At 38.0% G+C, this 52,296-nt stretch overlaps 2 protein-coding genes and 4 long non-coding RNA genes across 16 annotated transcripts; 5 read left to right on the forward strand and 1 right to left on the reverse strand.

The window, feature by feature from the left end:
* The first annotated feature begins 4,418 nt into the window (after positions 1-4,418).
* On the forward strand, positions 4,419-11,448 carry atg4b (autophagy related 4B, cysteine peptidase). Of its 7 annotated transcripts, none has more exons than XM_065273697.2 (13): positions 4,419-4,576; positions 5,285-5,386; positions 5,587-5,658; positions 5,765-5,863; positions 5,945-6,046; positions 6,129-6,201; positions 6,368-6,447; positions 6,874-7,073; positions 7,199-7,277; positions 7,388-7,533; positions 8,239-8,295; positions 8,383-8,473; positions 10,818-11,448. In XM_065273697.2, exons 1-13 carry the CDS (start codon positions 4,567-4,569, stop codon positions 10,889-10,891), a joined length of 1,185 nt encoding a protein of 394 aa, XP_065129769.1. In that variant the 5' UTR covers positions 4,419-4,566; the 3' UTR covers positions 10,892-11,448. The 7 variants fall into 7 exon arrangements, with proteins under 7 accessions (XP_065129769.1, XP_065129770.1, XP_065129772.1 ...); XM_065273698.2 differs by having other exon boundaries at positions 4,511-4,576; positions 5,285-5,482; XM_065273700.2 differs by having other exon boundaries at positions 4,511-4,576; positions 5,285-5,478.
* Positions 11,373-13,315, reverse strand: dtymk (deoxythymidylate kinase (thymidylate kinase)). Its single transcript, XM_065241598.2, has 5 exons — positions 12,857-13,315; positions 12,394-12,502; positions 12,108-12,198; positions 11,721-11,918; positions 11,373-11,631 (listed from the first exon to the last, which is right to left on the reverse strand). The coding sequence occupies exons 1-5, from the start codon at positions 12,984-12,986 to the stop codon at positions 11,521-11,523; spliced, it is 639 nt and encodes a 212-aa protein (XP_065097670.1). The 5' UTR covers positions 12,987-13,315; the 3' UTR covers positions 11,373-11,520.
* Positions 13,316-29,728: 16,413 nt separating this feature from the next.
* LOC135719025 (uncharacterized) lies at positions 29,729-32,561 on the forward strand. Of its 2 annotated transcripts, XR_010520999.2 has the most exons (4): positions 29,729-30,621; positions 30,750-30,848; positions 31,607-31,714; positions 32,218-32,561. It is a non-coding gene; the product is annotated as an uncharacterized lncRNA (long non-coding RNA). The 2 variants fall into 2 exon arrangements; XR_012337037.1 differs by lacking the exon at positions 31,607-31,714.
* Positions 32,562-32,972: 411 nt separating this feature from the next.
* Positions 32,973-36,552, forward strand: LOC141279817 (uncharacterized). 4 transcript variants are annotated; one of them, XR_012337038.1, is made up of 4 exons: positions 32,973-33,381; positions 33,460-33,553; positions 34,955-35,130; positions 35,259-36,552. It is a non-coding gene; the product is annotated as an uncharacterized lncRNA (long non-coding RNA). The 4 variants fall into 4 exon arrangements; XR_010521000.2 differs by having other exon boundaries at positions 33,480-33,553; XR_010521001.2 differs by having other exon boundaries at positions 32,973-33,314; positions 33,480-33,553.
* Positions 36,553-36,960: 408 nt separating this feature from the next.
* Positions 36,961-41,107, forward strand: LOC135719019 (uncharacterized). The gene is made up of 6 exons (XR_010520994.1): positions 36,961-37,138; positions 37,747-37,885; positions 37,984-38,057; positions 39,446-39,621; positions 39,750-40,416; positions 40,481-41,107. It is a non-coding gene; the product is annotated as an uncharacterized lncRNA (long non-coding RNA).
* A 713-nt stretch (positions 41,108-41,820) lies between these two features.
* LOC135719016 (uncharacterized) lies at positions 41,821-43,297 on the forward strand. The gene is made up of 2 exons (XR_010520993.2): positions 41,821-42,082; positions 42,498-43,297. It is a non-coding gene; the product is annotated as an uncharacterized lncRNA (long non-coding RNA).
* Positions 43,298-52,296: the final 8,999 nt, after the last annotated feature.

A 52,296-nucleotide genomic window follows, 5' to 3' on the forward strand; every position in this document is an offset into this window, starting at 1 on the left:
TGGAAAACGCTCGGTTTAGTTCCTGTCTCCGCCTCCCAAAATGTCTAGTGTAATCGGATTGGTCAGATGACTACTCAACTGTTATTGGTCAGCTGGGTTCAGCGTGTGTTTGAAAGGTTACGCCCCTGACTACGCGTGGGTTGACACAGATTCTGACTGAGAGTCAGGCCCGGATTGGCCATAGGGAGAACCGGGAGGATTCCCGGTGGGCCGGTCTGTTTTTTTTGGCCACGAGGGCCGGTGTTGTCATGCCACCGGGATGACGCGTATTTGCGGGTGAGAGATGTCCCCGCCGCTTTATGCACAAGTTGATTGTGTCCCGAGTCCCGACCACTTATTGGAAGAATTCTTGCATTAGGGTTCATTGACATCTAAAACGCATGGGAAACGCAGGACGTGCCGCTGTCTTCTGGTTTTCAAAGCGCTTACTTGAACACGAGTTTTGTTTCAGACGCGTCTATATTGAGTGCGCTTGCCGGCCGCGCGTCTATATTTTAAATAAACTTGAGCGCGTCTTTTAACAAACGGGCTGGTCTCTAAAAGGAAAAGAATTTACAAAACGTATTTTTTTATCCAAGTCATAGATGAACTCTCTATGAATAGTCATTATTCATCGTTTATTGCAAGGAACAAAAATCTATTTGATGCAAAACTCATTAGTTTATTTGAAAAAAGTCGTTTCAAAAGTATATCCATTATGTTTTCTTTTTTTTTTAACACAATGTACCTTAGCCTACGTTATTTAGCAATAGACATGATCTAAGTACTAAAAAAATAAGATACAGATTTTTCCATTTGTTTCCAATGCATACTTGATAAATCGTGCTTGTGTATTGTATATCAGGGGTTTCCAAACGTTATCAACCCAACAGTTAATCTCAAGACTCACCATTTTTTAGAAATAGAAATATAGAGGAAAACACAAACACATTTGTTTCCTTTAGTTTTTGAATAAGTTTACTTTAGTAATATTATGGTCTTATGGTAGGGATGCATGATTATGGCAAAAAATATAATTGTTTACTGCATTTGCACGGAATATGAAATTATTTGAAAAATACAGTGAATTGCAAGGCTGCAGAGAACAGTGCACTACTGCAGACCAGGGACGGATTATGGTGATGATGTGCCCTGGGCACGGATGTCTCAAAGGCCCCCTTTACTAATTTTTTGGGCAACAGCGTTGCACCTGTATGCACAGGGCTCAAGTGTTGGTTCGCCTCTGCCTGTATGCCCCATCTTAACAATGGATTAACAATGGCACTAATACACGGGGAGAGAATGCACACAATATTCTGTACTTTCACACCACAAATTGGTTTATTTATATCTTACCAGTATCTGTCAACATACATCATACTGTAAAACATACTCAATCAAAAAGATTCTGACCTCTCCAAATCATATCACAGGAGAAAATTCCATAAATATTTTACATTTCTACATTTAGCAGACATTTCATTACATTTCATGTGTAACAGTCGTTCACAACAGGCATTTAGGGGCTGGACACGGCAAAACTTTTAAACACGGCTGAAAATGCCTTGAGGACGCCGAATGCCAGCTGTTTTTCAGGCGAGCGCTTGGGTAGCTGTGATACTTCAGCTGTTGGTTGCTGTGGTAATGTCCCGCCCCTCCTCCGCTGTAATTGGACGGCCGTGTGAGAACTGACATTGACGAGCAGAGATTTCACTCAAGGTTGAATATGTTTGAACTCTCAGCGCTCAGTGCTGAAAAAACCCAGAGCGCCGGGGCATGTTCAATCTCACACCGGTGCGCAACGTTTTGCTACGGTTTCCGGGTTGAACGACATGTTTCCTTGAAACGGTGTGCAACGGAATGCAACAGGTTTTAGAAGCGTTTTCTCTTGTTTGGTGGGTGTGTCAGAAATGTCAGCCCAATCAGCGGCAAGATGTATAAAACCACGCGATAGTAAAGAGATGGTTTCAAGTTGGAATGTTGTCTTTCATTCTGGAAGGCAAGGTCAGTGACTGTAACATCGAGGGTATTTTACAGTATTAAACACACATTTATAACGATTTCATCAGGCTTCAGAAACATTTAAAAAAGAAAACAAAGCATGGCCTCTCAGCTACCGTAGTTGCAACTCTTGCGTCATCACAACAGGGTGTTCAATGCATCACCGTTTCAGTTTAATAAACGTTGTGCAACGTTCTGTCGGGGCTGAACGCAGCCCCGGTGTTGTGTCGAAGTCTGTTCCCCCTATGTTCCCCCTATTTTTCCCTTCAGTGTAGTGTTTTTATGGCGTTTTTATCACGTTATAGGTTTTATTATTTATATATTTAAAGTTTTAATGGCTACTGAGATGTATATGTATGCATTTCTGTAATGTATCTGTATTGTTCTTAATGGTAAGTCAATTATTTTTACAGTATGAATCATATTATATGTATAATATTTATTTAATTATGTATGCAAACATTACATTTTTAAAACAACCAGTAAAGGAAAAAAAAAGAAAAAGACAGGCTATATTTTAAAAGAAATACCCTAATAGAAAACTGAAATTTTTAATAAATTGTATTATAAAATACATGATATTATGCCTTTTTAGTATAACCAATTCAAATCTTTAATCTTTCTAAATGTAACGTGATGAAAACGCTATAAAAGCACTACACTAAAGGGAAACATAGGGGGAACTGAGTTCGACACAACACCGGTTTTCAGGGCGGAAAAAACCCGCTAGCTGCTTGGTTATTTGAAAAACGCAGAGTTTCCAATGGAATCAATTGAAAACATGCGCTGGCCGCGGGCGTAAAAGCTGTGTGTCCAGCCCCTAAAGACAGTGAATATACGTCCTTGACACATTTTGCGTCTTAGTTCGTTTTTTACTCTTGCCATTAGAGAAAATGAACGTTCTCCTTCACAGTTGCTGACTGGCAGGGTGAGGAAAAGCTGTCCTTTTGTGCTTTCTTATCACTGATCCACTTGGTTGTGGTTTTAAACTCATTTTGTTTTGGTTTTCGAGTAACTATCTTCTACGCGTGACTTTTATATTACGCAATGCTTTTCACTCGCCTCTAGATGTCTCTCTCAACAGCGCAGCAATAGATTAAAATTATTTATTTGATTTATTTACTAGTTAATACTTTTGCAACTGCAAAAAAAACTACATTATTCTTCAATATTTAACACAACTTTACTGAACATAAAATTAAAATATTTATTTACAAAATAATAGACAAAGTAAATTTGACAGGGCCCCCTGCTGGCCCAGTGCCCTGGGCAAGTGCCCAGTAGGCCCGTGCGTTAATCCGTGCCTGCTGCAGACTTATACTACTGAGGGTTTAAAGATATTATTTTCAACCCATTCTCACCAAAAAGCGTACAACTAAAGTGGGCCGGTCTAAGGCATGAAACTCCAGGGCTGAAAATGATTCCCACTCCGGCCATGATCCACCATCATTTATTTATTACATTAGGCAGGCTTCTTTAATATGGGCAACATTTCCTTGCTTTAAGTAGTCTATTTAGGCTAATAGGATGTACATTAATCAAGCAAGTGTTGCAATGTCGTTTTTTATTATTAGGCAAATGGCCGTTTTCATTTGTATTAGGCTACCTTGATTTAATTTAATTCACGACTTTTCTTTTATATATGCATTTCGATGGCATTACTATTTGTATAAGACACAGACATATTTCGATATTGTAATTCCATGATTTGGTGCGTCTGTGTTATGTTCCGCATGACAGCCCTGTCATCTAACAATCAATCACCGTGGTCATTGCGAGGCAGCTCGTGCATGAGAATTGACGTCATCCGTAGCAACGAAGACTCACTCTTAGTTTAGGAGTTATCATTTTCCCTTACTAAAAGTAGGTCTGAAAAGCGTTGTGAATAACTTTTAAGAGAAAACTCCTAGCTAAAATCTTTTAGTGCGATTTAGGAGTACTCTTAGTGATAAGATAAAATGCTTTGTGAATACGGCCCCTGGTCTATAACATGAAGTAACTTAGTAGAGTTCGTTGCCTTTTCACATTTTGACCAGCAGGTGTCGCCAGCGTGTAAGGTGTTTCGTTGCCTTTACACATTTTGACCAGCAGGTGTCGCCAGCGTGTATGGTGTTTCAAACGCTTCGAAATAGTGAATCATTTTGTGAAGCAATTGGTTCATTTAATTCCAAGCTTCGAAAGGCTTCATTTCTCCTTCACTATATAACGATCATGTTACCACTAGATGACTTATCTTGGATTGACAAACAAAAAACTATTAACAGGGAATACCGATTACATTGTGAAAAACAATTTAACATTCACATCAACATAATACGTTATCTCGCGGCTCGCCAACTCCAGCTTTTTAACATCAGCCAACATTATGAGTCATATGTCCCACCCTTGAAGACGATCTATTGGTTAAAATAATGCTCACAGGTTTTTAAACCCGTGAGTTACGACTTCAAAACCACGACTCACGACCCTATGCGTTCCATAAGACCCAGACAATGACGCAGCCTTGGCAAGGCGGAAGTCGTTTCTCATTGGTCAGTGTCGTTTAAGGAACATTCAACAAACAAGATAGGCTGAATCACTGTCGGGATGGATGCAGGTAAGAAAATCGCAAGAAAACAATCCATTTACAGTTTCCTTCATCTGACCAGATGTCATGAAATTGTTAAAAAGCAAAATTCTTCTTTCGACATCCGACTATGTGCCCGTTATTGGAGAAGCGGCCTCTACATTTTGGGATTTTGTCATTAAATATGGTACATAGATGTCCTAACTGCTGGCAGCTAAAAGAACAGTCTCCTGTCAGAAATGAAATGGACACAGTTTTGTCGCCTACACCCTACTCTACCAACACGTAGTGGTCAATTTGAGAAGCTATTTGATATTTTGTCTGTTTCAAAAGATTGTAAGCTGCTTTTCCAAACCGCATTTTGGGGCATAGTGCGCTTCAAATACGTTTACGATGCACAAACAAGCTGTCTCGCTAGACTTAATTGTCAGGCTTTAAGAGACGGTCAGTATGTCTGGTTGGACGTTAATTACTAATATTGACGAGACCGGGGAATTGTTGTTATGGACATTTTGTAAATAGATTTTTTGAAGTCCTCTAATAATCTTTTTGCCAAGAGATTTTGCGTTGAGGCGTGTTTTAAGCTTACAATCACGTGGAACTATCAGATTAGCAGGTGTCTTTAAGAATAACTTTGTTTTTAATTTAAGATTTCAGTGTTTCTGGTGCTCACTTATGGTCTAACACCGTGGAAATTACATTAGTAAATATGCAGTCCTGTTCCTTTTCCACCAACAGCTACTCTAACATACGACACTTTGCGTTTTGGTGAGATCGAAGATTTCCCAGAGACTTCAGAGCCTGTCTGGATTTTGGGAAAGCAGTTCAGCGCACTAACAGGTTACTAAGCTGTTGTTCACACTATTTTGACATCCAACTCTCAACCAGAACTGATTACTGTGTGATTATCAAGTACCTGTTTTGGTATGTATGTAAGTATGTATCTATGTAGCAAGTAAGTCTGTCATTAAGTAAGTAAATAAAGGGCTGTTGGTTTGTGTTTAGTTTTTGTTTCTCAAGTGATTTCCTTCGTTCCTCAGAGAAGGAGGAAATTCTGGCTGATGTCACCTCACGTTTGTGGTTCACCTACAGGAAAAACTTTCAGCCAATCGGTGAGAGTCAAAGCCTTTAGTCACCAGTCATGATCTAACGGTGGTCACACACCTAAAGTCCTGTATTAGTATTGTAAAGGGTTTGTTTAGAGATGTGATGTTACAGGTGGCACTGGGCCTACTTCAGATACTGGCTGGGGCTGCATGCTCCGATGTGGACAGATGATTCTTGGAGAGGCCTTGATCTGCAGGCACTTAGGTAGAGGTAAGCGGAAATCTTTTTTTTTCTGGCTTCAAAGCATATTTCGTCTTTTATCTAAGACAATGTTTATTACATGTTTTATAGACTGGAAATGGAGTCCAGGTCAGCGACAAAGAACGGAATATATCAGTATTCTCAATGCTTTTATTGACAAGAAGGACAGCTATTTTTCCATCCACCAAATAGGTACATCTTAAGTCATTTAACCGAGTATTATGCATATACAACAATGGTGGTTTGGTTAAAGTTTTTTTCTTGTTTTATTTAGCTCAGATGGGTGTAGGTGAGGGCAAGTCTATAGGCCAGTGGTATGGTCCTAATACAGTGGCACAGGTACTCAAGTAAGTTTACCAAATAAAATGTGGTAAATTTAAAAATATAACACACTGTTTCACTTCTAAATTAGTAACTTCAAAACACTACTAGGGAAAAAAATATACAAGTTGTCTTGCTTCTTGGATTATCTTTTCATAGATATTGAGTGTTTACACTACTGTGCTCATTCAGGAAACTGGCAGTATTTGACACCTGGAGCCGACTGGCAGTTCATGTAGCTATGGACAATACTGTGGTCATAGAGGAAATCAGTGAGTTTCCTTTTGTAACCTAAGTTAGGACCACACAGTTTTAAAATTTTAAATTCTAAATATGTTATTGCATGTTTATTCCCTTTTATACATACCGTATCCCAACAATCTGAACTTATGTAAACTCCGGCTTTATTATACTTCTGGTTATTTATAAAATACTTGAGTCCCCCTTAACATCAGCACTGAAAAGTATATGTACGTTTGAAATGCTAAATTCAGCATCTATATATATATATATATTATACACATACATACATACATACATACATACATACATACACATATATATATATATATATATATATATATATACACACATATACATGTATATATATTTTGGTGTTTTGATGCTTAAAAATTAGATGTTGTACCTGGATGGTAAAAGGGTGACAAGAAAATATTTTGATTGTTGGCTGTCTGTAGAAAGATTGTGTATGCCGTGGCTGGACTTTGAGAGAGGAGCCTATGCAGCTTCTGTGGAACCTCAAGAGATGAATGGTGATCTAGAGGGGGCGTGTGCTCTGGCAGAGGATGAGACTGCTTTGTGGAAACCACTAGTTCTGCTGATTCCTCTAAGACTAGGCCTAAGTGATATTAATGAAGCTTATTTTGAACCACTCAAGGTATAATCTATTGTAAATATAGACTTGCTCACACAGGATTTGTTGAAGATGAGTTGCTGAAAATATTTACATACTACCTAACGATCACGCATTTTGCCAAGTGTTTGACTTTTTCTTATCTCCAGCAATGCTTCATGATGCCTCAGTCTTTGGGAGTAATAGGTGGGAAACCGAACAGTGCTCACTATTTCATTGGCTTTGTGGGTGAGCAATGTTCATCAGCATAATCTTTACAGAAAGACAAGGATAGGTTTAAGTAAATGTTTACTTATTATTTTATTTGAAAACACTACTTTTATGATGGTATCTTGCAGGTGATGAGCTTATTTATCTAGACCCTCACACCACTCAGCCGTCTGTGGATCCGAGTGAAGATGGTCAGTTTCTGGACGAGTCTTACCACTGCCAGCACCCTCCATGCCGAATGCATATATGTGAGCTTGACCCCTCCATTGCAGCTGTAAGTGGATACTAATGCAGGGGTTAGAAAATCCCAGGGCATTCTCACTTAGGTAGCGTGCACACCAAAGTGTTTACGCGGGGTATGTTTTCAATTGTTTTCAATGGAAGCGCTGGTGGGTTTTATAAGCGCTGAGAGTTGAAAAATGTTCAACTGTGGGTGAAACGCTCAGCTCGTCAATGTCACTTCTGACTTGGCCGTCCAACAACAGTGGAGGAGGGGCCGGACAAATACCACATCATCTAATCGGTGCATCGTTCAACGACTGAACAAAGCAGAAGTATTATAGCAACCAAAGCGCCTATAGTCTGCGTCCACCTGGCATTTTTTAGCCGCATTTAAAAGCTTTGGTGTACTCGCTGCCATACATACTAAAATTAACCCTGTTTTATTGTCTTGTAAAGCCATTTTTACTCTCCATTAAACAGTTTTCACACTTGTAATATTTGGTCATATTGAGTAATACAGTGTGATATGATGTTTCAGTGGGTTGTTTACATGTGCTGACCTCATTAAATATTCATGCAATTTATATGGTTGCATAAACACACTTTGCATACTGCTGTAGATTCAGTGTCTAAAGGGGAAGTTAGAAATGCCAAAAACAGTGTTAACCCTGGGGTTTAATGTACATTAACATGTGGATTAACAATTTCAAGTGTGAAATCTCTTGCAGTATTATCAATACAAAATTGTGTCCCTCAGGGGTTCTTTTGTCAAACAGAGGATGATTTTGATGACTGGTGCGCACAGATTCGTAAGGTATCTTCTTATTACATTGATCTTTATTTTAAGTAGCGTCTGTTCTTGCTTATACCTCTGTTCACTGTTCTTTTGTTGCCTGTGCAGGTTTCAAACTGTAGAGGCCTCCCTATGTTTGAGTTAGTGGAAAGTCAGCCATCTCATCTAATTACTGCAGATGTACTTAATCTCACTCCAGGTAATATCTTATGATGTATGGCACTATGTACATAGATTTAATTTGTTCATGTATACAGAACATGTTTGGATTCGTGCCTTTAATTCTCTGTTATATTGTTGATCGATCAAACTATAATCTAATGTTAACAAAGGCATATAAAAGTAGCTTTAAACACTTGGGTGGGTTGCACCAACAAGGATTAATTAAATATTTTGTCCGCCATGATGAATTTGCCTGTGTAATTAAACAGCAACAATGTTGATGTTGTCATTCAAAAAGGAAATATGCAGTTTATGCAGGCAAAGGAAATGTAATTTTGGTATTATAAATCACTACCTAAATAAATTGGTGATCTAACTGGCTGATTCAAAATAAAAACATTTGACAATTTTTAAAAACAATCTATTGTATTGATTAACAAAGCAGTGTGGCAGGATATATAGTAAAGCTCAGATATGTAAGCAATAAGGTACGAGAGCCGTTACTTATTCACGATACAGCACTTGCCTCAAGTACCTTATTGCTTTTATAAAACAGTTACCACACAATATTAAAGTAAAAAAAAGCATTCCTTCCGCTAGAAAAAATAGTCCCTCACCATGAACAAAAATGTGTTCCAATGTGTAATATGCATGAAAGCTCAAATAAAAACAACAAACCGATATGTGTGGTTGCTAAGGGCGCAGTGATTAACAGAACCGTTGGGTGAAGCGGTCATAGCAGTGTTTTATCATGAATAAAGCACACCTATTGACCAATAAGAATCAAGGATTGGAACTAACCGTTTTATAATGTGATATAAATGAACAAGATGTGTGGATGCATTTGTCATAAAGCAGTGCCATGTTTGTTCCTTTACTGCCATTCAGTTCCTCACTGGAGCGTGAATGACGGAGAAGCATAGTATACGAGCACCGGTCACCTGTGCTGTTAATATTCTGTTTCTTTTAAAAAAAGATGTCTTTGTATTTATCATAGAATAAGAAGGTATCCTGGACTTGACGGTTCAAAGCCGACAAGACATGTTACTGAGCCAACAAACTTACTCTGCCACCACGCTTGTAACTCTTGTCTGTTTCTGATCATTTAGCCACACATTTAATTGTAGAATTTTTTTTTTTAAGATTGAAAGTTTGGTGCAACAAAATTATTAAATCTTGATTTAAACCAGATTTAAGCTTAATCCTTGTTGGTGCAACCCACTCTAAGTGTGTGTTTTTTTTCCTGCATATAATAGTGACAACATTGGGACAAAATGTGGTCTGTAGAACAGTTTGTCCATTTAGGAACAAATATAGGTGATGTCCATGTAAGGAAACCAGCGGTGTATATATAGATAAAAATGGCTCATTCTAAGGTAATTAAAACAATACAGTTCATTATGTTAGGTCTTTATACACCACTGATAATATAGTTATGTATATTACATTTCATATCTTTCAAGAGATCCTTCTAAAAGTTACACAATCTGCCATATTAAAGACCCACTGAAGTGCAGCTTTGTAGTGCTGCCTCACGATTAATCGCGACTAATCATTTGCAGAATAAAAGTTTTTGTTTACATAATATATTTGAGTGTACTATGTATAAACACACACACACACACACACGTATATAATTAAGAAATATTTGCATGCATATATACATGTTTAGATTTAAAATATATATATATATATATATAATCTTAAAATTATACGTGTGTGTATTTATATATACATAATTATTATACACAGTACACACACACATATATTATGTAAACAAAAAGTCGCAACTAATCGTGAGCCCTTAGTTATCCCTACAGCTTGGAATCTGTTAAGAAGCTGAAGTGCAGAATGATGTAAAAAAATCCCTGATCAGTGTAACACTATCACTGGAAGTTAGACATTAATTTTTTAATGCTTACTAAATATTTTAAATGCAAATCTGGTCAATGTTTTGGAGCAGACTAGTTTATAAATATCTTTAATGCTAATTTGTTACTACTAATGGCAGTTTCACATTGCAAGCGTGAGCAGCGCATACTCGCCTAGCAGGAGTTGGCTCTATTTTTTCTGCGCTGCTTATGCTCAATTAGAGTGACAGTGCATTGTTTATGGTTTAAATGCTCATGGATTGACAAGAAACAGTGTCATTTTATCCTAAAATCATGAATGTTATGCAAAGCATATTTTAAAGTGTCATGACATTGAGCAATTTAAAAGAGCAATGAAATATTTAAAAACACACTGTTGCCAGAAGACTGTGCTGATTTAATAATGTGCCATGGGCTTTTTATGTCTATAATTGTGTACTTTAGTACCATATCCATGCTAGTTGCAGTTCAATTATATGTATTTTATTTTCCTTTGTAATTCCTCAACAGACTTCTCTGATTCAGACCGACTGGAGCGTTTCTTTGATTCTGAAGACGAAGAGTTTGAAATCCTGTCTCTGTGAAGAAATATTACAGTTGCCAGTCTTTTAGAATCGGATGGCAGAGCCCCCTCCAAAGAAAAGAGGGGAGGGAGAGAGACAAAGAAAAAATATCATTGACGTCCATGGCCAGTGTGGCATTTGGTGGCATAGTCAACCGCGTCAAACACACAGCTTTCTTCTTAAACTGCTATACTGACTGATCTGTGTCCTCCTGAGTGAGCCAAAGTCAAGGCTCATAGTATCTTCATATACCATCATGTACTTGCATTTAAGTGTATCTAAGTCTTAACACTATAGATTTATTTTTAAGTGATATGGTGCCTTTTTACCTTTAAACACAGGTTTGCCATAACACGTTTTAAGGTATTGGTTGGAATAACTGCTTATCAGATTTGATTTAGCATTTACTTTCGACAAGTGATGGTTTTGGACCTGTATTAACTTGTAAATGGCAATCAAGGAAGGTTGATCATTTACATACTGGGACTTTTTCACGTTCAGAATGTCTTTACACAAGTTTATTTTATGAATATTTAATTTGGATTCATTAAAAATAATAAACAAACAATTAGTTTTAAGTTTGTTAATAATGCAGCACAGTCAAATATAAAAAAAATTCTCATTTGAGCTAGCTGATTTGGAGGAGCAGTTCACCTCCACAGTGTTCCAATTGGCACATTCTCTGATAAACTGATAATATTCTCACTTAAAAGCTTAATATCTTTGTGCACTTCTTCAATGGTTCTTGCTGCATCAATTACCTGGATAAGGAAATCATGAAAAACAAGTTTACGTATTATAAATACATGCTGTAAAACACATTCAGTCCTAAATGTAAAAAAACCCTCACCTTCCAGTTTACAGAGGTATCTTCCATTAGCTCTTTAAACCTTTGATGAACTGTGTTTTGGAAATGGCTTGTTTCGTACCGTTCAGATCCAAACTCCCCACGGTTTTCTGCCACACTAGGATTAAGCTGCAGAAACATCACCAGGTCTGGCTTTGGCAATCCCACATCTGGATTCTTGCACCAATCTATAGAAAAGCCCTGAACATATAAAACAACTAAACTCATTTTTAGACTTGATTTCTGATATTGTTGACTTATAAAAGTAAAATGATTTAATGGACATATGTGCTGTAATCATGTTTGTATAAAGAATTAATCTCAACATCATTTATACTATTTTGAAATGATTTCTTTGATAAAATGTTTTGGAGTAACAATAACACTTACAGGCTTGGCACTAGTGAAAGCCACTCCTGAAAATGCATAACGGTCCACCACTAGATTAATTCCTTGTTCCAACTTCTGTTTCATCAGAGGTCTGAAATAAGAAAATGGATATCTGAAATACTGACTAGTTACATGATTATTAACTTTTGACAGAAGCATAATCTCTAGCATTAGTGGAATAGGATTTATATTATATGTGTACTACAACACATGGGTGAAGAAATGTACAGAATAGTTCACAGAATTACACCGACTGTCGCTGCAATATTTAGGAACAAAAACGTACACCATTTCCCAGCGGTTTGCTGAAAAAAGCAGATGTACAGTGTGATCCTCCAGATTACTCTTCTTCTCCAAATATGAACTGATGAGTTGACCAATCACCGTGGTTCTGTCTAAAAAAAAAACCACATAAAAACAAATACCAAAACTGTGCATATTAATTACACATATGTCTCAAAACCCATTTGTCATCTTTGAATGAGCTCACTTCCAACTGTGTATTATGAAGCTCAAAGTCTGAAAGTGCATGTGTGAACTTCGTATATCGTATTGGTAACGCATTTATTTGAAATCCCCCAGTGTTTTAACTTGGCACGATAGCATTACCTTTCAAATACAGTCTGTACTCTCTAGATAAATCTGCAAAAATGTAGCACCTGGTAACCTCTATACAATCATTTTTAACAAATCCAGCAAGCAAGAAAGATTTATTACTGAAATTCATTTTTCAACAGAAATGATTTTACCAGGAAAGCGCATCATTTCAGCCGCTCGCCCACTTTGCTGTAACTCCTGGACGAGTTTGTGACACTGTGTGGTTTTCCCGGCTCTGTCTACGCCTTCTAACACAATCAGTGCTCCTCTTCTGCAAGACATCTTTTTGACGAATAAAGACTTAGAACCGCAGAAATAAATACAACTATTGAATATCAGGACGTGCTCTCTTCACGCGGATCTTTCATTCAAAAGCCAAAACATTTCCGTTGGCGGAAGTCTCTTCTACGTACTTCTTCTCGTTCTTCATCCTTTTAACGGTTGCTTACGTGTTTGGAGTATTACCGCCACCTACTGTATATCTCCATGGGTAATGCATCTGTTTTGCTGCGTCTCCCTTTTCTGTAATACTTCATCCACCCAATTAGATCCTAGCCCAGGCTTCATCTGGCGCTGTGTTCAGCTCCCCCAGACAGTTTCACGCGTCCCGCAACCTCCATAATGAACAAAAGCATATCACATTCTTAATATTAACTATACCCTATGTTCTACCCTGCTGAAAAAACAAGCTAAAACCAGCTTAAGCTGGTCAAGCTGGTTTTAGCTGGTCTCCCAGCCTGGATGTTTCATGCTGGTTTAAGAGGGGTTTTGGTGACTTTTTTAGCTGGTCAGGCTGGTTTTAGCTGGTCAGGCTGGTCTTAGCTGGTTTTAGCTGGTTGGGTGGCTGGTCTTAGCTGGTCAGGCTGGTTTTAGCTGGTTTAAGATGGCCAGGCTGCTTTAAGCTGGTCTTAGCTGGTTTTAGCTGGTCGGGTGGCTGGTCTTAGCTGGTCAGGCTGGTTTAAGCTGGTCAAGCTGGTTTAAGATGGACAGACTGGTTTAAGCTGGTCAGGCTGGTCTTAGCTGGCCAGGCTGGTTTTAGCTGGATTAAGCTGGCCAGGCTGCTTTAAGCTGGTCTTAGCTGGTTTTAGCTGGTCGGGTGGCTGGTCTTAGCTGGTCAGGCTGGTTTAAGCTGGTCAAGCTGGTTTAAGATGGACAGACTGGTTTAAGCTGGTCAGGCTGGTCTTAACTGGCCAGGCTGGTTTTAGCTGGTTTAAGCTGGTCTTAGCTGGCCAGGCTGGTTTTAGCTGGTTTAGGCTGGTCTTAGATTCTCGGCCGGCATTTCAACGTTGAATCAACGTCAGGGACCAACGTTGCATCAATGTTGAATTACCTTTTGGTTTTGCAAAAGTGGATCAAAGTTGACTTCACAACGTTGTTTCAATGTTGATTTCACAACATTTCAATGTTGTTTCAACATCACACTTTCAACAAAGGTGAATCAAGGTTGATATCGCGACGCAGTTTTAACACACTTTTTAACACTAAATATAGATTTTTACTTTACATTTTAATACTCACCAAATGATTTGCTGTACATATCATGTTTTAGTGTAATTATTACAAGAATGCAATTTGCTGCTCATTACCTACAGTACAACCCCATCCATAAAACTAAACACCTAAAGTAGGTAAAGTTTGTGAATGATGGCATGTGCCTACCCTTTCTAAATAAACATAAAAGCAGCTGTTAAAATTGATCTTTTATAGATAAAAACAAATTCTTTCAAACAGTTAGGTTTCCAGTTAGTAGTGCAGAAGTGGAATATTCCAAATACAGAATAAAAACATAAAATATGAAAACAAAATAATATTTTAAAGTAATTTTATTCATCTGAATAGAAAAAAATATTCTAGGAAAACTGCAAATATGAATTTTGTTGTAGGTTTAGCTCACAGTCTTCTTATGGCCACCAACACCCTTCCATTCTGGCTCATACTGTACTTAAAATCTGATGACAGCATCTAAAGAGGAAACAAAAGTCATTTTCAAAAAATGATGCATTTTTAGCCCATGTATAAAAAAAATCTTGTTATTGCACATCAGGGTGTGTGTGTGTTCTTTAATAGTCTGTCTAGAAACATTGCATAGCCATCTGATGAAGGAAGAAAGCTTTTGTGTTTACAAAGGTGACAATAAGCCTCAATCAAGATCACCTACAGTGCATTCAGAAAGTATTCAGGGTAGACCCCTTTCACATTTAAATTTTAAGGTGGTTGCATGATACTGTAATTGTTTAGATATTTTCCTCATAAATCTACAATACATACCCCATGACAAAGTAAAAACTGAATTTTAGAAACTTCTGCAAATGTATGAAAAAAGAAAACTGCAATATTATATTTACATTATACATATTCAGATCATTTGCATCAATATCTGCAATTTAGCTCAGCTGCCTCCAATTTCTCTTGATGGTTGCTGATGGGTTCGCATAAACACATGAAGATATTTTGAGGAATGTCTGTAACCAAACTGACCGGAAAGCACCATTGACTTCCATAATAGGCTAAAAGAATACTATAGAAGTGAATGGTGCTTCTGATCGCTTTGGTTACAAATGAATCCAGGAGTTGCAAAGATTGCTACTTCAAAATGGGCTTCAACTAAGTACTGAGTAAAGGGTCGGAATACTTGGGTCCAGGGCATGAAATTAACACCCGACCACGCGCCAAATGCGGGTGGATTTTGCAATTGGCGGGTAACACTGTCAATCTACCAGCCACATTGGCGGGTAGCCAATGCGAATCAGTGATGCGCGGGTCATTGTATAAACAACCCACTCCCGACCGACATTTTCAACTAACCCGCCCCGCCCGCAATTGTTCAAAATAGTTTTTAAACTCGACCGACTGACCGCGGCCTGAATATCATTAAAATATTTTTGGATGACTCGTAACCGGCACCCGCTCATTTCTTATCAACCTGCGCATATCACCGATGCAAATTGAGTGATTCATTGAGAGGATGCGACTGTTTCGCAACGTTCATGCGATTGGAAAGAAGATGAGGCACTTCTCTGACTACGTTTGGATGTGCGAGTAAGTATTAAACTGTTGGTGAGATGGGATGAGAATGCAATGCTGACATATGCTACTGTACAATCACAGTTGCACAGATGTGTAGTGCTGCTGTGATGGATCAGAACTCTTGATGTGTAAACTTTAGAGAGAGTTTCGCTACTATGCTTTATACTGTAGTACATTAACATACATTTTGCGAATATAGTAACATGCATTTTGCGAATATAGTAATGAAAAACAACGTATGTGCGGCGTTTATGTGCGCAGTTTGTGCCCCCTCTGTCTCTGTGTGCGTGCGCGGGTTTAAGGGGACTCAATAGGGCACATCGGAGAGATGCGTTCCTAAAAGCATGCGTACATAAAATCTTTCTGCTCTTGACAGGGCACATATAAATAAAATGATCTCAACAGTATTCATTTTCTAATAAAACATTTCTTTATGTCTTAAGTGTATGTATAGAGAGTCAAAAACCAGTCTGTGCTGGTCTTAAAGAGACAGTAACCTCAATTAACCTACTTAAGTCTGTGTCATTAATGTTAATCAAACAACCTAAGACAAAGAGAAATTCACTTTTGTAGCTCTGAAAAAAATTATATTTAATTCATACAATAAAGACAGTGTTATAATTCACTATTCGGGCAAAAAAAAAAACTGGCTGGTAAAAAGTCTCTGTGGCAGGTGGATTTCTAAATCCACCTGCCACAGTGGCTGGTGGTCAAAAAAGTTAACTTCAGGCCCTGCTTATATCAATATTAACCCCCCCCCCCAAAGAGATGCTGAACAGAGCAAACATTGACTGGTTGCTTTACGTGTGGGTCAAACAGCCTTTTGTGCAGTCACTTACCAATAAAAGCTAAGATGGACTCCAGACCTTCTGGACTGTCTGTGAGAGACTTCAAACTCGCCCAGACCAACAAGGCATCTTGTTAGCAGACATCCCGACCTGATAAAAAAAATTGATTAGGAGATGTTCTGGTCCTATTTTTAATATATGTTTTACAAACTTACCACAGGTGATCTGGCAAAGCAAAGACTTCCCAAATCTCCTCTTCAGGCTCATCTTAGCTATCATTGCATTTGATAAAGTTCAGAAAAAGAAAAACATATTTCATTAGTATACAATCATAAATGTAATGTTTTGGTTAGAAATACAAAAAACTGTGGCCCAAGTACAACTTTGAAAGAAATAAAGAATGTTTAAATTTTTTGTCATGGTACACTGTCACTTCATTACTTTTTGAGTGGTACAGATTTGGGCATCTGGAAAGACAAATGACTTCACCTCTGTGTATTTTATCACACTTCTTCAAATTGCATGGTAATCTGCCTCCAATATAAAACACATAATAAAATAAAAAACAAGTCATGGCCCCTTTTCAAAAGAAAATATAAATTGTGAAATACAAAACACTGCATCTTAGTTATTATGATTAGTAGAATTTGATCTGAATACAAAACAAATACTAAATGCATTGTAATGTTGTAGGGGAGATGCTTCAAAAATAAATAGTAAATTATTGATTTCTATTACAAAATGCTAGCTTGGTGGTGCGTTACAATGGTGGGTGGTAGCTCATGGACATAGCCATCATTTAAAAAATTATGATTAAACCATAATACATAAAGATGCTGTTATGTACACCACCACAAAGACCAATTTTATATGTCAATATGAAGCCTCTCTAAAACCTGCATCAACATCCACTCTGAACTATGAATTAACTTGTGTCTTTGTCTACTGAAAACAAAGGGTTTGAAATATGTAAGCCTACATACTGTAGAAGGAATAGTGACATACAAAAGAAATGAATTGCTGTGCTGAACAATAATTGTTGTATCCTAAATTATTTTCTTATATTTTCCTAATGACAATGATAAACCAGATATGCACTTTTTGAGCACTTATGTTTTGGATGCAAATATAAACACAAAGTAATACTTACTCTTCAGCCAATGGAAAACATCAAAACACAACAAGAAAATGACCTGTAAAGAAAAGTGAACATAAATATACAATAGTTATTAACTTAATCCAGAATTGATGGCTTCGGTTTAAATTCTTAACCGTTTTAACAGGCTACTGTAAACTGTGTGCCCGTACTGTAAGTTAAATAACCTTACATTTACGCGTCAAACCCTACATTGAAATAACTTGCGTTATAATTATCTAAACAATGTCAAATAAATTTGAAGAACGAGGATAACACATTTTTATAGAAGGTAAAGACAAATAAAAGATCTGCATACATTAGCTAATGCGTCACGAGCTCAGTCAAACCACTGCATCAACATTCAACATTAAAGTTCAGAATATTTTAGTCATATCGAATTAACTGTTACTAAAAACAAAATAAACATAACTGTGAACTGATTTTAATGACTTAACCAGGAATTAATAAAAACTTACCTTAGAATTTGCCATAGAAATGAAAACTGTCGTCGGAGGTAAACGGTTAAAATCCACTTTGAACTCACGAGGACGGAGGCGCGCGCCCGCAAATACGTGTGCTCGACTTCTTGCTGCGCTGACAGGTTGATAACGTCAATGTACCGCGAGAGTGTAATTTCTTGACTCGCTCTCGCGATACATTGACGTCATCAACGTATGATGTCTGTTCTAGCAGCGCTGCATGAAGTCGAACATGACTAATAACCATAGCTAATAACACATAACAAAAGACAACATGTTAAAAAAACAATAAAGATGGTAAAAAAAGATGTCCCACGTCCAGACTGAACTGAAAATTAGAACTTGTTTAACAATAAATATTTCTTGTATTAAAATAAACAGAAATATTGTGCTTTTAAAACATAGCTTTTTAGATCTTCACCCGGGGGTGGGTTCAATTATTTCATAAGCATGCCTGCACATTTTGTTCTAAATGGACAGAGCTTTATAAAAAATAAAAATAAAAATATGGTTTTATTATAATAAAAGTGTAGTAACTAGTTTTTGATTTAACAACAAACATCAAAAGAAAATTATCTGCTAAGATAATAACAACCAATGATAATTTGGGGGCCCATTTGGGATGTGGTGTGAGTTTGCCCTGCCCACACTGTCCCACAGTATACCCCACAGTGGGCCCGCATGGGCATGTTTTGCTTAAAAAAGGCTGAGGGACCTGTCTGTGGCACCGTAAAGAAAGCCGATAAAAGGTTGGATGTTATTATATTATTAATGGTATTCTTAAAATGTATATTTGAAACGTTATATTTTAGACATTGTGATGAAAATTTAATAAAAATAAAACAACCATAATAATACTTACAAAAAAATTATCCAGCCTAATCCATCTCCTGAATTCATATGGAAATCACATGCCCCACCAGTGTTAAAATCAATCAAATAGTATACATAAAATATAAGTATTTTCATTAAATGAGTTTTTAAATTTTTATCTAAAGGATTCACAAATTAAAATGTCATAATACAATCGTTTACCATTCACCGTACTGGCATCATTTTAACCAAATTTCAAAGTTGATTTTTAAGCATTGTATTAACCTTTTGCAATCGTTTACCATTCACCGTTGTTTCAACATTGTCTCAATGTTGAAAAAACAACTGAGGTTATTTCAACCAAATTTCAACGTTGAAGATTGGTCATGCCTGCTTGGTGGTCCGGCTGGCTTGTCTTAGCTGGTTTAAGCTGGCCAGGCTAGGAGACCAGCTTGACCAGCCAGGCTGGGAGACCAGCTTGACCAGCCTGCCCAGATGGGAGACCAGCTTGACCAGCCTGGCCAGCCTGGGAGACCAGCTTGAACAGCCATAATACCAGCCTGGCCAGGCTGGGAGACCAGCTTGACCAGCCTGGCCAGCCTGGGGAACCACCTTGACCAGGCTGGGAGACCAGCTTGACCAGCCATAATACCAGCCTGGCCAGGCTGGGAGACCTGCTTGACCAGCCTGGCCAGCCTGGGGGACCACCTTGACCAGGCTGGGAGACCAGCTTGACCAGCCATAATACCAGCCTGGCCAGGCTGGGAGACCTGCTTGACCAGCCTGGGAGACCAGCTTGACCATCCTGGCCAGCCTGGGAGACCAGCTTGACCAGCCTGGCCAGCCTGGGAGACCACCTTGACCAGGCTGGGAGACCAGCTAAAACCAGCTATTTCCATCTTAAACCAGCTAAAACCAGCCAACCAGCTTAGGCTGGTTTAAGCTGGTTTTTTCAGCAGGGTAGCCATGTACCTTTAAAAAGTTTAAAACATTCCTTCATACCAGTAAATCTCTCAGCCCCTTAGATTGCTGTAACATTGGTTTATCATTAAAATGGCCAAAAAGACTATAAATCGCAGTTTTATCATCCCTAGAAAGGGAACTGAGGACCTGAATCATGTTCACCTGTCTTTATGGGTTATTCTTTCTGCAAATGACGGTAAAGAAATGATTTGAATCCTATAAGGGATAATGTAGAGGCAGCCGGTAGTTATTGGGAAATAAGCCCCGACAGTGTGATCAGGACCCGACGCGAAGCGGAGGGTCTTGTATCACACTGAAGGGGCTTATTTCCCAATAACTACCGGCTGCCTCTACATTTACACGGCTACTTGCCACATAAGAAAAAAAACTGGACATGAATATGAATTTGAAACATTTTATTGGCATATTGGTTTTAAATTAACATTTTTATCCTTCCGCAAAACTTTGCACAGATGCATAAAATGATCGTAATACCTTAAGATCCTCTGCTTCATACTTGTCTGTCTCCATTTTTTCTCTTTAACCAGTCTTTGAGAAGTTTTAATGCCCATTCTGTATTTTTTTGTGTGTTGGCTTCAGTGCCGGCGCCAGGCGAGCGCTGATGAGGGGGCGTCTACCAGAGGGGGCGATCACATGAATGCATATAATTCCCCCAGCTAGAAAATACATAGGTTTGGTACATTAAGTTTTAAAGTGTTATAAACACACATCTCTGTAATACAACCACAAAAACTACAGCTATAGAGCAACGTACAGAGCTCTGAACAATACAACAACAAAAAAAAACCCATACCGTTACATATTAGCACAACACTCATTTGAAGTTCAGACCCAGAGGTAGAAATAAATTGGTGGGGGGCAGTGTTGGCAAATAGAGTTGATGGTTTTCAGCCCAAAAACGGTCCAAACGCAACATTTTATCAACATTTTGGTTCAATTTGATCATATAACGTAGTAATTTTAACTGCCACAAGTAATGCACCATAAGCTAGCGATTAAGCAGCTAGAGAACCACAATAGCAAAATGACAATAACTCGTTTACATATACCCCAGCTAACACACGACGTACTAGTTACGTAATTTATTGGTCATTTTTGGTAATTTCATGACTTACCAGCTGGCAACGTAACGGTTACGTCCTAGGGAGGTAATTTCATTACCATTAAAGAACCAAAATCACCACGTCGCCAGTACGGACTCCTTACGTCGCAACATAACCAAGTGTCACGGCCAAGGGGCTGGCGCTACTATACTAAGCCACGCCCCTTCTCAACTTCCACCTCGAGGAGGTCCCCAAAGCCAACCCAATGACCAGACAACACGAGAACAGGTAAGTATTAAAACAATCTTTATTAAATATTTAAAAGGTAGTAGGGAAATGGGGAAGGGAAATTAAAACTAATATCGGGCTCTGCCCTCCAGGTAGGCCTCAGCCGGGGGTAACGGGAAGCAAGGGGCCAACGGGGGTCCAGGACGTGGGAATTAGGCTCCGGCCTGGCCTTGGTAATCCGTGGCGCGCTCCTTCCTCCTGGAGGCAGAATCAGAACCAGTATGAGTGTGGGGGATTATTATATTGGTCGCGTACCTGAATCTTCCTCGGGGAGGCTCTCCCTTGTAGTTACACACTTCTCGTCGGGTTACTCACTACTCCTTTCCTTCTCTCCACAGGTATCGACTTGGACACCGAAGCACCGTTAGCTTGCTTTGAGATGGCTCTCACCTTTCAACTGGACTAGCGTACCGCAAGTACAGGTTTGGCTCGGCTTCTCCTCAGAATATTCACTCTTTCTCCTCTTCTTTCCACAGGTATCGACTTGGACACAGAAGCACAGTCAGTTTGCTTTGAGATGGCTCTCACCTCTTAGCTGGACTCAGCGTACCGTAAGTACAGGTTTCACGCTGTTCTCCTCAGAATAGGCACTCTCTCTCCTCTTCTCTCAACAGGTCTCTACTTGGACACAGAAATACAGTGGCGGGCTCGCAGCAGTCAGCGCGACGTGTGCTGGGGTAAGTAATTCCTAAGTAGCGTCGGGGGCGAACCCTCACGACCGGTAGGTGGTAGCAGAGGGGCGGAAAATCCCAGCGTCTCACCGGGCCGAGCGCTGCCCTTTCCTCGTTGCCGTCAGGTGTTCGAATTCTGGACAGGGGCGCCCCCTTGTGGAGGCCACGGGACGAAGGGATTACGTCACCTCTCTCTCTGCAACAACAACGTTTATGCACTGGAAAGCATCAACAAGAATAGCCCCAAATCGTACTCACACCTCTGCTGCTTCCTCAGCTCTCCGCCACCGCTCTTCACATCCACCCAGTGGCTAGGCAGGGGAAAGACTCGGTTTCTGGGCACCGTATTATTTCTGGAAGCCCGAAGCACGCTCACAACATATGCTGTATTGTACTAGCTACGCCAGCAGCCTCTTTGCCTTCTCTTGACGAAGAGTGTGAAGGCGGGGGTAAATCTGGCAACACACACACAGCCAAACACAGCAACCCACAGCAATAGACAGCACCACGTCAAAAAAATAAATGTATCCACAGCACAAAGACTCACCCACCACTTCAAGTGTACAAAAAGGACGCCCGTCTTCTCTCACTTCGCTTCGTTCAGGCTTGGTGGTGGAAATATGTGGCCCAGCTAGTGATGTCGTTATTGTGTCTGCTACGGTAAATACTTCCTCAGCTCACCCACCACGCTCTATGAGGGGTAGGGCCGTCCTCCTCCTCCTGAAGGGAGTTAGCATAAACCAGGTCAATATCACAATCACTTTTAGCTTACTCTGGTACTCACAGCGTTGACGTGTTAAATATCCACTTTCACTTCGACACAATCCGTCCGATCTTCGTTCTCCTCATAACCTTTAAGGTTCACGATGTCCCCACAATTGACTGTTCCAGCCTGGGAGAGAGAGAGAGAGTTAAACAGCTACAATACAGCGTACCAGCGGGCACAACACAGTGCTTACACACCCAAAAGGTCTCAATCCACCAAATACTCCGTGTGTTTTTCAAACTTTAAGGTTCGGAATGCCTTCGTAAGTATACTAATGCAACCTCCGGTGCAGTGCTCCTTTAACTCACAGCCCCGTCCTTTTTTCGCCTCTCCTGGCTGCCGCACTCTTTCCTCTCGCTATAAGCGCTCTTGTGGATCAACGGCGCCCTCCGGCTCTTCCAAGGACGGGGCGTGTGGTTCAGTCTGCCCTAGGCAATAAAAAGGAGCTCATGCCCGAAAACAACTCTTCTCCTGTGTGCTGCTACAGCTCCATTTATGTGGCCCGTCCTCATCTCTTCTTCCAATCAGAGCTGCTACTTTAATGTGCTGCACCTGTGGCTCGTTTCTGCATAATTTGCGTTGCCTGGGAGACCAGGGGCACGTTCAATCTCACACCGGTGCGCAACGTTTTGCTACGGTTTCCGGGTTGAACTACATGTTTCCTGGAAACGGTGTGCAACGGAATGCAACAGGTTTTAGAAGCGTTTTCTCTTGTTTGGTGGGTGTGTCAGAAATGTCGGCCCAATCAGCGGCAAGATGTATAAAACCACGCGGTAGTAAAGAGACAGCTCGCTCAATGGGTTCAAGTTGGAATGTTGTCTTTCATTCTGGACGGCAAGGTCAGTGACTGTAACATCGAGGGTATTTTACAGTATTAAACACACATTTATAACGATTTCATCAGGCTTCAGAAACATTTAAAAAAGAACACAAAGAATGGCCTCTCAGCTACCGTAGTTGCAACTCTTGCGTCATCACAACAGGGTGTTCAATGCATCACCGTTTCAGTTTAATAAACGTTGTGCAACGTTTTGTCGGGGCTGAACGCAGCCCAGGAAGTGAAGGGTGCGTTTAAAAATTCTGTCCGGGCGGAACCTCTCCTCTCCATTTTCGGTTCCGCCCTAAGTCACCTGAGCTGCGTTCAGCCCCGACAAAACGTTGCACAACGTTTATTAAACTGAAACGGTGATGCATTGAACACCCTGTTGTGATGACGCAAAAGTTGCAACTACGGTAGCTGAGAGGCCATTCTTTGTGTTCTTTTTTAAATGTTTCTGAAGCCTGATGAAATCGTTATAAATGTGTGTTTAATACTGTAAAATACCCTCGATGTTACAGTCACTGACCTTGCCGTCCAGAATGAAAGACAACATTCCAACTTGAACCCATTGAGCGAGCTGTCTCTTTACTACCGCGTGGTTTTAAACATCTTGCCGCTGATTGGGCTGACATTTGTGACACACCCACCAAACAAGAGAAAACGCTTCTAAAACCTGTTGCATTCCGTTGCACACCGTTTCCAGGAAACATGTCGTTCAACCCGGAAACCGTAGCAAAACATTGCGCACCGGTGTGAGATTGAACGTGCCCCTGGTGACACAAGTACGTCCCAGTTACGTAATAAATTCGTACTATTTTGGTAATTTCATAACTTACTGGCAACGTAACTGTTACGTCCCAGGGAGGTAATTTCATTACCTTTACAATTATATAAACATTCATTTCCTTTTCTATTTAGGTTAGCTTATTAAAACTTTTCAGTCTCAAAGTTTCCCTTAAATAAGTCAAAATAGATTAAATACACACGAACTGCCATTTACTATGGAAGGTATTTTTGGACTTTTTTAAATTAATTATTTAAATTATAAAATAATTAATTAAATTATAAAATAAAAAATAAAATCGCAAAATATGTCCCAAATTTGAAAATGAAATGCTAAAATAAAAACTAAAACATTATATTAAATTATTTCATTTTCATTTTTAACGTGATGAAGCATCATTCCGGCCAAATTGAAAAATTAAATTAAATTGATGATTTGACATTTCATTTTCAATATAATCTTGAGTCAAGACAGACAATATTAAAATAAAAAGGCAAGCTTGAAAAGGAATCTGTAAATAATTTTTTTTAAAGGCTTTTTATTCATGCCCAAGCAATAATAGGGACAAAATTAAAATGTAAAGTTCAGTTTTAATTCTATGTTCTGTTTTTCTTTTTCTTTTTCATTTTCATTTTAATTTTCGTGTTCACTTTTATTTTCAACTTGTATGCAAATTCAATGTTAATCAGTGGGTGGGGTTTACTTGCTAAAAAAAATGGGATTGGCTGAAGTGTTGCCAACTCAGCAGACTTTAGCCGTTTCCCAATGTCAAGGAAGGATCCTCGGAAGCTAGAATTTCGAGGATGCTACGTCATCGACGTCCGTCGAAGGACTGTTCCAATGTCGAGGATCCTCGAAATTTCAGCCAAGGACTGAGTCCTTCGTTCGACAAATATCCCATATACAGGAAAGGATGCAAATGTGTATCCTTCGCGCTCTTCACGCGCTGAAATCACCCACAATCCTCTGCGCGCAGCACCGAAAGCACACCTTTCAATCACGTAATGACGTAATGACGTGCACTTGCTAGCCTGTTCCATTTAACGTGTTCTCCGAATGCTTAAAAGGAGCCTCGCCTCGCCTCTGAAGGAAGTGACTTGTAAGGACTAGTCCTGCCAAGGAAGTATCCTTGACATTGAGAAACGGCTTGTGTTGCTTCCCAACGTAGCGACCTTATTGCTACATCTAGCGACTTTTAGACCCATTTAGACAAACTTAGCGACTGTTTGGATGAATCTTAGCTTCATATCTGTACATATAGGCTACTGTGTCGCTTGTACCGGCCCACGAGTGCTGGGTGGCGCGGTCACGGTGAAATGTGCGCCTGGCGTCTACCCTCTGTGCATTTTCTGAGCAGTGAACAATTTAGACGGTACGAACTGACGCGTGGATGAGATTCGCATGCATTGTTTACATTTCAAACACTAAAAGTGTCTGGTCCGCTGTTATGTGTGTATTTTCACACATCTGATCCAGTGAGGCGTCAGTTTAACGAGCTGAAGACATACACCGACCAGTCACTTACTTTTATATGAACATTATCTGTTTATTCAGCCTATGTGTTGTCTTTACAAGTATCGTATCAGGACTTGCGTCCTCTGTGAAATGCAAGTCTTTCAGGGTCTACCCTGTACACTGCACTGGACACAACATACAGTTCTGACCATAGCTGAAGCAAGCACATAAAGGCTGTGACGATAACGCATTACTGCATCACCGCAGTAGCCGTTTCACATGGTACGCGGCAACCGCGAGTGTTTAGTTCTTTTTCAATAGGAGACGTGCGGAAAGCGGCAAAACGGGGGCGGTTACAGAGGGGAAGCGGAGTTGGTCCACACGCCTTGCTCGTGCACCCAAAATCCTATTCCTTCTCCGGACATGGTACTTCATGACAGGCACCGTTGAAGATAAACATATTTGCACTAAATGCTGCACAAAACGCTTCCAATACAAGAGAAAAGCTGAAGCCGCTCGGCGATTTTGCCGCTTACCGCGTACGGCCATACGTGAGATGCCAGCTGCGGTGATGTCACGGCCGCAACCTTCTTAAACATGAAGCGTGTCATGCACAGGTGCTCTGATTTCTTGTACCGACTCACTCCCTGGTTTTAAACCCCTGAGCGAATAACATCATCTCTGCAAGGAAATGTCAGTGCAATGCAAGTTCATGTGCAAGGAGTCCGAGCCACGCGCATTATTTATCGTTAAAGGAGAAGCAGGCACTGTGTGTTGGTGATGATAATAATAGCATAATAATAATTTTAAACTATAATGGGCAAACATGACAACTATCGTTATGAAGGCAGGTGAGCGCTTACCGACAGCGCGACTCGTTATTTGGTTGAATGCTGTGTTTATACCCAGATAGCATGCACTACCGGGCCTCATCTGGGCCAACTATGTCACATATGGCTCAGTTCCGGTGGCGTCAAAGGCCATATGGGCCATATCTGGCCCACACACATCAAGCCGTTTTTAGTGTGAGTTGTGGCTTGTTGTGTGTGGGCCAGATACGGCCCATGTGCGACAAGCCGGTTTTAATTTGAGTTGCGGCTTGTTATGTCTGGGCCAGCTACGGCCTGTGTGCAACAAGCCGGGTTTTAATTTGAGTTGCGGCTTGTTATGTGTGGGCCAGATACGGCCCGTGTGCGACAAGCCAATTGTAGTTTGAGTTGTGGATTGTTGTGTGTGGGCCAGATACGGCTGAGTGCGACAACCCGGTTTTAGCGTGAGTTGTGGCTTGTTGTGTTTGGGCCAGTCCTGGCCCTTGTGTGACAAATCGGTTTAGGATGAGTGATGGCTTTTTGTTGTGTGTGGGCCAGATATTACTGGTTTATGGTTATGTTGACATCAGACTGTTTTTATGTGTGTTTCGGCTTATTTATGGGCCAGATATGTAATATGCTGCATGGTTAGCTTATTGGTTTTAAAATGTAAAGGAAGGCAGCTGAATTTTTTCCATTGTAATTTTTCTTCTAGATCTGACAGGGCTAGGCTTCTTCATATTCGGCTCAAATAATTCAACCATATTTATCATAATCAGACAGCTTTGTCTATCAGATCTTCTTGGACTCTGGCACAGAACTCAAAGAATTCTAGGCGACAATTTTTTGATAATCCATTAACACAGGGCTCAACATAAAGGACTGCCCTGTGGCCCGGGGCAAGTGTGAGAGATGTTCGGGCAAGTAAAAAGTATTGTCACTTGCCCGATCGGGCCAGTGCTTCACCCTCAGTCACTAAAATATATTTTCATCAATGTATTTAGCATCTTTGAAGCAGACATTTACTTGGGTAAAACACGATGAAAGAAACTATGCAATATTTAGCACAATTTGCTGTCAGTTTACAGGTAAAGCAGAAAAGTTGGGAGCCTTTTTTTCATTGGAACATATCTGTTTTATATGTATACAATATTTGACTTTTAAATTATTATTTTTAAATATGTGACACTGACATTTTTTATTGGGGCCAGTGAAAATTTTGGCAGGGCAAGTGAAAAATTTGAACCACTGGCCCGACCGGGCCAGTATAAAAAATTATTTGCGTTGAGCCCTGTAACAGAACAGCTTGTTTTAGTCAGCTAAAAATTTTACATTTATGTGCAACATCTGGTGAAAATTTAATGTCAATAACACCTTTAGAAATATATGGTAACTGAGGAAAAATGGTGACGAGTTAAATTTTACCCGCTGCATATTTAATGTAAATTAACTGCTTGCCCTGCATTAAAGACTTGTAAATGCACAACGCTGAGGCAAAGAACCCCAAACCCCATTTAAAATCCTTTAATGCACAGCAAGTCATTGATTATCCCACTTATTCCATGGTCATTTGCCAAGTTATAGACAAGTTAAAACTAGTTTTGCTCTTTGTAGCTTAAAATTTGATAGAATGGGTAAAAATAACAGTTATTTCCAGGAGCTCCTCTTTTTTGTAAACAACTGATCTGTCTTTTATAAATCTGATATAAAAGACTCTTCTGAGATTTGAAGGATGCACACTACTATTCGATAGGTAGGCTACTCAACTTTAACCAAACTGTTCGTGGACCCCGTTTACTTCCATAGTATTACTTTTCCAATTCCTGCTATAGAAGTGAATGGGATCCAAAGACATTTATGCAGGTTTGTAACAACATGAGGGTGAGTAAATGATGACAGAGTTTTCATTTTTGGGTGACTATTTAACCTTTTACAGCTTAGCAGAAAAATGTTATGTGACCTTTAAGAATAGGATAAAGTACATCTTTAACAAAAGCAAAGATTAAAAAACAAATTGTAGAATAAATAGAAAGTGCTACACAAGTGTAAAACAATACAAAATCGTCCCACTATCACATGCAGATGTGTCACTTTGCAATGGGGCAATGATGAATAGTACACAGAACAACCAAATAAGTTTTTACAATTTATAAACAATTTAAAGGTATTTTAAAGTGTTATGTACTGTTCTAATTCCAGAGATGTTTATTTATGTAAATGGTGTGAGGCTTTACCATGTATATAATAGGCCAATGGCTATGCTGTGCACGCGAAACATGTCCTGCCCCTTTAAATCACGAAGGGAGTTACCATGGAAACTGAAGGAGCAGGAGGACAGCTAGCTCCGTCTCCCGCGGTTTCTTCGCTGTTTTCAAGTAAGTTTAGTCCATCAAATCACACAAATAATACTAAAACCTGTTGTTGACACGCTTTTGTTATATATTTACCTCATATAAATGGCTTGTGTCTTTGAGAAAAGTTCGTTACCATCCCAACATGTTTCCGCACATGCGGTCGGAACTGTGCTTCCGGTTTCTGTTGGTTTACTTGCTAAACTGATCTCTTGAAAAAATAACTCGTCGAAAATATATTTTTTGTTTCCAATGTAATATACGTGTTGTTAATTTGCTTGTTATAAGCTAGGACTTTGTTGTTATTTTTGCTTAGCAGAGTTTAACGGAAGTTACGTGTTTTCCACAAAAGCCTCTTCCCAGCAAGCAATAGCCGTCATTTCAACGTCTCGTTTCAGTATAGACCCGATATAGCCGGGCTGTGCCTAGCCAACTTCTAGCCCAAATAAACTTTAATTTGGTTACATGTGGTTTTTGACCAAATAATTTGTGAGATGTATGCTATTTTATCATGTAAGCAAAGTTAACAGCGATTACAAGGTATTTCGTTTCATTTCTTTAAAGTGTTTTATGCATCGTCTGTACGTAGTCATAATTTAGCTCATAAATAGACCGACTACGAATAAACCACGTTTAGCCCAGAAATAACCATGAATTTAATTACACGTTGTTTTTCCAAAATGATTTGTGAGATGACGATATTTAATAATGTAAACAAAGTTCAAAGCAATTAAGGTATTTTGTTTCATTTCTTTAAAGTGTTTTATGCACCGTCTGTACTTAGCCACTATTTAGCTTAATAGACCGACTACGAACAAACCATGTTTAGCCCAGAATAACCTTGAATTTAATAAAATTTTGTTTTTGTCAAAATAACTTGCAAGATTTATGATATTTCATCAGGCATGCAAAGACACCAATGAATTTAAGATGTTTGGTTTTATCTGAATATCTGCAGTCACGCATAACATACATTATTTGACCGTATTTCAAAGATAAACAAAATCCAGTTACAACTCCGAACCGCTAGATGGCAGCAGTACACAAACACGAGGCCAAATCGCGCGAGAAAGATTTCCGCTGTTTGAAAATCAACAACATCAGCGAGCAGCCAGGAGGAAAGCAATCTACCACACTCGTTTGGTCTTGTAAGTGGTTTTTTATTATTTTATTGTACATGTGTTTAAAATTGATTTACTTTATTTGTTGTTGGAATCGCGACATTCTTGCGGGTAACTTAACAGTATAACGTAGTAAGTAACCCATGTTTTATAAAACCTAAACAGTACAACCTGCAATGTAATAAAATAGTGGAGGTAATTGAGTCTATGTAACGTTACACTGAAGATCAACATGAGTGATTTGTAGGCTGCTTTTTAGTAACAGCAGTAACTTAGCAAAGTTATTACTGTGTTGCTTACAGTAATGTAGTTAGTTTACAATTATGCATGCAGAGATAGATTGTGGGGGAAAGCTATTTTTCCATATGGATTTAACTTACAGGCCTTCAGTTTGTTGGAAAAAAGAGTTTTATTGTGTTAGTGAGGGAAAACTTGCAGGTCAATGGGCATTAACCTTTAAGGTTGGTAAACACTTGTACACTGAAGCATACAATACTGTACAATTACTGACATAGGCATGTGCTATTCAGGTGTATGGAGGGAGAAACTTGAGAGACCGTGCCGGAAGAATGCTGGACAGGTAAATTCTATAAACATGCAATATTAATCAGACATTGTGGTGTCAACACAGTCTTTCATGTGGTCACAAAAAAATCAAAAAAATATGTCAGTCTGCAACTGTTAACGACATTGTCTTTTGTATTTTAGAGTTCACTAAAATTCATTAATTTCAAAGTTCAACATGAATGGTGGTGGTCCACTGCACAAGCAAGCATTTGAAAAAACATCAGTTCTCAGTTATTAAAGGTAAGTGTGTTTATATGTAGTTTAAGGCTGAATGGTGTTTCACAAAATAATACTTTTAATATGACATTAGGCTATGTGAGGAGTAATTGACGACAGTCCGGTACTGCCTTAATATTTTCTAAATATTAAAAGCCCCAGATTAAATTACTCTTTGCCGATACAACCGTTAACTCACCCATACAATATTGTTTAGATGTTTTATTTTTAGACATTTGACAGGTTTTATGTCAATAAGATTGTATTGTGAATATTTTATGCTTGGCATCTTAAAGGGCAGGGTATTTGATTTTGAAAAATACTAACTTTAGCCTACACGCACCAACCAGAAGCACACTCCTATCTCATTAACCAGTAAGACTGACAAAGTGAATAACATAACCAAAATAACCAACATAAACAACTGTTTTTAATCTGAATTAAATACAGCACGTTTAGAAATTTGAAAAGATAAATATCATTACACTAATTCGTAAAGGAACACAAACTACATAAGCAACACGTTTCATTAAAATACAATCTGAATCCATCAAAATAGAATCACACTGCATACCTACCTTTCCAAAAGAAACACTGCAACGACCCTTTCAGACTTGTAGCTGTTTCCATCTTGCAGAAAAGCAGTGAACTTACCAATGTTAATTTGGGTTTTTGCTCTTTGCTCATCCAGATGTTTTTTTGTTGTTTCAAAATGTCTTTCGTTTTGTAGCTCCTGTGTCAATTCAGCAGGAAAGTTTATTTGATTCTCCCTATTTTTACAGAGCGTGAACAGGTTGTGAAGTGGCATGCAAAACACGTTCACAGAAGAGGGGCAAAAATTTTATGCGTCCAATTATGGGCCGGAATGAGATTCTGGCAGTATGATAACCGTAAGCAAAAATACCACGGTGTTGTTGTATTGCCATTGTGACACTATTTTTTTGTGGTTTTAAAACCTTGACTCTGAAAATCTCGGTATACCTTGAAACCGGTAACTGGCCCATGTCCAAATATTGCATTTGGTCGGGATTCAGTGATTTGTTGAACGTTTTTTGGTCCTACGCCTTTTACAGATGACACAAATATATAAAAATACACATTTAGACCACTTAACATAGTGATTGCTATCAAGACTTGAGGAGACTTTCAACCAGCATAACTAAAATGTTTCTCTGGATCAAAATCAGATACCCTGCCTTTAAGCCTCTTTTGCTAGTTCCAAAATGTCACTAAACACACGCAGAGAAACATGCACTTGTGTTTGTAGTAATGAGAACGGTATGATTACCGTTGCCTGTCAATATTTTTATATAACTTTTTCAAAAGAGAATGACTATCACATTTAACATAAACCAGAAATACTTGTCTCATGCATTCTTTTCATATTTGTCAGATGCTGTGTTGAACAACTTCCCAGCAGCAACAGAACTGGAAGTGAAGGATGCAATGGGGGCATTTCAAACAGTCACCAGGGAGCACGGGGGGTATAGAAATTAGTACAATTAATAAGTTGAAGTGAACTGAAGATAGTTTGTTAATGTTTAGATGTTATTTCATTTTTAAAATTGTATTTTGTTATTTATGCTTTTATTTTGTTACTGTTTTTATTCTTTTTGTTAAAAGTAGTTTTTCTTCATTTTGTCTTATCTGAATTTCTATTGTATTAACAATATTTTTGTAATAAATTGCATGATTGCATGTTTATGAGAACCTTTTTTAATGGATTAAAAATAATTCTTTAGCCATTCTTTTGTTGTTTATTAGACACACAAGTGTAGTCGTTTAATAGCCGTCTATTTAACGGCTAGTCTATTCTTGGGCTATGATAGACGTCTACTAGATTTTCACTGACAGCCCAAATTTAGCCTTGTTTTAGCCTAGACCCACATTCACCGTCTATTAGACGAATATATGTAGACGTTTAATAGCCGTCTATTTGATGACTAGTCTATTCTTGGGCTATGATAGAATATATGTAGACGTTTAATAGCCGTCTATTTGATGACTAGTCTATTCTTGGGCTATGATAGACGTCTACTAGATTTTCACTGACAGCCCAAAATTAGCCTTGTTTTAGCCTAGACGTCGGGGGGTGTTTAGACGGCTACTAGACGTCTATTAGCCGCAAAATTGCTTGCTGGGTTTACTGTATGTATGTTACTGCTGAAACCGTCTATAAGCGTTAGCTTTTGCTCTTGTTTATGAACGTTTGGGCTTTTGAAAACATAGATGAGAGGTTTCAAAGTCTTTGTTAACGTTGTCAGTGCATGACTGGAAGTAGGCAAATTTATTTAGTCTAAATATGCGATGTACTGTAACGTCTAAACCTTGTTAAATTGCACGGAGTGCTGAAGCTACTAACGTTAGTACGTATGTTTTATCGTATACAAATACAGACATGTTGTTCTCTGATTTCAGGAGTGACAAAAACCCTCTATAATAGAAGAGAAGCTCAAGATTTCAACATTTTCTGAAGGGAGTTGCAGACAGGTGTAGAAAACTGCTTTTCAAATTTTCCACATTTATCACAGTTATTTTAAGATGTTGACATCTAAACGTGAGTAGCATTGTGTGAGCAATATTAAATAAGTAAATCTTACACTGCATATTTTATATATTGTTTTCTCTGTGACAGATTGAATGTTATGTTTGTAGATTTGTCCATGCTAATGGCCGAGCAGTAGGGTTGGAACAGACCTGTCAGAAAACATCTCTGAACCATATGACTAGTAAGTAAAACCTCAAACTTATACACTGCTATTCAAAAGTTTAAGCTTGTGATTATTTATTTGACCAAAAATACAGTAAAAACAGAAATGTTGTGAAACATTATCACAAAGTAAATAAGCTGTTTATAATGTGAATATATTGTAAACTGTAATTTATTCTTGTGATTAATGTTGAAATTTTAGCATCATTACTCCAGTCTTCAGTGTCACAATATTCTTCAGAGATCATTCTAATACGCTGATTTGCTGCTCAATTAACATTTCTGATTATCAACAGTTGTGTTGCTTCATGTTTTAGTGTTTTTCAGGATTTTTGGATGAATAGAAAATTAACCCTGGAGAACCCAAGAACCCTTCTCTTAACATTGGCCAAATTTGACCCGTGGATTCTCCAGGGTTAAAATAATAGTCTATTATAATAGAATAATAGTTCACAGAATAATGAAAATTTCTGCATGATTTAATCCATGTTAATACATATGATCATCTTCTTTCAGACGAGCACAAAGTTATATTAGGGTGCACTTACTTATCATACTTAAACAGACCGAACCGTACCAGAGTACGATTGTCCCCACTCCCCCACTCATCTGCACATATCAGAGTGTTTTACAGTGACAGCTAAAGTTTTACATTTCATACAGGGTTCATATAATGTAGGTACACCCTTAGAAAATGTGTAAAAAAAATCTATGCTATTTATATATCATTAAATAATATAGTGAATGTGTGGAAAGCCCTGAGCACGCAAAAGTGAAACTGAGATTACAGAATTAGCGCTGTCTGCCTCTAAATGCAGTTACTTTACTTTCCCACTCTGAAAGTAAAGTATACCTAAACTTTGAGAGCAAATGACTAGTATGACGGGCCGGTAACTTTAGTAATTTTACATTAATTTAGCTAGTTAGCTATTATTATAATCACAAATACTTTTATAATATATTACTGAATTAAGCCAGTTACACTTAACTATCATTATATGAGTATGAAATTCCTCATCATTACTAAATAAAACTTGGAAGTAAACCATCAAATTTGCTGAAAAAAGTATACATTTCTGAATACACAATACATGTCACATTTGAAACAATCAACTTTACTTATAAAACATCTTACATTTTGAGATTTAAAACAACTGTGAGGTTATCTTACCTTTAAGATGTAATTAATATATAGGATATATGTATGTATGTATGTTTTGAATTATTGAGAAAAACAAAAAGCATTAGGCTTTGCCCTGCGCTCCCCTTTAATTTTAAAACAGAACTGTGTCACAAAAGCTCTGTGCAAGTAGTCCAAGTATTTCAAAGGAACTCTATCAGTTTTACCCCCACAGTTTGTCTATATTCCTCTCAAAAATGAGATTTGACTCGTTTCTTCATTTTTCATTAAATTTTACAGATTTCAAAACAATTTATTCTTGAGAGGTGGCACCACAGTTAAAGACAGTGTTTTGAAGAATTTTGAACTTCCTGCTCACAAACTACATACTTCTCCAGTTAGTCTGACAGGCTATCAATGAGAATGCGGCATTACAGGACACCACTGAAAACTATACCACTAAAAACTGATTATTGGTAAGTCTTTTTGACAATAACTAATGTTATTTATTCATGTTTGGTGTCAGCTAATATGTGTATACCCTATAAATGTTAGATTTTTTTATACTTATTCTCTACCTCACTGTTTACATTTGTCATCGTAGCTGCAGTCAGAAGAAACAGATTAACAGCAACTATCTGCTTGAGACCAAGAGATTGAGCACTGGGTTAAGACATGGTTGCAGCTTGCCACAGACAGAGATGAAGGTCGTTGGGCAAAAGAGAAGATTTAAAGGCATAGCTCACCCAAAAATGGAAACTCATTTACTTACCATCAAGATGTTTCAAACTCTATCAAATGTATTTGTTCAGTTACTGACTGTTATAAATTATACAGGTTTGGAACAACCTTTGGGTGAGCAAAATTACAGTTTTAATTTTAATTAGTGAACTATCCCTATTGTGAGTTTTATAAGTTTATTAAGAAATGTTGAGTATTATATCAGAGTTTTGTATGTAAGGAGATGGTAGTTGTACGTTTGTGTGTTAATATAGATGGTTTCAGTGGCAACAACATAAATCACTTTCATGGCCCAAACTTAACTTCGGGTAGACCTCCACATAGATTCAATAACAACCGAGTATCTCTGGAGCAGTTTTTTTTCTGATAACAAACAAAATAAATAACCAGTAAATAGCCTTAGATCAAATCATAGCTAAAGCATTTCAACCATTACATTGATCTAATGTTACTGGGTAAAATTAAGCTTTACAATTTTAGCTACAGATCTTTGAAAATGTTTGTACGGTATACTGTCCATTTCCAGAAAGGTAATAAAAACAGCGTGCACAGTGACGCTGCTGACGTGTTATCCTCAGACATGTTTGTGAAGATTGTTTTGTTTATAGCGTGCGTCTCCCTCAGACTGTAAAAAAAGCTTGGGAACAAGAAAAAGCTTGGGCAAACAAGATAACATGTCAGCAGCGTCACTCCAGTGTTGTGCACGAGGTTCACAACAGACCTGGAAAAGAAGACGATGCTGAATAAAGTCATAATTTCTGTTATTTTTGGACCAAAATTTATTTTCGATGCTTCAACACATTCTAACTGACCCACTGATATCACATGGACTACTTTGATGATGTACAGTATATATTTGATCGTGTATACACATATCTAAAACATCTTAAACTGTTTCCGAAGATGAACGGAGGTGTTACGGGTTTGGAATGACATGAGGGTCATTAATTACATAATTTTCATTTTGGATGAAATAACCCTTTAAGTTTGGCCAGGTGTGTTACTGTGGCAACGCACATGCATCTATGGGTTCCAGTATATCTTACTATATAACATATTAATTTAACTAACATGTTTGACAAATATAATTATGTTTATTTATAAATTATTATCTGTATTGGATTTTTTAAATGTTTAATAAAGAAATTTTGACTATATGAGTTTTAGTTTTTTCTTAACTATAGGTTAATTAGCATATAGTAAGAGTAGATGTGTGCCACAGCTTAGAAGAGGCTACTGCATGGAATGACAGCAATGACTCATCCTGAGTGCGGTTGCCAGAAGTCAGCCATAACTGGGACGGATATGGGCCACATTTCAGAAATGGCATGGGTCACATCTGGCCCAGATGGCAGTGGAGTGACTGACATCTGGGCCTGATGTGGCCCATGCCATTTCTGAAATGTGGCCCATATCTGGCACGGTTATGGCTGACTTCTGGCAGCGCACTCAGGTTGAGTCATCGCCGTCATTCCACGCGGTATGTGAGCCAGATGAATGTGGGAGATGTGGGCCACATCTGGGCCAGATGTCAATTGCTATCTGGGATGTACTGTTCTAATTCCAGAGATGTTTATTTATGTAAATGGTGTGAGGCTTTACCATGTATATAATAGGCCAATGGCTATGCTGTGCACGCGAAACATGTCCTGCCCCTTTAAATCACGAAGGGAGTTACCATGGAAACTGAAGGAGCACGAGGACAGCTAGCTCCGTCTCCCGCGGTTTCTTCGCTGTTTTCAAGTAAGTTTAGTCCATCAAATCACACAAATAATACTAAAACCTGTTGTTGACACGCTTTTGTTATATATTTACCTCATATAAATGGCTTGTGTCTTTGAGAAAAGTTCGTTACCATCCCAACATGTTTCCGCACATGCGGTCGGAACTGTGCTTCCGGTTTCTGTTGGTTTACTTGCTAAACTGATCTCTTGAAAAAATAACTCGTCGAAAATATTTTTTTTGTTTCCAATGTAATATACGTGTTGTTAATTTGCTTGGTATAAGCTAGGACTTTGTTGTTATTTTTGCTTAGCAGAGTTTAACGGAAGTTACGTGTTTTCCACAAAAGCCTCTTTACTGTATGTATGTTACTGCTGAAACCGTCTATAAGCGTTAGCTTTTGCTCTTGTTTATGAACGTTTGGGCTTTTGAAAACATAGATGAGAGGTTTCAAAGTCTTTGTTAACGTTGTCAGTGCATGACTGGAAGTAGGCAAATTTATTTAGTCTAAATATGCGATGTACTGTAACGTCTAAACCTTGTTAAATTGCACGGAGTGCTGAAGCTACTAACGTTAGTACGTATGTTTTATCGTATACAAATACAGACATGTTGTTCTCTGATTTCAGGAGTGACAAAAACCCTCTATAATAGAAGAGAAGCTCAAGATTTCAACATTTTCTGAAGGGAGTTGCAGACAGGTGTAGAAAACTGCTTTTCAAATTTTCCACATTTATCACAGTTATTTTAAGATGTTGACATCTAAACGTGAGTAGCATTGTGTGAGCAATATTAAATAAGTAAATCTTACACTGCATATTTTATATATTGTTTTCTCTGTGACAGATTGAATGTTATGTTTGTAGATTTGTCCATGCTAATGGCCGAGCAGTAGGGTTGGAACAGACCTGTCAGAAAACATCTCTGAACCATATGACTAGTAAGTAAAACCTCAAACTTATACACTGCTATTCAAAAGTTTAAGCTTGTGATTATTTATTTGACCAAAAATACAGTAAAAACAGAAATGTTGTGAAACATTATCACAAAGTAAATAAGCTGTTTATAATGTGAATATATTGTAAACTGTAATTTATTCTTGTGATTAATGTTGAAATTTTAGCATCATTACTCCAGTCTTCAGTGTCACAATATTCTTCAGAGATCATTCTAATACGCTGATTTGCTGCTCAATTAACATTTCTGATTATCAACAGTTGTGTTGCTTCATGTTTTAGTGTTTTTCAGGATTTTTGGATGAATAGAAAATTAACCCTGGAGAACCCAAGAACCCTTCTCTTAACATTGGCCAAATTTGACCCGTGGATTCTCCAGGGTTAAAATAATAGTCTATTATAATAGAATAATAGTTCACAGAATAATGAAAATTTCTGCATGATTTAATCCATGTTAATACATATGATCATCTTCTTTCAGACGAGCACAAAGTTATATTAGGGTGCACTTACTTATCATACTTAAACAGACCGAACGATTGTCCCCACTCCCCCACTCATCTGCACATATCAGAGTGTTTTACAGTGACAGCTAAAGTTTTACATTTCATACAGGGTTCATATAATGTAGGTACACCCTTAGAAAATGTGTAAAAAAAATCTATGCTATTTATATATCATTAAATAATATAGTGAATGTGTGGAAAGCCCTGAGCACGCAAAAGTGAAACTGAGATTACAGAATTAGCGCTGTCTGCCTCTAAATGCAGTTACTTTACTTTCCCACTCTGAAAGTGAAGTATACCTAAACTTTGAGAGCAAATGACTAGTATGACGGGCCGGTAACTTTAGTAATTTTACATTAATTTAGCTAGTTAGCTATTATTATAATCACAAATACTTTTATAATATATTATTGAATTAAGCCAGTTACACTTAACTATCATTATATGAGTATGAAATTCCTCATCATTACTAAATAAATCTTGGAAGTAAACCATCAAATTTGCTGAAAAAAGTATACATTTCTGAATACACAATACATGTCACATTTGAAACAATCAACTTTACTTATAAAACATCTTACATTTTGAGATTTAAAACAACTGTGAGGTTATCTTACCTTTAAGATGTAATTAATATATAGGATATATGTATGTATGTATGTTTTGAATTATTGAGAAAAACAAAAAGCATTAGGCTTTGCCCTGCGCTCCCCTTTAATTTTAAAACAGAACTGTGTCACAAAAGCTCTGTGCAAGTAGTCCAAGTATTTCAAAGGAACTCTATCAGTTTTACCCCCACAGTTTGTCTATATTCCTCTCAAAAATGAGATTTGACTCGTTTCTTCATTTTTCATTAAATTTTACAGATTTCAAAACAATTTATTCTTGAGAGGAGGCACCACAGTTAAAGACAGTGTTTTGAAGAATTTTGAACTTCCTGCTCACAAACTACATACTTCTCCAGTTAGTCTGACAGGCTATCAATGAGAAGGCGGCATAACAGGACACCACTGAAAACTATACCACTAAAAACTGATTATTGGTAAGTCTTTTTGACAATAACTAATGTTATTTATTCATGTTTGGTGTCAGCTAATATGTGTATACCCTATAAATGTTAGATTTTTTTATACTTATTCTTTACCTAACTGTTTACATTTGTCATCGTAGCAGCAGTCAGAAGAAAAAGATTAACAGCAACTATCTGCTTGAGACCAAGAGATTGAGCACTGGGTTAAGACATGGTTGCAGCTTGCCACAGACAGAGATGAAGGTCGTTGGGCAAAAGAGAAGATTTAAAGGCATAGCTCACCCAAAAATGGAAACTCATTTACTTACCATCAAGATGTTTCAAACTCTATCAAATGTATTTGTTCAGTTACTGACTGTTATAAATTATACAGGTTTGGAACAACCTTTGGGTGAGCAAAATTACAGTTTTAATTTTAATTAGTGAACTATCCCTATTGTGAGTTTTATAAGTTTATTAAGAAATGTTGAGTATTATATCAGAGTTTTGTATGTAAGGAGATGGTAGTTGTACGTTTGTGTGTTAATATAGATGGTTTCAGTGGCAACAACATAAATCACTTTCATGGCCCAAACTTAACTTCGGGTAGACCTCCACATAGATTCAATAACAACCGAGTATCTCTGGAGCAGTTTTTTTTCTGAAAACAAACAAAATAAATAACCAGTAAATAGCCTTAGATCAAATCATAGCTAAAGCATTTCAACCATTACATTGATCTAATGTTACTGGGTAAAATTAAGCTTTACAATTTTAGCTACAGATCTTTGAAAATGTTTGTACGGTATACTGTCCATTTCCAGAAAGGTAATAAAAACAGCGTGCACAGTGATGAAAATGTTTGTACGGTATACTGTCCATTTCCAGAAAGGTAATAAAAACAGCGTGCACAGTGACGCTGCTGACGTGTTATCCTCAGACATGTTTGTGAAGATTGTTTTGTTTATAGCGTGCGTCTCCCTCAGACTGTAAAAAAAGCTTGGGAACAAGAAAAAGCTTGGGCAAACAAGATAACATGTCAGCAGCGTCACTCCAGTGTTGTGCACGAGGTTCACAACAGACCTGGAAGAGAAGACGATGCTGAATAAAGTCATAATTTCTGTTATTTTTGGACCAAAATTTATTTTCGATGCTTCAACACATTCTAACTGACCCACTGATATCACATGGACTACTTTGATGATGTACAGTATATATTTGATCGTGTATACACATATCTAAAACATCTTAAACTGTTTCCGAAGATGAACGGAGGTGTTAAGGGTTTGGAATGACATGAGGGTCATTAATTACATAATTTTCATTTTGGATGAAATAACCCTTTAAGTTTGGCCAGGTGTGTAACTGTGGCAACGCACATGCATCTATGGGTTCCAGTATATCTTACTATATAACATATTAATTTAACTAACATGTTTGACAAATATAATTATGTTTATTTATAAATTATTATCTGTATTGGATTTTTTAAATGTTTAATAAAGAAATTTTGACTATATGAGTTTTAGTTTTTTCTTAACTATAGGTTAATTAGCATATAGTAAGAGTAGATGTGTGCCACAGCTTAGAAGACGCTACTGCATGGAATGACAGCAATGACTCAACCTGAGTGCGGTTGCCAGAAGTCAGCCATAACTGGGACGGATATGGGCCACATTTCAGAAATGGCATGGGTCACAGATGGCAGTGGAGTGACTGACATCTGGGCCTGATGTGGCCCATGCCATTTCTGAAATGTGGCCCATATCTGGCACGGTGGGGTGGACCTGCGAGTGGGGTGGAGACCTGCGAGTGGGGTGGTGGGCGGGAAAATTCAAACTGAATGTGACGAAACTTTTTGTTACGTCACAACGGAGCTGAGTTTGAACTCCCGCAATCTGAGACTCAAGGCAGAGGACATTCAGAAACCTGTATCTCACTCAAAACAGCATGGATGGATTTTTTTCCAAGTTTGTATGCGTGTGGGAGCATCAGAGACACAAAATAACACCCCAAAACCCAGAAAAAGTGAGTTTTTCATAATACGGGCACTTTAAAGGTAAGCCTGTACGATCTCTCTCTCTCTCACACACACACCTGTTTATCAGGAGTAAATAGATAAAAAACAGACATTGTTAAATTTATAATTAACGAATTTGAATTAGCCTATCCTACAGCATAGAGCTGTCCCAGCTAACACAAATACGTAACTGTTACGTAACGTCGACGTAATTCACCTTATTTTTCACGACAACAAGGGCGGCGCCATTTCGCTCATTTTGTCAACGTTCTTCCGGCCGCATAGAGGCATAGCAGCTGAGGCAGTGACTGAAGGCGACGTGTTAAGCTTAAAAAGCTCACTCGAGCGCCTTTATGTTTCTTTCTTACCAATTTTAAGCCAACTGAGGAACACCCTTATCCCAATTAATGGTTCGACTACGATATTCCGGTAACTTTAAACCACGCCGCGTGTTGAAAAGGTGGCCAGTTTCAGGTAAGCTATCTTAGCTAACTTTGTGCTCGTTCGCCTAAAGTTAGATTTGTGAAGTCCGTTCTACAAATACACTTAAGATCAGTAACGTTAGTTTATAAAATGCAACTATTTGAATGGTTTTAATTGTCCACCTATATTTTTATATTTACGATATACAACGAGATATTATAGTACATTGCATTCTTACAGTAGCCCACGTGATTCCTACAAGTTACTGAGATTTCAGATGCTAGAATGTCAGTTCATTTCTCATTCAGATATTGATGATAATGACCTATTAAACAACGTATTATTTAACACTGAAGTTAAAGGTTGTGTGTATAATGTTTTTGTCTCTTTTTAATGCATCTCTCTTACACACTGTTCTGTTTTAAATACTAACATAAAACTGTTTATGGTTATATTGTTTTCACAGATGCATTGATGTTTAGTGATGCAGTGGACAACTGTGAGGATGATACAATCAACATGTTCCTAAACTGTGACACAATGGGAGCATCTATCCGTCTCTGACCACAAGTACACTTTAAAATCACAACTCAACCTGAAGCAACCTACATCTGATATGGGAAAACACTGGTGCGGTTTCCCGGACAGGGCTTATCCTGGTCCCAGGCTAAAATGCATATTTGAGCTACAATAATTTAAAAACACCTTTTACTGACATACCTCAACATATATGAGTGCCATTGTTTTGTCACAAGATGCGCACCAGTCTTGTTTTTTTGTAGGGTTTGTTTGTAAAAACTAAAATGTCCTAATATAATTAAGGCCTAGTCCTGTAAACCCTGTCCGAGAAACTGCTTCAATGTGTTGAGCTGGCACAAATGTACAATGTACATATCTCTACTGAGAAACAACCATCTTTGTCAGCTTTAAACAGGGTTGATATTGCATCCATTACACAGTCGCCAAGCACTTTACCAGTACATACACCAACAGCTTCCAGATATACGCTTGGGATCAGCTCCTGATGACTCCGATAAAGCTGTGTCTTAATTTATTGCAGGGTGGTCTTGCTTTACCTGTTGTAAAGTTACATTAAACCTTCATATGTGATCAGATGTCATGCAGTGATATTAAACATTTACAGTGTGATCAGATGTTGTGCATTTTAATTAAACCTTTACAATGTGATCAGATGTTGTGCAATTATATTAAACCTTTACAATGTGATCAGATGTTGTGCATTTATATTAAACCTTTACAATGTGATCAGATGTTGTGCAATTATATCAAACCTTTACAATGTGATCAGATGTTGTGCATTTATATTAAATCTTTACAATGTGATCAGCTGTTACCTGTCATGCAGTTATAAACATTTACTATGTGATCAGATGTAACCTGCCATGCAGTTATATAAACCTTTACAGTGTGATCAGTTATTATCTGTAAGGAATTTCTTAAACCATATGTGAGCTTTGTAGATTCCACTTAAAAGGATTTAAGTCTCCTGATTTGAAGGAATAAGTGTTGGCAAGTTTGCAAATGAATTCTATCATGGTACCACATAAAAACGAAATAGTTATTGGACTGGCTAAGGTGCACATTTGCTATAAAAAAGACCAAATCACTGTGTAAATATTGGTAGACATACTTTTAATAATTTTCAATGCTGCTCCATCAACTCCTGACAGGACGAGGTAATTAAATATGCCAGGTTACTTGCCGCGGCCGCTTCATATCGTCTAGCCACGAGACGATTGATGGGACAATATAAGACTATCCGAGCGTCGTATGAAGTTTTAACCGTGCTCCTAATTTAAAACATTTACAGCAGTAGCGATATTTGTCATTTCACTAAAGTTATAGTGAACTAGAAACAATCTTCTAACCACCAAACTAACCACCGAATGCACTGTGCCATATTAGCAGCGGAAGTCGGTTGACAAAATGTGGAAGAGCGAAGAATTAAAAAGGGGCGTGGCGGAATAAGGTGAATATGATGACCAAACTTACGTCGTGGCGACGAACCGAGTTACGTCGTGGCGACCGGAAAAGTGAAATTCCTGGATTCGTCGCCTGCATATGGAAGGCCAACAGGGCAAAAACATGTTGAAAATACGTGTTAACACGCACTACGTGTTAACGCGTAAATCACGTGTAAAGGGCGATTTATAGTCGTGCGTAGGTGCTACGCCGTAGCTACGGCGTAGGCTATCCGTAGCCTGTGCGTAGCTCTGCGTAGCCTGACGCGCACCTCACAAAATTCCTAACAGCGCGTCGGACCTACGCGGACCGCAAGCTCTGTGATTGGTCCACCAGAACCCCTCCCGTCAGGTAAAAAAAACTGCGTCATAGGTATTTCCGGTTGAGACGGTGAAAACAAAGATGAGCCAAGTTGAGGAGTGATTTAACTAAAACTGCAACATAAGTCGCTGTTTATTTACTTACATCATTGCTGGTCTTCTCAAATTATACACAACAAGTTGCTATTTTTTCTTCGTTTGTGGGTTAACTTGCTTAGCTTCTTCTTCTGTGACTACTTCTGCTGCTACTGTGGTTACACGCGTGATTACTGCCAACCAGCGGTTTCGCGTGTCTTTGCACGTCGACGCGGACGGCGACGCACAAGTATAAATGAAAACCGACGCGGAACCTACGCCGTCGCTGCTACGCCGTAGGACCTACGCACGACTATAAATCGCCCTTTAACACGCACTACGTGTTAACGCGTAAGTGCGTGTTAACACGTAAATCACGTGTTAACGCGTTAGAAATCATGGACATGGAGTTTTACCACCATCTAGTGGTGTGGCGAATCTGACCTAAATACACAGAACGGACAGATAGATAGGATTGTAAATTGAAGTATTTTATCCTAAATATATATTTTTAAAAGTAATTAACAGTGAATAATGATCATAAATAGGTTACAGATTGGACTATATATAATAATTATAGTATCATTTAATTTTGTTATAAATAATTTTGTTAGCTTTGTGAATTAGGCAATAGTCCCAATTTCTACTTACTTTGTGTCTAATGTCTTGTTCTTTTAGTACCTGCCTATGGAAAGAATTATATTCTTAAAAATAGAGGTGTTAAATGATGACACAGTAGTGTCATACAATTCTTATAAACAGTAGAGGATGATAAATATTGCAAGAAAAAATTTATTTAAACACTACTTAACCACAGGTAATCTAATTAAGTTTATGTTAATAACAATTGGTTAATAGCAAGATTATGAACGTAAATGGAATGTATGCTCAAGCAGATGGTACATCTGCATCATTTGTGAACACACACACACATTATGATGTTCTACATATGAAGTCTTTGGACTACCTGCCATCATGATCTGATTGCACTTAAAGCTAGTTCAGCTAGTTTATAAATGCCTTATAAAATTTGTTTTTCACTAGTGTCATACACATATCCTTAATAATACAGTATAGCAATACCACACTATATAATTACAACCAATTTAGCATATGAACAACAGATGGAACTCTATATGTATGGCCTAATGGGAGAACATCAATGTCATTGTATAGAGCAGTTAGGCTTTAAAACATGCTTTTTGAGTTTAAATAATAATCTTATTTTGTGTGAAAGAGGCTCTCAGCTACAAACCTTTTAAGCTTTTTTTTTTTACTTTTTGGCATGCGTTGCCTCAGACAAAGTTTCCATATCAGAAAGTATGTGTCATAGATCAATCTGAGGCTTCCAATGGATTAGTCACGCTCAGACCGTTTCTTTGTCATAGTAACTAGAACTACTCTGCAGCAGATACTAGAACAATTATGCAAATGTAATAAACTTTTGATGCTTTTTTTCTGTGTATTTTCTGATCTATAAGACACTTTGGATGAATGTATATGCTAAATGAATAAATGCATATGTGATGACTGGAAAAAAAGAAGAATGGCAATAAGACACATGTCTATAGCTTTGATTGGAATTAAAAAAAAAGTGCTTTCTTGTTTTCACCTTTAGTTTTTTTTCCATCTGATCCTTTTTAAGAAAAAGTAAAAGTGACATAATGAGCAATGTATGGTAACCCATACTTGAAATGTGACGTCTGTATTTAACCTATCAAGTGAGTGGTGAACAAGCACTGCACGTCGTGAACATACACACCCAGAGCAGTACTGCAGTGCCCGGGAAACACTGGGAGACAGGTGGCTGGCTCAAGGCACCTCAGTCGCAACCTGTCAGCCGTGAGACTCGAACCAGCAAAACTCTCAGGTTATAAGGCCGACTCTAACTATTAGACCATGACTGCCTATTATCTTTTGATGTAAATATTATGTTATATTTAAGAAGTTAAGCTTTTTTGGTAACTGTTAACAGCCTTTTATCAACAATTCATTGTTTCACATATTGATACAAAAAAGCTTAAGTGCAAGTTGTTTTTAAATTAAGCGAGCTCAAATATATATTTTAGTCTAATAATTTTAGGATAAGCCCCTAGGATAAGTTAAATAATGAAATGAATATTTATGATAAACACTTGCTGTTAACAAAAAAGATAAAAACAAGAAGTCATCCTAACAGTGATTAGTTTTATCTTTACTTAGCTGAGCACTTGACCCCAAACATTTTATTGTTTGTGTTGAAGCATTGTGATAGTTCGTAGGAAAAATACAAAAAATTCTGTGGTAATTTTTAACACCTTGGGTGTGAATCTAAGCAGTGTTGATTTAACTCTGGAGCTTTTGCTGAAATTAGAAATAGTTTCAACTACCCTAACCTAAAGGACTGAGTGGCAAGGTAAGGAAAATAACAGGACAAAGAGTACACTTCTATTAGTAATCATAATAACTTCTTACATTGAACTGATTATACTTTGATTTCTGTAATTTTGTTATTATTTGTGTGTAAGTATGAACAGGGTTGGGAGAACTACTTCAACATAATTTCCAATACAGTTACAAATAACCTTAAAGAGATGCAGTAACTAATTCAAGTATCACAAAATGAAAGTAATCAAGACTTACCTTTAGACTACTTCAATGTCAAATATGTAAATAAACTTAATAGAAAAGCATAAGAAGAGTCTTTCAAACTCCAAGCAGATATGAGACAGATAGGCTACTCACTACAGGGAAAAGAAAAATATTTATTTTTGATTATGCCCTCGATAATCATGATAATTAATGTTGATTAATAAACTACATTAAAATGCTTAATTGCATTTTAATTCATTTTATAGGCTAAAACGTTTGAATGGTTTTTGCTTGCTTACTAATTCAAGACATCACACTGACTTTCTGAGTGACATGGAAACAAAAGGTTTTTCAAACTTGGACTAAATTGTATAGAAATTGGCTACACTGCACAATAAAACTCCCTTTATAATGGATGACGTGGGAATTACTTGGCCCGTCTGACTTTTGGATTATAATCAGTACAATCAATGTACAGTGGAGAACACAGCAAAATTGTATTGGGAGCAATTTAGGGGCGGTTTCCCGGACAGGGATTAGACTAGTCCTAGACTAAAATAAATGTAAGAGCTGTACAAACTAAAAAAAAATGCATTGACATATCTTAAAATACATCAGTGCTCTTTGTTTTGCCTTAAAATGCACACAGGTAATGTTTTTAGTAAGGTATGTTTGTTTATTTTTTCCTAATTAGGCTTAATCCTGGTTTAAGAAAACCCCTGTCCGGGAAAACACCACTTAATGTTTGTCATTTAGTTTTTTGCGTTCATATTCTTAACTTTGGACATAGATTTATTAATATATTATTAAAATGATAAGATCATTAATGCATTGTCGGTAAACCATGCTTTCAATGAAACTGGCTTTAACAACAATAACTCGTTTTAGTCATTTGTGCATTGCATGTCGTTACCACTAATGAGCACAAGATGGCAGATGACTTCTTCGCCACTATCATTTTGAGTTGTATTTTAAAGGAAGATTTACAAGCAATAGCATGCAATGATTTTACTATAGCCAACTTATTAAATGAAGATCCAAAATCAGGAAGTCAAATGCAATTTGAGATTTATTAAGAATAGTGTGTTATATAACAGGATATAGAAGAGGCAGATCATTATTTTCACACTCCATCACAGCAGGTGGCGGTATGCACCTTTAAAGTTGGTTCGTAACCCGCCATTAAACCAAAAGAAGAAGATGAAGATCGTAACGTCAGCTCATCGTAAGCAATTCACCTTATTCCGCCACGCCCCTTTTTAATTCTTCGTTCTTCCGCATTTTGTCAACCGACTTCCGCTGCTAATATGGCACAGTGCATTCGGTGGTTAGTTTGGTGGTTAGAAGATTGTTTGTAGTTCACTATAACTTTAGCGAAATGACAAATATCGCTACTGCTGTAAATGTTTTAAATTAGGAGCACGGTTAAAACTTCATACGACCCTCGGATAGTCTTATATTGTCCCAGCAATCGTCTCGTGGTTAGACGATATGAAGCGGCCGCGGCTAGTAACCTGGCATATTTAATTACCTCGTCCTGTCAGGAGTTGATGGAGCAGCATTGAAAATTATTAAAAGTATGTCTACCAATATTTACACAGTGATTTCGTCTTTTTTAAAGCAAATGTGCACCTTAGCCAGTCCAATAACTATTTCGTTTTTATGTGGTACCATGATAGAATTCATTTGCAAACTTACCAACACTTATTCCTTCAAATCAGGAGACTTAAATCCTTTTAAGTGGAATCTACAAAGCTCACATATGGTTTAAGAAATTCCTTACAGATAATATCTGATCACACTGTAAAGGTTTATATAACTGCATGGCAGGTTACATCTGATCACATAGTAAATGTTTAATATAACTGCATGACATCTGATCACATTGTAAAGGCTTAATATAATTGCACAACAGATCACATTGTAAAGGTTTAATATAATTGCACAACATTTGATCACATAGTAAAGGTTTAATATAATTGCACAACATCTGATCACATTGTAAAGGTTTAATATAAATGCACAACATCTGATCACACTGTAAAGGTTTAATATAAATGCACAACATCTGATCACACTGTAAATGTTTAATATCACTGCATGACATCTGATCACATATGAAGGTTTAATGTAACTTTACAACAGGTTAAGCAAGACCACCCTGCAATAAATTAAGACACAGCTTTATCGGAGTCATCAGGAGCTGAACCCAAGTGTTTATCTGGAAGCTGTTGGTGTATGTACTGGTAAAGTTCTTGGCGACTGTGTAATGGATGCAATATCAACCCTCTGTAAAGCTGAACCAAAGATGGTTGTTTCTCAGCAGAGATATGTACATTTCTGCCAGCTCAACACATTGAAGCAGTTTCTCGGACAGGGTTTACAGGACTAGGATTTAATTATATTAGGACATTTTAGTTTTTACAAACAAACCCTACAAAAAAACAAGAGTGGGGCGCATCTTGTGACAAAACAATGGCACTCATATATGTTGAGGTATGTCAGTAAAAGGTGTTTTTAAATTATTGTAGCTCAAATATGCATTTTAGCCTGGGACCAGGATAAGCCCTGTCAGGGAAACTGCACCATTGTTTTCCCCAGTTCAGATGTATGTTGCTTCAGGTTGAGTTGTGATTTTAAAGTGTAGTTGTGGTCAAAGACGGATTGATCCTCCCATTGTGTTTCTGCATCACAGTTTAGGAACATGTTGATTGTATCATCCTCACAGTTGTCCACTGCATCACTACACATCAATGCATCTGTGAAAATAATATAACCATAAACAGTTTTATGTTAGTATTTAAAAGAAACTTGCATCATGAGACTTAATATATAAATGGCCCCCATACTTAAACAGAACAGTGTGTAAGAGAGAGATGCATTAAAAAGAGACAGTAACATTATACACACAACCTTTAACTTCAGTGTTAAATAATACGTTGTTTAATAGGTCATTATCAATATCTGAATGAGAAATGAACTGACATTCTAGCATCTGAAATCTCAGTAACTTGTAGGAATCACGTGGGCTACTGTAAGAATGCAATGACTATAATATCTCGTTGTATTATCGTAAATATAAAAATATAGGTGGACAATTAAAACCATTCAAATAGTTGCATTTTATAAACTAACGTTACTGCTCTTAAGTGTATTTGTAGAACGGACTTCACAAATCTAACTTTAGGCGAACGAGCACAAAGTTAGCTAAGATAGCTTACCTGAAACTGGCCACCTTTTCAACACCCGGCGTGGTTTAAAGTTACCGGAACATCGTAGTCGAACCATTACTTGGGATAAGGGCAGGGGTTAAATTGGGATTTGTTATGTGGGGGGGCTCTGCGGGGAGGGGTACTTCAAGGGGTAACATGTTTAATACTGATGATAGCAAAGCCACTGATGTGTTTCAATGACATTCTGGACCTCTGATAGGATTTGATAAGTTTCAGCTTTAAAGCTGTGCCAGAGGTTGACCCCAAATATTTTAAAAAGAGCTTCTGAATTTTAAATGATGCAAATCTATGAGTTTGACACCCTATATCCATTTGTTGCACATGTCATCATGCACAATTGATCAAATTTTAAAGGAAGTTAAAAGAATCAACCTCCTTGAATAATTCTAGGCATAAGATAGGCTACCCAAAAAGACTAAATTAACAAGAAAAGGTACAACACAGTACTGTATCATCAACATGTCTTATAAATTAGCCATAGAGATTCCCTATGCTGGTCAGCAGCTAAAACAATCATATAGTTAGGTTTGATTTGTGTAATCAAAATACATTATTTTATTAAACTATACAATAGTTATATTCAGTGTTATCCTTAACATAATGTAATTAGATGAGTGACATGCATACTTTAATCCTTTACACGTTTCTAGTCTTCTATTAAGTTCTCGACGTGGGCACCATTATTACCTCTCTCTCTCTCTCTCTCTCTCTCTCTCTCTCTCTCTCTCTCTCTCTGTCTCTCTCTCTCTCTCTCTCTCTGTCTCTCTCTCTCGTCAAATGATCCTGCGTGAGAGCGCGTTCTTGAAGTTCTGAGTTTTTTCGCTTGAGTTGCATAACTTGCGCGAAGACGCATTTAAAGGGAAAAGCGCGTGTTTTCGCGGCAATTGCGGCGCCCAATTCGCGTCATTTTCATCGCCCCGTGCGAGGACGCGCCTGGTTGCGTCTCTGCATTAACTTTGTATGTAATCTGCTCGCGCAAATCGTTGAACTTGCGTTGGTAATGAAACTTGAACTTGAATGAAAACACATTATTCCCTTCGCGTCAGTGCACACGCACCAGCGCAACGAGTACTGTACACTGGCAAGAGCAGAGCGCGACCTTCAGCCTATGTGCCGGGGCTTAGCCCCGGACGGCCCCGGCTCAATTTAAACCCTGGATAAGGGTGTTCCTCAGTTGGCTTAAAATTGGTAAGAAAGAAACATAAAGGCGCTCGAGTGAGCTTTTTAAGCTTAAGCGTCGCCTTCAGTCACTGCCTCAGCTGCTCATCGTCTATGCGGCCGGAAGAACGTTGAAAAAATGAGCGAAATGGCGCCGCCCTTGTTGACGTGAAAAATAAGGTGAATAGGTAAGTGCTCGCTCACAAGCTTATGAATAATTATATTGCAGCGAATGCGTTACGACAGGCACTGTCATTGTGTGAATAATTAATGATATAGTGATCCAAGCATTACGTCGAGTTTGCCGTAAGCTTACCTCATAGCCATCATAAGCCAGGTACGCTGACGGAAGGGTAACGTAACCACACGGAAGAGCCAAAAAGTACTATGGAGGAATACAAACGCAAAAGCAGCAGCAGTAACAACAACAACAACAGAAAACAGTTTTGTTAGATAAATGGCCTTGGGCAAAAGTCTTTATAACTGCAATAACATAAGCCCAGGTAGCCAGTGCATTCGGGCCAGATCCGGCTGAGTGTCGGCGCACACGGCTGTGTTCTGGCTGCGGCTTACCAGCATTAAGCCAGCACTGGCCCAGCAAAAGTTGCCAGATTCGGCTAGGCTGTGGATATGCGGATTTGGTCCGATTTTGGCTGAAAAATGGCATATTTTCCACATATTGGCTTTCACATTTCACGTTTGTTTTAATAAAAATATATTAATTTAACAATTGATATGCATATAATTGTTTCTATTTAATGTTTTGATAATTGTTTTTTTAGTTTTCCTGATTAATGGTAGCCTATGTCAATAAGTGAAAAGTAGTGTGAGGAAAAGTTAAGCTTAGAAATTTTTCCCTAATAAAATAAGGGAAGGGGAGAAGCATATTTTAATGTTAAGAATAGGTTTGAAGAGGCATAAAGTA

Source organism: Paramisgurnus dabryanus, chromosome 7, assembly GCF_030506205.2.
Source record: "Paramisgurnus dabryanus chromosome 7, PD_genome_1.1, whole genome shotgun sequence".
Lineage (NCBI taxonomy): Eukaryota > Metazoa > Chordata > Actinopteri > Cypriniformes > Cobitidae > Paramisgurnus > Paramisgurnus dabryanus.

Excerpts from the sequence above, each read along its gene's own strand:
- atg4b (XM_065273697.2), top strand. Across the intron at positions 5,659-5,764 it reads GAAAAACTTTCAGCCAATCG|GTGGCACTGGGCCTACTTCA; the intron begins GTGAGAGTCAAA and ends GTGATGTTACAG. Across the intron at positions 8,474-10,817 it reads TGTACTTAATCTCACTCCAG|ACTTCTCTGATTCAGACCGA; the intron begins GTAATATCTTAT and ends ATTCCTCAACAG.
- dtymk (XM_065241598.2), bottom strand. The coding sequence starts at position 12,986 with ATGTCTTGCAGAAGAGGAGCACTGATTGTGTTAGAAGGCGTAGACAGA. Across the intron at positions 12,199-12,393 it reads GCAAACCGCTGGGAAATGGT|ACCTCTGATGAAACAGAAGT; the intron begins GTACGTTTTTGT and ends TTCTTATTTCAG. Across the intron at positions 11,919-12,107 it reads CTTTCACTAGTGCCAAGCCT|GGCTTTTCTATAGATTGGTG; the intron begins GTAAGTGTTATT and ends TTATATGTTCAG.